The sequence below is a fragment of the Arachis hypogaea genome, chromosome 10 (genome assembly GCF_003086295.3).
Source record: "Arachis hypogaea cultivar Tifrunner chromosome 10, arahy.Tifrunner.gnm2.J5K5, whole genome shotgun sequence".
NCBI lineage: Eukaryota > Viridiplantae > Streptophyta > Magnoliopsida > Fabales > Fabaceae > Arachis > Arachis hypogaea.
In genome coordinates this window covers 63,633,203-63,705,291 of record NC_092045.1, presented here as the reverse complement: position 1 = coordinate 63,705,291, position 72,089 = coordinate 63,633,203, and the positions used below count along the sequence as shown (strand labels likewise).

The 72,089-nt window shown below is 37.9% G+C and overlaps 1 long non-coding RNA gene and 2 other non-coding genes across 3 annotated transcripts; 2 read left to right on the top strand and 1 right to left on the bottom strand.

The window, feature by feature from the left end:
• Window positions 1-20,923: 20,923 nt before the first annotated feature.
• On the top strand, window positions 20,924-24,582 carry LOC140175849 (uncharacterized). The gene is made up of 4 exons (XR_011866636.1): window positions 20,924-21,316; window positions 21,400-21,547; window positions 21,722-21,941; window positions 23,491-24,582. It is a non-coding gene; the product is annotated as an uncharacterized lncRNA (long non-coding RNA).
• A 23,373-nt stretch (window positions 24,583-47,955) lies between these two features.
• On the top strand, window positions 47,956-48,063 carry LOC112719086 (small nucleolar RNA R71). The gene has a single exon (XR_003161403.1). It is a non-coding gene; the product is annotated as a small nucleolar RNA R71 (small nucleolar RNA).
• A 17,224-nt stretch (window positions 48,064-65,287) lies between these two features.
• Window positions 65,288-65,395, bottom strand: LOC112719539 (small nucleolar RNA R71). The gene has a single exon (XR_003161838.1). It is a non-coding gene; the product is annotated as a small nucleolar RNA R71 (small nucleolar RNA).
• Between the last annotated feature and the right edge of the window lie 6,694 nt (window positions 65,396-72,089).

Genomic DNA, 72,089 nt, shown 5'->3' with positions numbered 1-72,089 from the left:
TTAATCAAATAAAAGAAAAAATTGAATTATATGATTTAGCGAGGTAGAACTAATTAAAATAAGAATTTTAACACTAATTTTAAAGAATTTTGGCCCAAGATTGTGCCGAACGGGTCGAACCGGATGAACTGGGCCCGTATTGGGCCTGGGCCCAACTTGACCACCTAATAAAGATGGATTCAGCCATCTTCTCTCTCCCCATTCATGCATGGAACGCTGAAATACTCAGCCAAGGGGGAAGAACATTCCCAAACCCCACTCAAACATTCAAAACCCCATAACTTTCAATCCGGAGCTCCGATCGCCGCACCGTTTGCGTCCACGCGTTCATCTCGACGAGCTCTACATGCCATCAAAAAATTCATAGGTAAGCCTCATTCTCACTCCATACAACTCATCCCTTAATTTCGAATTTAATTGGGTTAAGTGTTGAAAAATTGTGTAATTTCGGTATTTAGGACCAAATTAGCTTCATGGACTTGCCAGGTCTTGTCCCAATTCCCCATTGGAAAGGTGAGGATAATTATAACCCTTGTGATATCTGAATTTAAGTGAAATTTATATTGATTTAGTAATTTTCATTGGTATTAGATTGAGTTGTGTGTTATTTGAGGCTTGTTGATGGAATTGGTGATATCAGAAAGCTAGATGTTGGGCTATGGTAGATGAGTTTCTATTTGGTGCATATTTTGGGACCTTCGAGTTTGTGGAACGGTGCTAGTTGAGGTGTTACGAACTTTACGAGGAATCGGCCAAGGTATGGTTTAGGTTTCTCGTATTTAGTATATAATGTCGTGTGAAAACATAGGCTAGATGACATAGGATAGGTGTGAATGCATGAGTAAGATAATTGCCTAGCACCTTTAATGATGATTGTTGATATGGATTGAGTATCTGTTGATGATTATTGTTCATGATGAGAGTAGGGTGATGAATGATGGATTAATGATGCTTAATATGTTGATAATGATGAATATGAATAGATGTTGGATTGTTGATGATTTGTTGGTATAATTGAGAAGTCCATGTATGAGAATTATGTAAAATTGAGGTATGGTTGATTATGGTAGGATGTTGTGGCTGTGTGGCTGTGATATGGTGTATTGGTGGGTACTTTGTAGGCATAAATTGTGGATTGAGTTTGATTTTTGATGAAAATTGAGGTTTGATGTTTTTGTGCAAAATTGACTTTTGGCGAAACTTTGGTGAGCTATAACTTGGCTTTGGGATCCCTAAATTATTTAAAACTTATTTCAAATAAAAATATGTCCGTGAAGTTTACGCCGTTCAAAGAATAGATGAAAAAAATTTTAAAACGGAAAATTTATGCGCGTTGGAAGTTTGGAGTACAAAGTTGAAAATTCTGCAGCATTAAGCATTTTTGCTGTTCTGCATAACTTGCGTATGTGACCACTGTACGTGATGCGACCAACCTATTCCGGTTGGGTATCTCGCGTACGCCTACACGTATGCCTGACCCCTATTTTCAACAAATAAAATTTTAGTGTTTTAAACATGATTTTAAACCTATAAACCTTTATTTTTACCCTTTTAGCCCTTAGACATTAGTGGTATGTCTAGTAATAAGATAAAGCTAGGAAAAGATGGTAACTTTGAGATGAAGAAAGACTTTGAAAAGGTAATATGTGGTTGGAGAAGATGGTACTTGAGTTGATAAAGATGACGAAAGTGGTATATGAGGCAGTTAAGAGAGTAATGTAATATTGAGAATGATGTATGAAACAATTGATGATGTAAATTAATTAAGAACGATGAGTGATGAGCGGATATTTTGTACGCTTTTTGGGGGTAATTTCATGTAGATTTTAGCATGTTTCATTTAGTTTTTAGTGAAATAATATTAGTTTTTAGGCAAAAATCATATTTTTGGACTTTACTATGAGTTTGTGTGTTTTTCTGTGATTTCAGGTATTTTCTAGCTGAAATTGAGGGAGCTGAGCAAAAATCTGACTTAGGCTGAAAAAGGACTGCTGATGCTGTTGGATCCTGACCTCCCTACACTCGAAATGGATTTTCTGGAGCTACAGGTGTCTAATTGGCGCGCTCTCAACGGCGTTGGAAAGTAGACATCCAGGGCTTTCCAGCAATATATAATAGTTCATACTTTGCGCAAGGATAGACGACGTAACTTGGCGTTAAACGCCAAGTTCATGCTGCTGTCTGGAGTTAAACGCCAGAAAAACGTCATTATCCGGAGTTGAACGCCCAAAACACGTCGTAACCTGAAGTTTGACGCCAAGAAAGGCCTCTACACGTGGAAAGCTTTAGCCTCAGCCCCAGCACACACCAAGTGGGCCCCAGAAGTGGATTTCTGCACCAATTATCTTAGTTTATTCATTTTCTGTAAACCTAGGTTACTAGTTTACTATTTAAACAACTTTTACAGACATTTCTTGTACCTCATGACATTTTCAGATCTGAATTACATACTTTGTGACGGCATGAGTCTCTAAACTCCATTGTTGTGGGTGAGGAGCTCTGCAGCGTCTCGATGATTTAATACAATTCCTTTGTTTTCCATTCAGACACGCTTGTTCTTATCTAAGATGTTTATTCGCGCTTAATTGTGAAGAAGGTGATGATCCGTGACACTCATCACCTTCCTCAATCCATGAACGTGTGCCTGACAACCACCTCCGTTCTATATCAGACTGAATGAATATCTCTTAGATTCCCCAACAGAATCTTCGTGGTATAAGCCGGATTGATGGCGGCATTCATGAGAATCCGGAAAGTCTAAACCTTGTCTGTGGTATTCCGAGTAGGATTCCGGGATTGAATGACTGTGACGTGCTTCAAACTCCTGAGGGCTGGGCGTTAGTGACAGACGCAAAAGAATCAATGGATTCTATTCCAACCTGATTGAGAACCGACAGATGATTAGCCGTGCTGTGACAGAGCATAGGAACGTTTTCACTGAGAGGATGGGAAGTAGCCACTGACAACGGTGACACCCTACATAGAGCTTGCCATGGAAGGGACAAGGCGTGTGAGAAGAGGATTTCAAGGAAAAGTTGAGATTCAAAGGACAAAGCATCTCCAAAACTCCAACATGTTTCTCATTACTGCACAACAAGTAACTCTATTATTTTAACTTACAATTTTAAGTAGTTTGTAGTTTGGCTGTTTACAAATAAATCCAAATAACTTTTTTTTGCCTCCTGACTAAGATTAATAAAATAACATTGATTGCTTCAAGCCAATAATCTCCGTGGGATCGACCCTTACTCACGTAAGGTATTACTTGGACGATCCAGTGCACTTGCTGGTTAGTTGAACGGAATTGTGAAAAGAAAGTAATCAGTTAGTTAAATTAGTTCTTTTTGGCACATGCCAAGGAGCCACTAATTAAGGATCACAATTTCGTCCACCAAGTTTTTGGCGCCGTTGCCGGGGATTATTGAGTTTGAACAATTGAAGGCTTATTTTATTTCTTAGATTAGGAATAGTTCCTTTTTGTTGTTATAGAGTCATCAAATTCTGATAGGATAGTTTATTTTCAAAAATTTCTTTTCAAAAATATTATTTTTCTTAATTAAGTGTTATTTTTTCGTGAGTTTAGTGTCTTATTCTAAGTTTGGTGTTAATTGCATGTTTTATATGTTCTTTGAAAATTTCGTGTTAGTGTTCTTGGTTCTTCCTTGATCTTTAAGTTGTTCTTGATAATTGGTTATACCCTTTGGAACCTTTTTCAAAAATAATTTTTCTTGGATTGAATCTTGTGCCAAACTTTAAGTTTGGTATTTTCTTGTTAATCTTTTTTATAATTTTCGAAAATTTTCTTAAAGTTTTCTAAAAATTTTAAGTTTGGTGTTCTTTCTTTTGTTCTTGGTGTTCTTGTGAATCTTCAAGGTGTTCTTGAGTTTTTCTTGTGTCTTGATCTTAAAATTTTTAAGTTTGGTGTTCCTTGGTGTTTTCCCTCCAAAAATTTTCGAAAATAAGGAGCATTAGATCTAAAAATTTTAAGTCTTGTGTCTTTTGCGTGTTTTTCTCTTTCATCATAAAATTCAAAATTCAAAAATTTTATATTTTCTAACCACTTTTTCGAAATTTTTTTTAAAATTTTTAGATTTTAATTTCATTTTTTTTCAAAAAAAAAATTTTCTGAAAAAAAAATATTTTTAACTTCTTTTTATTTATTCCATTTTTATTTATTCCATTACTATAAAATAAATAATCCTCAACATATAAATTCTCAACTTGTATTCCATTATGGAAGTAAGTATGAATGGACAGTCCAAGAGGACTCTGGGGTCATATGCTAACCCCACTACTGCTTCATATGGGAGTAGTATCTGTATACCCTCCATTGGAGTTAGTAGCTTTGAGCTGAATCCTCAGCTCATTATCATGGTGCAGCAAAACTGCCAGTATTCTGGTCTTCCACATGAAGAACCTACAGAGTTTCTGGCACAATTTCTGCAAATTGCTGATACAGTACATGATAAGGAAGTGGATCAGGATGTCTACAGATTACTACTGTTTCCATTTGCTGTAAAAGATCAAGCTAAGAGGTGGTTAAATAACCAGCCTAAGAACAGCATAAAAACATGGAAACAGCTGTCAGAAAAATTCCTGAATCACTATTTCCCTCCAAAACGGATGACACAGCTAAGGCTAAGCATCCAAGGCTTCAAACAAGGAGATAATGAATCCATTTATGATGCTTGGGAGAGATACAGAGAGATGCTAAGAAAATGCCCCTCTGAAATATTTTCAGAATGGGTGCAATTAGACATCTTCTACTATGGGCTTACAGAAAAAGCTCAGATTTCTCTAGACCACTCAGCTGGTGGATCTATACATATGAGAAAAACAATTGAAGAAGCTCAAGAGCTCATTGATACAGTTGCCAGAAATCAGCATCTGTACCTAAGCAGTGAATCTTCCATGAAAGAAGAAGCTAAAACAGTAACTGCAGAACTCAGTCCGGTGGATCAGGCTAATGAATTCAATCAGCAATTAGACTTTCTAACTCAGCAGCTAGCCGAATTCAAGGAAATATTACAGGAAACAAGAATGGCTAACAAGAACATGGAAGTGCAATTAAAACAGACAGAAAAGCAACTGTCAAAACAAATAGCAGATGAATGCCAAGCAGTTCAATTAAGAAGTGGGAAAACATTAAATACCTCACTTCAAAGCAGCAAGAAGACAGGAAATGAACAAATAGCTACTCAAAATCCCTCTGAGGACAGGCAGAGCCCAGAAAGGGATAAAGCTGGCGCTGAACGCCCAGACCATGCTCATTCCTGGCGTTCAACGCCAGAAACAAGCATGGATCTGGCGTTGAACGCCCAAAAGGAACATGGTTCTGGCATTCAAACGCCAGTAACAAGCAAGGAGGTGGCGTTTAACGCCACCCCAGCTTCCACCCCTGGTATTCAAACGCCAGTGGGTGATCAGTCATATACAAGTGCTGATAACAATCCTTCCAAAAAGGCTTCCCAACCCACTTCTGTAGGTAATAAACCTGCAGCAACTAAGGTTGAGGAATACAAAGCCAAAATGCCTTATCCTCAAAAACTCCGCCAAGCAGAACAGGATAAGCAATTTGCCCGCTTTGCAGACTATCTCAGGACTCTTGAAATAAAGATTCCGTTTGCAGAAGCACTTGAGCAAATACCTTCTTATGCTAAGTTCATGAAAGAGATCTTAAGTCATAAGAAGGATTGGAGGGAAACTGAAAAAGTTTACCTCACTGAAGAATGCAGTGCAGTCATTCTGAAAAGCTTACCTGAGAAGCTTAAAGATCCTGGGAGCTTTATGATACCATGCACATTAGAAGGTGTTTGTACCAAGCAAGCCTTATGCGATCTTGGGGCAAGTATCAACCTAATACCTGCATCTACTATCAGAAAGCTTGGTTTGACTGAAGAAATCAAACCAACCAGGATATGTCTTCAACTTGCTGATGGCTCCATTAAATACCCATCAGGCGTGATTGAAGACATGATTGTCAAGGTTGGGCCATTTGCCTTTCCTACTGACTTTGTGGTGCTGGAAATGGAGGAGCACAAGAGTGCAACTCTCATTCTAGGAAGACCTTTCCTAGCAACTGGCCGAACCCTCATTGATGTCCAAAAAGGGGAAGTGACCTTGAGAGTCAATGAGGAGGAGTTCAAGTTGAATGTTGTTAAAACCATGCAACATCCAGACACCCCAAATGACTGCATGAGTGTTGATATTATTGACTCTCTGGTAAGAGAGGTCAATATGGCTGAGAGTCTCGAATCAGAGCTGGAGGACATCTTTAAAGATGTTCAGCCTGATTTGGAGGAATCAGAGAAGATAATAGAACCTCTGAAAATCCCTCAAGAAGAGGAAAACCCTCCAAAACCCGAGCTCAAACCATTACCACCATCCCTGAAATATGCATTTCTGGGAGAAGGTGAAACCTTTCCTGTAATTATAAGCTCTACCTTAGAGCCACAGGAAGAGGAAGCACTAATTCAAGTGCTAAGGACGCACAAGACAGCTCTTGGGTGGTCCATTAGTGATCTTAAGGGCATTAGCCCAGCCAGATGCATGCACAAAATCTTGTTGGAGGATGATGCCAAGCCAGTGGTTCAACCACAAAGGCGGCTGAATCCAGCTATGAAAGAAGTGGTGCAAAAAGAGGTCACTAAATTACTAGAGGCTGGGATTATTTATCCTATTTCTGACAGCCCCTGGGTGAGCCCTGTCCAAGTTGTCCCTAAGAAGGGTGGCATGACAGTGGTTCATAATGAAAAAAAATGAACTGGTTCCTACAAGGACAATTACAGGGTGGCGTATGTGCATTGATTACAGAAGGCTCAATACAGCCACCAGAAAGGATCACTTTCCTTTACCATTCATAGATCAGATGCTAGAAAGACTAGCAGGTCATGAATACTACTGCTTCCTGGATGGATATTCAGGTTATAATCAAATTGCAGTAGATCCCCAGGATCAGGAGAAAACAGAATTCACATGCCCATCTGGAGTATTTGCATACAGAAGGATGCCATTTGGCCTGTGCAATGCACCTGCAACCTTTCAGAGGTGCATGCTCTCAATTTTCTCTGATATGGTGGAAAAATTTCTGGAAGTCTTCATGGATGACTTTTCAGTATTTGGAGACTCATTCAGCTCCTGCCTTAACCATTTAGCACTTGTTCTGAAAAGATGCCAAGAGACTAACCTGGTTTTAAACTGGGAAAAATGTCACTTTATGGTGACTGAAGGAATTGTCCTTGGGCACAAAATCTCGAACAAGGGAATAGAGGTGGACCAAGCTAAGGTAGAAGTAATTGAAAAATTACCACCACCTGCTAATGTTAAGGCAATCAGAAGCTTTCTGGGGCATGCAGGATTCTATAGGAGGTTTATAAAGGATTTTTCAAAAATCGCCAAACCTCTGAGCAACCTGCTAGCTGCAGACACGCCATTTATCTTTGATAAAGAGTGTCTGCAGGCATTTGAGACTCTGAAAGCTAAATTGGTTACAGCACCAATCATCTCTGCACCAGACTGGACATTACCATTTGAACTGATGTGTGATGCCAGTGACCATGCCATTGGTGCAGTGTTGGGATAAAGGCATGACAAGCTTCTTCATGTCATTTACTATGCCAGCCGTGTGCTAAATGATGCACAGAAGAATTACACAACCACAGAAAAAGAGCTACTTGCAGTGGTTTACGCCATTGACAAATTCAGATCCTACTTAGTAGGATCAAAAGTGATTGTGTACACTGATCATGCTGCTCTTAAATATCTACTCACAAAGCAGGATTCAAAACCCAGACTCATCAGATGGGTGTTGCTTCTGCAAGAGTTTGATATAGAAATAAGAGACAGAAAAGGGACAGAGAATCAAGTAGCAGATCACCTGTCCCGAATAGAACCAGTGGAAGGGGCGTCCCTCCCTCTCACTGAAATTTCTGAAACCTTTCCGGATGAGCAACTACTAGCCATCCAGGAAGTGCCATGGTTTGCAGACATTGCAAATTACAAGGCAGTAAGATTCATACCCAAATAGTACAGTAAGATGCAATCAAAGAAATTAATCACAGATGCAAAGTACTATCTCTGGGATGAACCATATCTCTTTAAGAGATGCGCAGACGGAGTAATCCGTAGATGTGTGCCTAAAGAAGAAGCACAGAAGATCCTGTGGCATTGCCATGGATCACAGTATAGAGGACATTTTGGAAGTGAACAAACTGCCACAAGAGTCCTCCAAAGTGGCTTCTACTGGCCTACTCTCTATAAAGACTCCAGAGCATTTGTGCTTAACTGTGATAGTTGCCAAAGATCAGGCAACCTGCCTTACAGTTATGCCATGCCTCAACAAGGAATCTTGGAGATTGAGTTGTTTGATGTATGGGGCATTGACTTCATGGGACCTTTCCCACCATCATACTCAAACACCTATATTCTGGTGGCAGTGGATTATGTATCCAAATGGGTGGAGGCTATTGCAACACCCACTAATGACACTAAAACAGTGTTAAAATTCCTCCAAAAACATATCTTCAGCAGATTTGGTATCCCTAGAGTGTTAATCAGTGATGGGGGCACTCATTTCTTTAATAAACAGCTCTACTCTGCTCTAGTACGTTATGGAGTCAACCACAGGGTGGCTACTCCATATCACCCACAAACTAATGGGCAGGCTGAAGTCTCAAATAGAGAACTTAAAAGAATCCTGGAACGGACTGTAATTAATCGTAGAAAGGATTGGGCAAGAAGCTTGGATGATGCTCTATGGGCATACAGAACAGCATTTAACACCCCTATAGGGACCTCTCCATACCAGCTGGTGTATGGAAAGGCATGTCACTTGCCAGTGGAACTGGAACACAAGGCCTACTGGGCAACCAGATTCCTAAACCTTGATGCCAAGTTAGCTGGAGAAAAACGATTGCTCCAGTTAAATGAGCTAGAGGAATTTAGACTCAATGCTTTCGAAAATGCAAAAATTTACAAAGAGAAAGCAAAAAGATGGCATGATAAGAAATTGTCATCCAGAGTCTTTGAGCCAGGACAGAAAGTTCTGCTATTTAATTCAAGGCTCAAATTATTCCCTGGGAAATTAAAATCCCGGTGGAGAGGTCCATATGTAATCACAAGCGTATCACCATATGGATACATAGAACTTCAGGATAGTGACTCTAACAAAAAGTTCATTGTTAATGGACAAAGAGTTAAACACTATCTTGAAGGCAATCTCGAGCAAGAATGCTCAAGATTGAGACTTAATTGAAGATCAGTGATAGTCCAGCTAATGACATTAAAGAAGCGCTTGCTGGGAGGCAACCCAGCCATGTACAAAGTTTAATTACTAATTAAATAAATTTTCTTTCTTTACAGGTTTAGGTCTAAGTATCTTCAAAGGTGAAATAGCAAATTTATTGAAGTCCCAAGAGTTACAGAGAAATTTGGAAGCTCACTGGCATGAAAAAGCCAGTAAGAAACACTTTGGGCGTTAAACGCCCAAAAGAAGCACCCACTGGGCGTTTAACGCCAGTAAGGGTAGCCTTCTGGGCGTTAAACGCCAGAAAGGAGCATCTTCTGGGCGTTAAATGCCAGAAAGATGCACCTTCTGGGCGTTTAACGCCAATCTGCTAGCATTCTGGGCGTTTAGAAAAACGCCCAGTAAAGAAGGACTTCCTGGCGTTCAACGCCAGAAAGAAGCATCACATGGGCGTTGAACGCCCAGGAGAAGCAACATGTGGGCGTTAAACGCCCAAACCATGCACCATGTGGGCGTTTAACGCCAGGATGGTGTGAGGAGGTACAATTTCGTTTTTCTTTACAATTTTTCAAAATTTTTATGTTTCAATTCATGATTTCTTGCATAAACATATTTTAAATTATCACTTTCAATTCCAAAAGTTTTTATCCTAATTTCTAAAATCCCTTTTTCAAAAATATTAAATATATCTTAATCCATAAAGCCAAATGGCTTTCCAATTCAAGCCATCATCTTTTCAAATTTGTTTCCAACACATCAATAATTCCTTTTAAAAATCCTCTTCAAAATTAAATTTCAAAATTATCTTTTAAATTATGATTCATATCTTTTCCTTTTTAAAACTATATCGTTTTCTGATCATAATTTTTAAAATCATATCTTTTATCTTATCTCTTTCTTATTTTTCGAAAATTTCCCACCCCCCCCATCCCTTTATATTATATTCGGCCTCCTCCTCCTCCTCTTCATCCAACACTTGCTCTCCTTCTTTCCCTTTTCTTTCTTCTCCTTTGCTTGAGGACAAGCAAAACTCTAAGTTTGGTGTGCTTATCCGTGATCACAAAAACATACTCACTTAAGATCATGGCTCCTAAAGGAAAGCAAACCGCCCCAAAAGGAAAGAAAGAAAGCACTCCAAAGCCACTTTGGAATCAAGGGAAGTTCTTAACTAAAGAACATTCAGACCATTACTACAAGATAATAAGTCACAGATCAGTGATCCCGGAAGTCAGATTTGATCTGAAAGAAGATGAATATCCGGAGATCCAAGAGCAAATTCGAAACAGGAATTGGGAAATTCTGGCCAATCCTGAAACGAAAGTGGGGAAGAACATGGTTCAGGAATTTTATGCTAATCTATGGCAGACAGAAAGACAAAGAATCATTGGAGCTGCTCTCTTTGACCATAAGACCTTAGTCAGAGGGAAGATCATTCATACCAATTCTGACAAGATCAGGGAGATATTCAAGATTCCTCAACTGAAAGATGACCCAGATTCCTTTAATAGGAGAATGATGAGGGTCAATAAAGGATTGGACAAGGTTCTGGAGGATATATGCATCCCTGGAGCCAAGTGGACTACCAGTACAACTGGCATCCCAGTTCAACTCAAAAGAGAAGATTTAAAACCAGTAGCCAGGGGATGGCTGGATTTTATTAGTCGTTCCATATTGCCCACCAGCAACCATTCTGAAGTTACCATCAAAAGAGCTGTCATGATTCACTGCATCATGTTGGGAAAAGAAGTGGAAGTCCATCAGCTGATCTCCTGTGAGCTATATAAAATAGCAAACATGAATTCTAAGGACGCTAAATTGGCTTATCCAAGCCTAATTTCTATGCTTTGCAAAGATGCTGGAGTAAAGATGGGAATAACTAAATATATCCTAATTGAAAAGCCCATTACTAGAACATCAATGATCAGGCAACAGCAACAAGAGGATTCTGCCAGAAGGAGAGCACAAGAAGCCCTCCCAGAACTGCCCCAATTCGAATATTGGGAACAGCTTGAGGCTTCTATTTCCAGATTGCAAGAAGCTATGGATCAAATAAAGGAAGAACAGAATAATCAAGGTAGCATGATTTGCAAACTGCTCAAGGAACAGGAGGAGCAAGGGCGTGATCTAAGGGAGCTGAAGTGCCAAAAATTAATCCTTGAACCACACCCCAAAGAATTAGAGGAGCATCCACTCCTCAAAACAACAGGTTGCTGAGTTCCAATTTTTCTGTTTTAACTTAGTGATAATTATTCTTTTTAGAAATTGACCTTAGAAGATATTTAGTAGTAATTAGTATGTCTATTTTGATTTTATTTCCAATTAAGCTATAATTTATTTTTCTCATCATCACTAGGCATGAATAAAGTAGTAGATTTTTTTAGAATAAAGAAGTAATTTATATTTTTCGAGTTTTTAATAATAAAATTTATAATTAATTATATGTGGTGGCAATACTTTTTGTTCTCTGAATGAATGCTTGAACAGTGCATAATTTGTACTTTGAATTTGATGAATATTGGCTCCTGAAAGGATGAGGAACACGAAAAATATTATTGATGATCTGAAAAATCATAAAATTGATTCTTGAAGCAAGAAAAAGCAGTCAAAAAAAAAAACACAATATTCACAAGCCATGGGCACTAGCCAAGAGTAAAAAGGATCCAAGGCTTTGAGCATCAATGGATAGGAGGGCCCAAGGAATTAAAATCCAGGCCTAAGCGGCTAAACCAAGCTGTCCCTAACCATGTGCTTGTGGCATGCAGGTTCAAGTTACAAACTTGAGACTGAGTGGTTAAAGTCGTGATCCAAGGCAAAAGAGTGTGCTTAAGAGCTCTGGATACCTCTGATTTGGGACTTTAGCAAAGCTAAGTCACAATCTGAAAAGGTTCACCCAGTCATGTATCCGTGGCATTTATGTATCTGGTGGTAATACTGGAAAACAAAGTGCTTAGGGCCACAGCCAAGACTCATAAAATAACTGTGTTCAAGAATCAACATACTACACTAGGAGAGTCAATAATACTATCTAAATTCTGAGTTCTTAAGGATGCCAATCATTCTGAAAATTTAAAGATACAGGGAGATGCCAAAACTGTTCAGAGACAAAAAGCTACAAGCCCCGCTCATCTAATAAGAATCTGAGCTTCATTTAAAACTCGAGAATATTATTACTTCTTTATTTCTGTTAAAACCTATTTTATTTATCTAGTTGCTTGAGGACAAGCAACAGTTTAAGTTTGGTGTTGTGATGAGCGGATATTTTGTACGCCTTTTGGGGGTAATTTCATGTAGATTTTAGCATGTTTCATTTAGTTTTTAGTGAAATAATATTAGTTTTTAGGCAAAAATCATATTTCTGGACTTTACTATGCGTTTGTGTGTTTTTCTGTGATTTCAGGTATTTTCTGGCTGAAATTGAGGGAGCTGAGCAAAAATCTGACTTAGGCTGAAAAAGGACTGCTGATGCTGTTGGATCCTGACCTCCCTGCACTCGAAATGGATTTTCTGGAGCTACAGGAGTCCAATTGGTGCGCTCTCAACGGCGTTGGAAAGTAGACATCCAGGGCTTTCCAGCATTATATAATAGTCCATACTTTGCGCAAGGATAGACGACGTAACTTGGCGTTAAACGCCAAGTTCATGCTGCTGTCTGGAGTTAAACGCCAGAAAAACGTCATTATCCGGAGTTGAACGCCCAAAACACGTCATAACCTGAAGTTTGACGCCAAGAAAGGCCTCTACACGTGGAAAGCTTTAGCCTCAGCCCCAGCACACACCAAGTGGGCCCCAGAAGTGGATTTCTGCACCAATTATCTTAGTTTATTCATTTTCTGTAAACCTAGGTTACTAGTTTACTATTTAAACAACTTTTACAGACATTTCTTGTACCTCATGACATTTTCAGATCTGAATTACATACTTTGTGACGGCATGAGTCTCTAAACTCCATTGTTGGGGGTGAGGAGCTCTGCAGCGTCTCGATGATTTAATACAATTCCTTTGTTTTCCATTCAGACACGCTTGTTCTTATCTAAGATGTTTATTCGCGCTTAATTGTGAAGAAGGTGATGATCCGTGACACTCATCACCTTCCTCAATCCATGAACGTGTGCCTGACAACCACCTCCGTTCTACATCAGACTGAATGAATATCTCTTAGATTCCCCAACAGAATCTTCGTGGTATAAGCCGGATTGATGGCGGCATTCATGAGAATCCGGAAAGTCTAAACCTTGTCTGTGGTATTCCGAGTAGGATTCCGGGATTGAATGACTGTGACGTGCTTCAAACTCCTGAGGGCTGGGCGTTAGTGACAGACGCAAAAGAATCAATGGATTCTATTCCAACCTGATTGAGAACCGACAGATGATTAGCCGTGCTGTGACAGAGCATAGGAACGTTTTCACTGAGAGGATGGGAAGTAGCCACTGACAACGGTGACACCCTACATAGAGCTTGCCATGGAAGGGACAAGGCGTGTGAGAAGAGGATTTCAAGGAAAAGTTGAGATTCAGAGGACAAAGCATCTCCAAAACTCCAACATGTTTCTCATTACTGCACAACAAGTAACTCTATTATTTTAACTTACAATTTTAAGTAGTTTGTAGTTTGGCTGTTTACAAATAAATCCAAATAACTTTTTTTTGCCTCCTGACTAAGATTAATAAAATAACATTGATTGCTTCAAGCCAATAATCTCCGTGGGATCGACCCTTACTCACGTAAGGTATTACTTGGACGACCCAGTGCACTTGCTGGTTAGTTGAACGGAATTGTGAAAAGAAAGTAATCAGTTAGTTAAATTAGTTCTTTTTGGCACATGCCAAGGAGCCACTAATTAAGGATCACAATTTCGTCCACCAATGAGATAAGTTATGAATTATTATTAAGAATGAAAATGATATTTATGTGATATAATTGACTATTATTGAGACGTTTGCTAACCCCTGTATGTAAGATATGACCGGGCACTCCCCCATGGGCATGCATATATATATATATATATATATATATATATATATATATATATATTATTGAGCTTGGAGTGTTGTCCCTGCCATGTCAGCTTGGAATTCTTCTCAAGGAATATTGTTGAGCTTGCGGTGTTGTCTCCCCCAAGTCAGCTTCGGATTCTTCCCATGAAACATTATTGAGCTTGGGGTGTTCTCTCCCCCATGTCAGCTTGGGATTCTTTCCATGGACATTGTTGAGCTTGTGGTGTTGTCTCCCTCATGTCAGCTTGGGTTTCGTCCCATGGTTAACTTTTGAGCTTGGGGATGTGCGTACAGAGGGACTGTCCGCGGTTATCTACTAGGACATGTCGGGCTGACTATGTAACCGACATATGAGACTCATCAGCCATAGGATAGGCATACATCATCTGCATATGTTTGTTTTGTTTTCTATGCTTTACTTGGGTTTGCCTTTGTGATTATTTTGTTACCTGTTATACTTGCTATCTGTTATAATTATACCCTACTTGTGTTTTCTTTGTCTGCTTTGCTTGTCTGTGCAATTGAGATGCCCCTCGTCCGGCGAAGGAGTGACGAGGGCGAGTTCTGGAGGATTTTGGAAAAAGTCAAGAGATTAATAGAGTAAATTGGGATTAAGTCAGTGAGCGAGTTAAAATTAAGAGCCTTAGACGATTACCCTGTCTATAGTTTCCAGTTTAATCTTTAAGCTTTTAATCTGGGTATCGGAGTTCTACGATTGCCTTTGTCTTTCCCGAGACCTTTTTTATTATATATATGGCACCTTAACCATACTGAGAACCCTCGGTTCTCATCCCATACGATATTGTTATTTTTCAGATGCAGGTCGAGATGTGACTCGCTAGGCGTCTGAAGTTTTTCTACAGCGAAGATGGGAGTTTGGGCTTTTATATTTTGTTATGTATATAAATATGCTTCGGCTTCTCCTTTTATGTATTATACCTTGGTGCCTCATAGAGGCTATTTTTGGAGAATTAGGGTTTATTTTAAGGACTTTAGATATGGGATTATATGTAAGTATGTATGTAAATATTCTCCGGCCAACCTTGGCTTCGCAGGTTGAGCCTGGAGCTTGAATATTTTGTATCTTTTGACACTCTCTTTTTATTATATATATATATATATATATATATATATATATATGTTTCTTAGTACGCAAGTTTTCCATTTACGAGAGTGATGCCCCTTTGTTTTAAACTTTCCTTCAAAGGCTCTTCGTTATAAAATTCCTTTCAACTATTATTATATATATTTTTACTTTTAAAGGTCGTAATGCCTTGCCACCTCGGTTTTATGACTTAATCATAAGACTTTGTGTCGTAGGGTGTTACACAATCCAAGCCTAGAATTAGATCGAGTCCAGTCATCGACAAGCAAATCAAGTCATGGACAAAAGTTCGATGTTAAATTCTAAACAAAACTTGCTAACAATCTAACCTAGTCACGATAGCCTCAAAGGCAAGAGTGTGTACTTGCAAATCATAAGCTAACATGGATATTTTCAATCCTAACTCACCAGCTTTCTCAAACGATATGAATGAATGTGATGCTCCAGTATCAAACAAAGCAATTAAGATTTTGTCACTGATTTCACAATTAACTCTAATCAAAGTGTTTAATCCCTCAACACCGTCCGCTGTCATAGTGAACACACGTCCCAGTTACTAAACTCTTAGAACTTCTTGTCTCTTCCTTTTTGGACAATTCCAGGATAGATGCTCGGCTCCACCATAGAAATAACATACACTCAAACCAGCACGGCAAGGAGTCTTTGGATGATATACCCCACATCTCCTACATGTTAAGTTGTTTGGAGGATTTTGAACCTACATTCCTTTGCCTCGGTCTTGGTTATTTTTATTATTGTTGAGCCTTCGGAAATGATTCTAACCCTAATGTGTTTGTGGAACATAGCCTCCTTGCTTGAAATTCTGACCTCTAGGTGCAAAGTTCCTCCCTTTATTTCTCCTAACAAAAGCTCGGTGGTCACCCTTGTCCAACATGGCCTTTCTCGCACAATCCTCAGCAATTCTGCTCTAGTTTACCAGTTCAGAGAAAGTTATAATCTCCATCAATCCTACTGTACTCAGAATGTTGCTCTCCAGTCCACCTCCGTACTATATGAACTTCCACTCTTTGAAATCCCCCAGAGCACCCTGACAAACCCTAGAAAACCAGCACAACTCCTCAAATCGATTGGTGTACTCTACCACTATCTTAAGACCCTATTTTAGCTGTAACAACTCAAGATCCTTTACCGTCATGACTGAATTGGGGAAATACTTCTTATAAATTCAGATTAAAAGGCATCCCACAGTATCGTAGCATTGTTTTGCTGCAAAAGACGTCGCGTTCCCTGTCACCAATACTGAGCTTCACCCATCAACTAATAAGTGGCAAACTCAACACACTGGTCTTCAGGCACTTGTTGTAATTGCAAGGCTATTCCATCTCCTGAAACCAATTATCAGCTTCCGTCGGATTTATGGTTCCTCTAAAGATCGATGGATTTATCTTCAGGAAAGTCGCTAATGTCATTGGCCTATTTCCGTCGTCACCCCCACTGCCTGCATAGCAGCAGCCATATTCTTTGGGGCACTTATGAAGTTCACAGGGTTATTCACAGTCATTTTGGGTTTCTCATTACTATTCCGACCTCTCCCTTGATCGCGTCTACGTCCATGAGTCGCTATTTGGTTCCAGTTCACACCAAACAATTGATATCAAGGTTATCAGTCGCAATATCTTAAGTCTAGTGTTTGAAAGTCCCAAATGCATCCTCATGAACAAATATGCCACATATATCAATTAGATATCATAACTAGCATGTATACACACCAGATTATGCCCAGAATCATAATCAATCCGTTCTCCAAGCTCTATAGGAACAAATTGCTCTGATACCATAATGTAATACCCTACCACATAGAGCTTTATGCTTAAGTCGTAAATTAGAGGTGGCAAGGTATTACGACTTCTAAAATTAAAAACGTATACATATATATTTGAAATGAGTTATTACTAGGAGCCATGAAGAAGAAGTTATGCAAAAGCGTATAACAAAAGATCGCATCAAACTCGCATAACTACACGTAAAACAGATACGCAAGATCATAGAGAATGTGATAAACCCCAATTTTATGGTTTATCTTCTATTGAATTTAGTGAATTTTATCAATTTTTCCCACATTTATGCAATGAAAGAGCATAGTTTTGTGAATTTCTCCTAAATTGTGCTTAAGAGTGAAAATATGCTTTTTAGGCCCTTAATTTGCTAAATTTAATTCTCTTTAATTCCATTCGATTCCTTGATGTGTTTGTTTAGTGATTTTAGGCTTAGAAGGCAAAGATTGGATTGAGGAAGTGAAGAAAAAGCATGCCAAATGGAGAATTCATAAAGAAATGATGAATTGGTGGAAATCATGGCCACGCGTACACATGCCTTACGCATACACGTGAGGAAGGAAACTTGTCCGTCCATATGTACGCATGACACTCGTCACGTGACTTTATTAAAGAAACTGTGACTGGCGATTTCTGAGCTGCATCAGGCCCAAATCCAACTCATTTCTGAAACTATTAGAGGCAAAATCAAGAAGGATGAAGGCGAGAGCAATTTGTGTAGCTTAGGTATCATGCTTTATGTAGTTTTCTAGAGAGAGAAGCTCCATTTTCTCTCTAGAATTAGAGCAGAATTAGGTTAATCTCTCTTAGATTTAGGGTTATCTCTCTTGATAATTTAATCTCTCTTAGATTTAGGGTTATCTAAGAGAGATTACCCTAATTCTACTCTAAGATTTTGTTTTAAAAGTTGATTTAGAAAAGGAATGAATTTGAGAGGTTCTATTACTTGGATCTTGGTTTATTAAGAAATAGATGTTTTGAGTTTAATCTGTTTACGGAAAGTATATGTTCTAAGATTGATTTAAATATGAAAGAATCTATGTTTTGAAGTTTGATTAAAGAAGTACTTTTGGGAAGAGTTTTAGCAGATTTTGAAAGAAATTGAATTTTGATTAATTAATTTCGTATTGCTTTTGAAGTATTCTTTTACTAAACAATTTCAAGAACTTTTAAAGAGTTTAAGAAATGAGGCAAGTTATTCTTCCCTAGAGTCTTGAGTCTTTGCCAGGGTTGTTAATTAATAACTCTGATTTAAAATGGTCAAACGAACAATTTAAAATTGAAGGATTGAGTCTTTTCAAAGAAAATTCCATTTTGAGGTGATATTTGAAAGGTTTTTGGAAGTTTTGGGAAATGTCACTTAAAGTGACTAACTTTTAAAAAAGATATGGATTATGAGCTTGAAATGATTTGAGAAATTGAGGATTTTAAAGAAATTGAGGATTTTAAAGTGAAGACTGAATTGGATTGACCTTGGTTTCAAAATAAAGAGATTTGAGCAAAAAAGTTACTTATGGCTTGAACGATGATTGGTTTGATATGAATTGTTAATGAAGTGCGAAAATGATGATGGATGAATGATTACAAACAAATATGTGGCTTCTGCACTTTTATCTGAGATACGAGTTTTCCTGGGTAAAGTATCGTGGCTTGCCACCACGTGTTCCAGGTTGAGACTCGATACTCTGTTGACCTTACGTCGTAAGGGTGATCGGGCACATTTAAATTTCCGAGAATGGTAACCCCCATTGCGCGACAGGGGACAGTCCAAGGGTTCAGCAAACCGGACTTGCCGTGTTGGATTGATAACCAACAGATGAGACTCATCAGCCATAAGACAGGCATTCATCATATGCATCTATGTGACATTGTTTGGGTGTGCATATTGTAATTGGTTTGCCTACGTGAATAATTATGTCTAATTGCTAATTGCTAATTGCTCTACTTGATATTACTGCTTGATTGTGTTTGAACCATCTTGTGTTTGTGACTGAAAACTAGTTGGTTTGTGGTGGATTGACTGTTGATTGAAATGTTTGGGCCGATGGGCATGATTGATTATGTGATGGGTCGAAGGCCATGAATGGTTTTTGTTTTTAGTTTAGTAAAGTATGAAAAACTAAACTGGTTTAGCATAGACTTAATGAACATATGCTTGGAATAGTTTGGTCATTCATACTGCCTTGGAAAAGCTCTTTTAAAAAGGTTTTGATTTTTGGAGAATTAATGGGTTTCTCTTAAAAAAAAAAAGGATTTCAAATTTTGAATGTGGATCTATGGTTTTGAAAAGATACATAAAGCGGGTAACAATCACTGTACTTTAAAAATAGTTTTTTTTTTCACGTATCCTATTATAATAATTCTGCAACCCTATAGTGAGAACCCTTTCGAGAACGATGTTCTCACTCCCCTATAGGTCTTTTCTTTTTAGGTTTTTGGACGACGAAGTTTGGAAGAGTTTATTCATTTCGTTTCTGTTTAAACAATATTTTGTGTTGTATTAGTTACTTTCCCTTCGCCTTTATCTTTACAAGTTTTTATAAGAGGGATAGGATTTTGATTACGTAATGTTTGTAAAATCAATAATATATATATATATATATATATATATATATATATATATATATATATATCCTTTGTAAGTATTGATATTTGTATGGATATAAGTTATCTATTAAGAAGTCTTTTGAGCGGTAAAAATACGGTTTAAAATTTTAAACAGTCTCATATTTTTGTATTAAATAATACAATAGTAGTTGTAATACCTGAGCTATCAGAGTGGCACAGCCGGAAGCCTAATATTTTGATAGTTAGGGTGTTACAAATACTAAGGCTTAGTTTGGTAAAGCTTTTCGAAGAGGTGCTTGTGCTTTTAAAAAGTTCAAGCTCTTCATGTTGTGTTTGGTAAGTCAAAAAGACCATATGCTTGTGCTTGCAGCTTTTAAAAGACCGGAGTACTTTTGAAAGCACCTAAGGTAGAGTTTTTCAATGTTGGCTTGTACTTTTCAAAATTTAAAAGTCTAATATAATCTCATATGTTAACTAATTTTGAAATTTAACGCTTATATTTATATCTATTATAGTATCTTTAAAATTTAAAAGCTATTTTACCAAACGCAATTATTGTTGCTTATGTTTATTGAAAACTATTTTTAATTTCATTTACCAAATAAAAATACTTCAACTTTTAAAAAACCATCTTTTAAAAATTAGTTTTTATAAGCTACTTTTAAAAAGTAAAAACTTTACCAAACTAAACCTAAGAACTGTGCACTTGATGAGCTGGACGAAAGGACACTACATGGAATATGCTGAGTTGATCGATTCAATGCTCCATTTGGTGATGAAGGAAGCTAAGAATTGTGACTGCCTTCATTGTTCATTATATTCTTTTTGGCCAGGTGAGGTGATTTTTGAGTTCTCTTTCCTATCTTAGTTCACTTTTTACAATTTATTTATGGGTTGGTTTGTTTTCATGATGATATAATTAATATTTTGTTTTCTTTTGCAGTTATTCATTATTTCTTTATCTATTTTATTTGTTTTAAAAATATAATTGAAGCTTAAAGATTATTTTACGAAGTATATATCTCTAAAAATAGTTACTTCATTTAAAAGTATTAATAAGAACAAAAAAAGTTTTTGTTTAATTAAATTAAATTTTGAAGAATATAGAGTGGTTTATTTTTTGTTTGTAGTTTAAACATGTGATGCTTTTGATGAGATAGTTTCATTGTAATTTTAAGATTTGTATATTGGAAACTTTTAACACCTGTGCATAATCAGGTAGTCTTTTGGGACCTCTTACTGAATTATCATTTATCTTGCGAGTTTTTGTCTTTTATCAATTATATCGCATATATGCATATTGAGTCCAAAATTGTATTCTAAAACTGAGACGAATAAGAAGAAGAAAGAAATGGAGATATTCAACCATTGCTTTTCCTCATTCACCATTGTTTTTCCTCATTCCACCTAGCTCTCAAATTTTATGCTCCTAATTTTGCTTCAATTTTTTTTGTTCGTAGATCTCTTAGCCACTGTGTGCATAAATAATAGGCACCTTTTTAGAGGATGCACACCACTTCACACATGACTGAGAAATTTTGTCGAGAAGTAGAAGCCCAGGAAATAATTTACTACCACAATGGCATGTATATAATGGTGTCAGTGCAAGGTATTTACCATAAGAATCTTCTTATCAGGTTGCTGAAGTTTTGAGGCGTCGATCAAAGTTGAACGATACTTCTATATCTGCAGACAGTTTCATGAGTTTTTAAACCGCATAAACAAGGTTGAAAGAACTTAAATCTGCCTTGATGACACTTGGTAGGGAAGCAATCGTTGCTATGTTATTAGTTGAAAAGAACTGTAGCAACAAGTAACCATCCAGAGCCTTTGTACAATGGTAAACCCGAATTCTATGCCCAATTCATTTCTTACTATCTTATTGTTAATTGGCATCTATAAATTTGGATTTTTTTTCCAAAAAAAAAATAAACCACTAGGTTAGGACCAGCATCTATTGAATTAAGTTTCATGTATCGTAATACTAATTGAGCAATTTCAAAACCAACTTGAGTTGGTCGAGTGGTTAGCTCACTCGTCCGCTTAAGCAAGTGTCGGGGGTTTGAATCCCGCCTTGTACATGCAGCAACCCATTGGCTAGCGGCAGACCCTAATCCGCGACGGATTAGTCCTTCACCTGTCGGGTTGGGGGATACCGTGGGAAACCAAAAAAAAAAATTGAGCAATTTCAAGAATCCATTCCCCATCTAAGGAAGCTTCCGCTCGAGATTTTGGTAATTTTCTAATTTCTTTTCAAATGTATCATTTATATTCCTTTTTAGATTTCTTATTCAGTACACTCATGCATCACTAGATAAGAGTATAATCATTTATCGCCTTATTGTAGAGTTAAACCCCAAAATGGTCCTTGAGATTGGCGTCGTGTACTAAAATTGTCCCTGAGATTCCAATTTCACTAATTACATCCCTGAGATTCCAATTGCACTAATTACATCGCTGAGATTGAGAATAGTGCACCATATTAGTCCCTAACCCATTTTTCATTAACGATGTGATGACATGGCTTGATGATGTGGACGGTAAGTGACACGTGTCACTCTAAGATTTGGCCACATGTAATGACACGATGATGTGGTGACCAATGACACGTGGAATGCTGATGTGGATAGTTGTGCCACGTGTCACAATGTTATTTGGCCATGTGTCCGTTTGTGCCACGTGTTGCAATAGTATTCATCCACGTATCATCCATTATGTCATCGTTGTAGATACACCAAATTAGTCCCTCACTTTGCATTAAGTGACTCATTTTAGCCCCTGAAATTGAATGTCGTGCACCAAACTAGTCGCTTCACCAATGTTTTCTCATTTTTTTTAAATTTAAAATTTTCAATATCTTAGATGCACTAATTTCAATACTATTTTTTTATATATCGTTTTAATACAAGTACTTTCATAAAAATTTTTAAGATTTTAGTTTTAATTATATAATTTTTTTTAAATAATTTAACATTGGTAAATTTTGTAATATATAAATATGTTATTATAAAAAAATAATTATATGATTGATAGGACACATTTTTCCATAAAAAAACATGTGCTTTTAACAAGAAATCAATAATTAAAATATATTTTTTTATTCTTATGAAATACACGATTTTGTTATGTGTAAATGAGCTAGATTGAAGGTAATTCAAGCACTCTCACTATATCTTTGACCTCTGCAATCTAAATGAAAGAGGCCAGAGATGGTAATGAGAAAAGCTTGAAATGCCTTCACGTCAACTCCAAGACGTTGGTTAGGGGTATCCACAAGGGAAAAATATTTTATAAAAATACTGAAAGAGGTCGGAGATAGTAGTGAAGGAGTTTGAAATACCTTCACGTCAACTCCAAGTCAGCAGTTAGGGTATTCGCAGGAGAAAAAAATTTTATAAGCACTCTTATTTGAATAATATGTGAAAAAATAGAATTGAAATTAATGCATTCAAAAATATTGAGAATTTTGAATTTATAGAAAAAAATGAGAAAAAATTGGTGAAGGGACTAGTTTGGTGCACGACATTTGGTGCACGAAATTCTGATCACACTTTTCACAACACTGGTACAACTAACCAGCAAGTGCACTGGGTCGTCCAAGTAATAAAACCTTACGCGAGTAAGTGTCGATCCCACGGAGATTGCCATCTTGAAGCAAGCTATGGTCATCCAGTAGATCTTAGTCAGGCGGATGCAATTGGTTATGAGTTTTGATAATTGAAAGATAAATAAAATGTAAATTAAAATAAAGATACTTATGTAATTCATTGGTGGGAATTTTAGATAAGCGTTTGGAGATGCTTTGTTGCTTCTGAACCTATGCTTTCCTATTGTCTTCATTCAATCATGCGTGCTTCCTTCCATGGCAAGCTGTATGTTGGTGGATCACCATTGTCAATGGCTACCATCCGTCCTTTCAGTGAAAATGGTCCAGGTACGGTTTTAGTATGGCTAATCAACTGTAGGATCTCTCGTCTCGGATGAAAAATACCAGGCACAGTGATAAACCACTATTTTATGGTTTATATTATATTTAATTGAGTGATTTTATCAAGCTTTTCACCCACTTATTCATAGGATTTGCATGATTTTACAATTCCTTCCTAGTTTAGTTCTATGATTGAAAACATGCTTCTTTGGTCTTAATTTAGCTAATCTTAATCTTCTCTTATTACCATTCGATGCCTTGATCTGTGTGTTAAGTGTTTCAGGCTTCAAAGGACAGGAATGGCTTAGAGAATAAAGAGGAAGCGTGAAAAAAATGGAAGGAACACAAGGAATTGAGGAGACGACCAGCGAGAAGTCACGCAGTCGCATGGCTCACGCGGCCGCGCGAAATTGAAGAAATCAGAGTGACGCGTTCGCGTGCCTGACGCGATCGCGCGGATTAGAAGCTGCACGAACGACGCGAATGCGTGGACGATGCGCACGCGTGGTACGAAAAATGTTGAGTGACGCGATCACGTGGACAACGCGGATGCGTGACGTGCACAATCTGCAGAATTACAAAAGTCGCTGACAGAGATTCTGGGCCGCATTTCAACGCAGTTTTCGGCCTAGAATCATTGATTAAAGTCAGGGAACATGCAAAGACTCAAGACATCAATTCATATCAGATCATAATTCAATTTTAGGTTTTAGATGTAGTTTTTAGAGAGAGAGGTTCTCTCCTTTCTCTTAGGATTTAGGATTAAGATTCCTCTTAAAGGATTTAGGATTTCGACTCTTCATCAGGTTCAATATTCCTTTTACTTTATATTTCCCTTTTACTTCCAGATGCTTTAATGCTTGTATTACTTATGTTGCCTATTTGGCTTAGTAACTTTTCATGTTAGGATTTTCTTAATTAATATAATTTGAGGTATTTCAGACTTATGATTGTTTTCTCTTATTTATGTTTTGATGCTTGGGCTCTATCCAAATTATTTTCATTCAAGTAGATTTTATTCCCTTTTGGCTTTGGTTGATTAATTGGTAACTCTTGAGTTGTCAAACTCAGCAGTGGTTGAAATTGGCAGATTCTAATTGATCTAGATCATTCTAAAGCTAGTCTTCCCACAGGGATTGAATAGGACTTGAGGATCAAACTAATTAGTCCACTTGACTTTCCTTTACTTTAGTAAAGGTTAACTAAGTGGGATTAAAACCCAATTCTCATCACACCTGATAAGGATAACTAGGATAGGACTTCTAATTTCTCATATCTTGCCAAGAGTTTATTTTACAGTTATTTATTTATTTTACCTGTCAATTAACATACTTCTTCCTTACTTTCAAAACCCCTAATTTACAAGACTCATAGCCAATAATAAGAACATACCTCCCTGCAATTCCTTGAGAAGACGACCCGAGGTTTGAATACTTCGGTTATCAGTTTATTTAGAGGTTTGTTACTTGTGACAACCAAAACATTTGCAAGAAAGGACTTTTGTTGGTTTAGAAGCTATACTTGCAATAGGAATTTATTCTAATTCTAGACCACACAAAAGTCCTCTCTTCAAAAATGGCGCCGTTGCCGGGGAATTGCAAATGTGTGCCTTATTATTGGTTATTGTAAATATTTTTCAAAAAAATATCTTATCTTATTTTTTTTTCAAAAATATCTTATCTTATTTTTTCAAAAAAAAAATCAAATCTTTTTCAAAATATTTTCTTTTTGTTAGTTTTTGTTCTTATTTTCTCCTACTACTATGAACTCTCACCACTTTTGGCTATGAGTCTGGTTACAACCATGTTGCAGGAAGAGGAAGCTATAATAGGAATATGCATCAAGGTCAAAGCAATCAAAGATGGACGGAGCCAAGAGGATCTGATCAACCCTTTAGGCAATAACACCTTCCAAGATATCATGGACGAAGATCATTCTATAATGCATACCAAGATGATAGGTATGGTGGACCCCCTTGTAGTTACCAACAAGCCCCATCATATGCCAATGAACCACCCCCTCAACATAGCTTTGAACCACCACACTCACAAACCCCTTTCCACCATTCACCTCCATATGACCCCAATCCTTATTCACCACACCAACCACCATATGAACCATACCCAAAACTACCACCTCAATATACACCATCTCCATATCCTTATCAAGAAGAACCACCTCCGTGTTATGAACCTTTTCTCCTAACAAATGAACCCTCCTACCCACCCCAAACCTCCATGGAGAGCACACTTGCCTATATCACTAGTCTCACCTCTACTCTTCAAGCGCTTATATCTCGCATGGACCAACCCTCTACCCCCAATATTCAACCTTCAAGCTCTAATGCACTTCCATCTCAACCACATAATGATCCCCCCATCCCATAACCACCATCCATGGAAGAGCACCAACATCCAACAATCCAAGAGCAACATGATCCCACTGATACTATTGACATGGAGCAAGAGAGAGAGGATCATCTTTGCGAATCCATAATTCATAAGGAGCTAGAGGAGGCACTAAAGGTGAAGGTAGTAGAGACCATTAAAGTTGACAGCGTGGTTGAAGAACTAGTGAAGGAAGACAACAAGGAGGATTTTGTACTTGAAGGTGAAGAAATAGTTGAATAGGAAATCATCAAGGATGAATACGATTTCATACTTAAACACCTGGATCAAGCAATAAATCGATTACCTTTCCGACGTTCGGACATTCAAGGAACCCCCATGGTTTCATGTGGAGAATCTACTGAAGAACGTAGCAGGAAGGAGAAGTTAGGCACACCGGTGGATAGTGAGCAGCACGATTTGGTATTGGAACAAGTGGAGGAAGCCGGAATTATTGAAGAAGAAGAGGAGGCAGTGGTTGACGACTTAGGAGATGCTGAACCTCCATGGGAAAGTCAAGTTATAGAGCCTCCTTCAAAGATGTTTGAAACTGATGTTGAGGAGGGTGTACAACCTCCAAAGCATATCATGGTTGAAGACTTTGAAGGAGACGATCAAGAGATGGATTCAATCATTAATGAATTCTTATCTACATTTGAATCCTCTCCCATTGGACTTGACATGGAGATTAAAGAATAAGAAGCATAACCTCCTATGCCCTTGGTGAACAATGAAGAAGAAATTGAATCAGAAGAAAGCTACCAAGAGGAAGAGGTTAAAATCAAAGAAGCTTGCAAAGAGGTGGAAGTTGTCAAAGAAGAACACAAAGGAGTGGAGCTTGCACGTTCATTAGAAACACCTCCCCCTAAGTTGCCATCATCCATCACAATATTCAAGTAGGTAAAATTCATATCCCTTAGCTTTCTAATTCCACTTGAATACGGGCTACTAGAGACGGATGGTCAACTTAGAGCTCTTTGTGGCATTAAGAGTAAGAGGAAGATGGTCAGTGGTAAGAATTATCTTGCAAGGTTCATTAGGGTTGGAAGCTTTGAGTTTAAACGCAAGGGTTGGTGTGGAGCTCAATTGAATGGGTCTAGGAAGTTGTTTGGACGTTTCAGTGAGAATTCTAAAGCTGAACCACCCGGATGGAATCATGATAATCAACTTAAAGATGGGTGTAGAAACAAGCTTTGGGATCCAGGAATATATGAGGATCAACTTTGGGAGCTCAAAGCTTGTGGAGAACTTCATCAACGCTTGGTAAATTTACTTGGTATTGATAGAGCTTATTGGAAGTGCATGCATTGGTGGAAGTTTCAGGATGAGTTCAAGCACAAGCCACCATGACAAGGAGCTCGCCAAATGTCCAACTTAAGGACTATAACTAAAAGCACTGGGTGGGAGACAACCCACCATGGTATGATCATTCCTTTTTCAATTCAGTTTTGTTTGTTTTTGAGTTTTATTTTCTCTTATTCAACCTGGAATTGTTCATAACGTTTGTATCTGCATCTGCATACTACATTTTGCATCTTGCATAAAAAAAATGCACGCGACGCGACAGCGTCGCCGACGCGTCCGCGTTATAGGTGCGTCAGGAAGAAAATAAATTGAATAGAAAGTCACGCGAGATCGTGGCTGGAGGCGTGCCTTTGGCACAAATTAGTCCACGCGACCGCGTCGCTGATGCGTCTGCGTCAAGTGGGAAAAATGCCTCCCACGTGTCCGTGTCACCCACGCGAACGCGTGCCTCAAAATCAACGTAAAAAGGGTGTATAGCCGAATGTTGAGCTGAAATTGGGCTGGACACGTGCTTGTAGCACAAACCCTGCCACGCGTACGCGTGCCCCACGCGTCCGCGCCGTTTTCAAATTTAGGCCATCTACGCGATCGCGTCAACCACGCGACCGCGTCACCCAATGATTTGGTAATATGAATTTCAAACAGAGTGTTACGCGACCGCGAGGCTGCCCTCGCGCTAATGGCACAAATCAATCCATGCGACCGCGTGGATGACGCGTCCGCGTCATCTCATAGAAGCGCTATCCGCGCGAGCGCGTCACTCACGCGTCCGCGTCACAAGCGGCGGACAGCTTATCCAGAGCAGCCAAATATCTTATCTTTTCTTCCCTATATCTAAATATTTTCTTCCCTTCTTATTTCTTTTCTTCTTTCTTCTTCCTTTTCTTACTTTCTTCTTCTCATCCCCCTTCACTTCCATTTAATTTATTTGCATAGTTTCATTCATTACATTATTTTCATTGGTGTTAGAAATTTATTTATTTTGCTTGTGGATTATTCAAAGAATTGTTTGACAATTATATAACTTTTTAAAAGGTTACTTGCATGTTCAACTGAATACTTTCAATAACTTATTTACCATGCATGCTATGTGTTTGTGAAAAAGCCCGTATGGCATCATGCACTACTTTTATGTTATCCTACTACATTAATGCCTGTTTTTCACAAAACCCTTTTCCCCATTTTATTATTTAATTATAATTGTCAATATAAACGTGATTGTCGGTTTGTTACGAGTAATAATACATTTTTAATCTTTGATGCTTGATCTATGCTACTCATGCCTTTGCCGGCATGCTAATAAACATCTTGCATCCAATACTCACCATGTCTTGCTATATTTCCATTGTTGAACTAATCACATGGAATCGCGACCATGTCTTTAATTCACTATTTTCCTTACTTGGCATAATTATCACTCGTACTCCCTTCTTCTTTCCTCTATCCTTTTGACTTCATGTCCCTTTCTCTTCTCTCTTTTTAGGATGGCCACCAGGGTAAGTGTTGGTATCAATGCATATGTACTAAACTCAAATTTAGGATACATGAATATGTGGAAAACAAAGTTAATGGGAAGTTAGATCTTGTATTGTGATTATATGGATTGTCTTAAGTTAGGTGGGAAAAAGTTTATGTTAATTAAGGATTCAGATTTTAGTCCACTTGGCCAAATACAATCCTACCTTGACCCTAACCCCATTACAACCCTTAAAAGACCTCTTGATTTGTGTCTTGGTGCATTAAATTTTTGTTGATTGTTAGATGAAGAGCAAGTTATAGAAAGCAAGATTAGTAGAGAATTAAGAGAATTGACCCTAGACATTTGAGAGTTAGAATGATATACACTACCAGTAAGGGTTCAATGCTTGATTTTATGTTCCCTGCTTTCATGAGCTATCTTCTTCTTGCAAGTTATCTGTGCTTTATTTTGTGATTTGAATTAGTGAAATCCAGCTCATATTTATTCTTGAAAGATTTATTTACTTTTTTCACCAAGTAGGTAGAATCATTTTAGCATGTAGTTGCATTCATATTCATAGGTTGCATTGCATGAGTCTTGCTTTTTCCTACTCATTTATTTTGTCTCCTTGAGTTTAGCATGAGGACATGCTAATGATTAAGTGTGGGGAGGTTGATAAACCACTATTTTATGGTTTATATTATATTTAATTGAGTGGTTTTATCAAGCTTTTCACCCACTTATTCATAGGATTTGCATGATTTTACAATTCCTTCCTAGTTTAGTTCTATGATTGAAAACATGCTTCTTTGGTCTTAATTTAGCTAATCTTAATCCTCTCTTATTACCATTCGATGCCTTGATCTGTGTGTTAAGTGTTTCAGGCTTCATAGGGCAGGAATGGCTTAGAGAATGAAGAGGAAGCGTGCAAAAAATGGAAGGAACACAAGGAATTGAGGAGATGACCAGCGAGAAGTCACGCGGTCGCATGCCTCACGCGACCGCGTGAAATAAAAGAAATTAGAGTGACGCGTTCGCGTGCCTAACGCGATCGCGCGGATTGGAAGCTGCACGAACGATGCGAATGCATGGTCGACGCGCACGCGTGGTACGAAAAACGCTGAGTAACGCAATTGCGTGGACGACGCGGACGCGTGACGTGCGCGATCTGCAGAATTACAAAAGTCACTGGCAGATATTCTGGGCCGCATTTCAACCCAGTTTTCGGCCCAAAAACAGAGATTAAAGTCAGGGAACATGCAGACACTTAAGACATCAATTCATATAAGATCATAATTCAATTTTAGGTTTTAGATGTAGTTTTTAGAGAGAGAGGTTCTCTCCTCTCTCTTAGGATTTAGGATTAGGATTCCTCTTAAAGGATTTAAGATTTCGACTCTTCATCAGGTTCAATATTCCTTTTACTTTATATTTCTCTTTTACTTCCAGATGCTTCAATGCTTGTATTACTTATGTTGCCTATTTGGCTTATGAACTTTTCATGTTAGGATTTTCTTAATTAATATAATTTGAGGTATTTCAGACTTATGATTGTTTTCTCTAATTTATGTTATTGATGCTTGGACTCTATCCAAATTATTTTCATTCAAGTAGATTTTATTCCCTTTTAGCTTTCGTTGATTAATTGGTAACTCTTGAGTGGTCAAACTCAGCAGTGGTTGAAATTGGCAGATTCTAATTGATCTAGATCACTCTAAAGCTAGTCTTCCCACAGGGATTGACTAGGACTTGAGGATCAAACTAATTAGTCCACTTGACTTTCCTTTGCTTTAGTCAAGGTTAACTAAGTGGGATTAAAACCCAATTCTCATCACACCTGATAAAAATAACTAGGATAGGACTTCCAATTTCTCATATCTTGCCAAGAGTTTATTTTACAGTTATTTATTTATTTTACCTGTCAATTAACATACTTCTTCCTTACTTTCAAAACCCCCAATTTACAAGACTCATAACCAATAATAAAAACATACCACCCTGCAATTCCTTGAGAAGATGACCCGAGGTTTGAATACTTCGGTTATCAGTTTATTTAGGGGTTTGTTACTTGTGACAACCAAAACGTTTGCAAGAAAGGACTTTTGTTGGTTTAGAAGCTATACTTGCAACGGGAATTTATTCTAATTCTAGACCACACAAAAGTCCTCTCTTCACACAGCTACCGCATGGCTAATCATTTGTCAATTTTCACTTATGTCGGAATAGGATTTCTCTATCCTTCTGCACACTGTTACTGCGCCCAACATTCGTGAGTTTGAAGCTCGTCACAGTCATCTCATCCCAGATCCTACTCGGAATACCACAGACAAGGTTTAGACTTTCCGGATCTCGGGAATGCTGCCAATTGGTTCTAGCCTCTACCACGAAGGTTCTAATCTCACGGATTCGAATGCTCCGTTATCAGGAGAGGCAAGTCAAATCCGTGGATCAGAGACCCAAGAGACTATACTCCAGCTGTCGTCCAATGACTACGTTGAACATCATATAGACCGCTTGTGGTTGTCAGGCACGCGGATCTTGGCTAAGCGAGTAACGAAGATTGTGGGTGATTGTCACGGGTCACCCCTTCATTCTAACTTAACTGAATTAAGTACGAGAGTATATCTGGAGAAGAAGTAAGCATGAATTGAAAGAGAAATAATAGTACTTGCATTAATTCATGAAGAACAGCAGAGCTCTGCACCTTAATTTATGAGGTGTAGAAACTCCACCATTGGAAAATACATAAGAGAAAAAGGTCTAGGCATGGCCGATTGTCCAGCCTCCCAAATGTGAAAAATGGCATAAGATGATTCGAATACAATAGTAAAAAGTGCTATTTATACTAAACTAGTTACTAAGGATTACAGAAAATAAGTAACTAAGTGCAGCTAGTGCAGAAATCCACTTCCGGGGCCTACTTGGTGTGTACCTGGGCTGAGAATTGAGCTTTACACGTGCATAGGCCTTTTTTGGAGTTAAATGCCAGCTTAGATGCCAGTTTGGGCGTTTAACTCCAGTTCTGGTGCCAGTTCTGGTGTTTTATGCCAGAAAAGGGTCTCCGGCTGGCGTTTAACGCCAATTTGGGCCATCAAATCTCGAGAAAAGTATGGACTATTATATATTTCTGGAAAGCCCAAGATATTAGCTTTCCAGCAAAATTGAGAACGTGCCAATTGGACTTCTGTATCTCCAAAAAAATGCGTTTGACAGCAGGGAGGTCAGAATCCAACAACATCTGTAGTCCTTTCTCAACCTCTGAATCAGATTTTTGCTCAGGTCCCTCATTTTAGCCAGAAAATATTTGAAATTACAGAAAAACACACAAACTCATAGTAAAGTCCAGAATTTTGATTTTTGCATAAAAACTAATAAAAATATAATAAAAGGTAACTAAAACATACTAAAAACTACCTAAAAATAATGTCAAAAAGCGTATAAATTATCCGCTCATCACAACACCAAACTTAAATTTTTGCTTGTCCCTAAGCAACTAAAAACAAAATAGGATAAAAAGAAGAGAAAATACAATAAATTTTAAAATATCAATGAAGCTTAGTTTCAATTAGATGAGCGAGACTAGTAGCTTTTTGCTTCTGAACAGTTTTGGCATCTCACTTTATCCTTTGAAGTTCAAAATGATTGGCATCTATTGGTACTCAGAATTCAGATAGTGTTATTGATTCTCCAAGTTAGTATGTTGATTCTTGAACACAGCTACTTTATGAGTCTTGGTCGTGACCCTTAGCATTTTGTTTTCCAGTATTACCACCGGATACATAAATGCCACGGACACATAACTGCGTGAACCTTTTCAGATTGTGACTCAGCTTTGCTAGAGTCCCCAGCTAGAGGTGCCCAGAGTTCTTAAGCACACTCTTTTTGCTTTGGATCACGACTTTTACCACTCAGTCTCAAGCTTTTCACTTGGACCTATATGACACAAGAATATGGTTAGGGACATCTTGATTTAGCCACTTAGGCCAGAATTTTATTCCTTTGGGCCCTCCTATTCACTGATGCTCAAAGTCTTGGATCCTCTTTACCCTTGCCTTTTAGTTTAAAGGGTTACTGGCTTTTTGCTCTTGCCTTTTAGTTTAAAGAGCTATTGGCTTTTTCTGCTTGCTTTTTCTTTTTCTTTCTTTTTCTTTATTTTTTGCCATTTTTTTCGCAAGCTTTGTGTTTTTCACTGTTTTTTCTTGCTTCAAGAATCAATTTTATGATTTTTCAGATTATCAATAACATTTCTCTTTTTTTATTATTCTTTCAAGAGCCAATGATTTTAACATTCATAAACTTTACTATGCACTGTTCAAGCATTCATTCAGAGAACAAAAAGTATTGTCAACACATCAAAATAATTAAACTATTTTCAAGATAGAATTCTAAATTCATGTACTTCTTTTTCTTTTTCAGAAAACATCTTTCATTTAAGAAAGGTGAAAGATTCATGTAACATTCATAGCTTTAAGACATAGACACTAAACACTAATGATCATGTAATGAAGACACAAACATAGTTAAAACATAAAACATAAAAACCGAAAATAGAAAAGAAAATAAACAAGGAGATTAAAGAACGGGTCCACCTTAGTTTTGGTGGCTTCTTCTTCCTCTTGAAGAACCAATGGAGTTCTTGAGCTCCTCTATGTCTCTTCCTTGCCTTTTGATGAGCGGATAATTTATACGCTTTTTGGCATTGTTTTTAGGTAGTTTTTAGTAAGTTCAAGCTACTTTTAGGGATGTTTTCTTTAGTTTTTATGTTAAATTCACATTTCTAGATTTTACTATGAGTTTGTGTGTTTTTCTGTGATTTCAGGTAATTTCTGGCTGAAATTGAGGGACTTGCGTAAAACTCTGATAGGAGGCTGACAAAGGACTGCTGATGCTGTTGGAATCTGACCTCCCTGCACTCAAAATAAATTTTCTGGAGCTACAGAACTCCAAATGGCGCGTTCTCAACGGCGTTGGAAAGTATACATCCAGAGCCTTCCAGAAATATATAATAGTCCATACTTTATTCGGGAATTGACGATGTAAAGTGGCGCTCAACGCCAAGTACATGCTGCTGTCTGGAGTTAAACGCCAGAAACACGTCAGGACCCGGAGTTGAACGCCCAAAACACGTTATAACTTGGCGTTCAACTCCAATAAAAGTCTCATCTCGTGGATAGATCAAGCTCAGCCCAAACATACACCAAGTGGGCCCCGGAAGTGGATTTATGCATTAATTACTTACTCATGTAAACCCTAGTAGCTAGTCTAGTATAAATAGGTTAATTTACTATTGTATTAGACATCTTTTGATCACTTTAGATCTTAGGATCATCTTGGGATGATTTGTTTTTAGACCAAGGGGGCTGGCCATTTGGCCATGCCTGAACCTTTCACTTATGTATTTTCAACGGTGGAATTTCTACATACCATAGATTAAGGGTGTGGAGCTTTGCTGTACGTCAAGTTTCAATACAATTACTATTATTTTCTATTCAATTCTCTTTTATTCTTATTCCAAGATATACGTTGCACTTCAACTTGATGAATGTGATGATCTGTGACACTCATCATCATTCTCACCTATGAACGCGCGTGACTGACAACCACTCCCGTTCTACCTTAGGCCGGGCGCATATCTCTTAGATTCCCCAACAGAATCTTCGTGGTATAAGCTAGATAGATGGCAGCATTCATGGAAATCTGGAAAGTCTAACATTGTCTGTGGTATTCCGAGTAGGATTCCGGGAATCTGGAAAGTCTAACCTTGTCTGTGGTATTCCGAGTAAGATTCCGGTATTGAATGACTGTGATGAGCTTCAAACTCCTGAAGGCTGGGCGTTAGTGACAGACGCAAAAGAATCAATGGATTCTATTCCAACCTGATTGAGAATCGACAGATGATTAGCCGTGCTATGACAGAGCATTTAGACCATTTTCACTGAGAGGATGTGATGTAGCCATTGTCAAGGGTGATGCCTCCAGACGATTAGCCGTGCAGTGACAGCGCATAGGACCATTTTCCTGAGAGGATGAAAAGTAGCCATTGATGACGGTGATGCCCTACATACAACTTGCCATGGAAAGGAGTAGGAAGGATTGGATGAATGTAATAAGAAAATAGAGATTCGAGAGGATTTTAGCATCTCCACACGCCTATCTGAAATCCCTACCATTAATTTACATAAGTATTTCTATCCTATTTTATTTTCTGTTTATTATTAATTTTCGAACGCATCATAAACCATTTAGTATGCCTGACTGAGATTTATAAGGTGACGATAGCTTGCTTCATACCAACAATCTCTGTGGGATCGACCCTTACTCATGTAAGGTATTACTTGGATGACCCAGTACACTTGCTGGTTAAGTTGAACGGAGTTGTGAGCTTCTCTAACAGTGCCTGTAACTCTTTTGGTCCAACAACAACACTAAGCTGTTGGTGCCATTACCAAGGATTATTAAGATCCCAGTTCATCATACCATGATCTCTTTGGGGTATTTTTGATTTCATACAAATACAAATAGACCAATATTGAGGATCACAATTTCATCCACCACCTTTGTTGCTCCTCTGTCATGGCCTTTTGGTCCTCTCTGATTTCATGGAGGATGATGGAGTGCTCTTGGTGCTCTACTCTTAGTTTCTCCATGTTGGAACTCAATTCTCCTAAAGAGGTGTTGAGTTGCTCCCAATAGTTGTGTGGAGGAAAATGCATCCCTTGAAGCATCTCAGGGATTTCTTAATGAGGGATTTCCTCATGATCTTGTTGAGGTCCATGAGTGGGCTCTCTTGTTTGCTCCATCTTCTTTCTAGTGATGGGCTTTTCAGATGAATCTCTCCATTTCCCATGACTCGAAGTTAGAAGTAACTACTTTCCCTTTCCTCTTCCTACAGGTTTTTCTGGCCTTTGGTGCCATTAATGGTTATGGAAAAACAAAAAGCAGAGCTTTTTTCCATACCAAATCTAAAAGGTTTGCTCGTCCTCGAGCAAAAGAAGAAAGAAAGGATTAGAGGAATAAGAGATGGAGGAGACGGAGGTGTGTGAATGGTTCGGCCAAGGGGGTTTTAGGTGGTTATGATGTTTGAAAATGAAGGAGTGATTAGGGGCATATGTAGGAGTGGAGTGGAGAGGGAATCCTTGTAATAGGGGTTGGGTTTGGGAGAGAGATGGTTCGAATTTGAATGGGTGGGGGTAGGTGGGTTGTATGATGGTTTTGGAAGAGAAATGGAGGTGATCGGTGGAGGTTATTTTGGGGAAGAGTGTTATAGAAAGGTGTGAAAATGAGAGAAAAAAGAGTTAGGGTAGGTGGGGATCCTGTGGGGTTCACAGATCCTGAGGTGTCAAGGAATTCTGGTCCCTGTACCTTTTTGGCATTTAAACACCCTCTGTGTGCCATTTTTGGCGTTTAACGCCAACTCTTCTACCTTTCCTGGAGTTAAACACCAGGATGATGCCCCTTTCTAGCGTTTAACGCCGGCCAGACACCCTTTTCTAGCTTTAAATGCCAGTCTGTCTGCCAATTCTGGCGTTTAACGCCCAGAATGCTGCCAGACTGGGCGTTAAACGCCCATTCTACTATCTTTACTGGCGTTTAAAAGCCAGTAAGCCTGTCCTCCAGGGTGTGCTTTTTTTAATGCTATTTTTTATTCCACTTTAATTCTGCAGCTATTTTTGTGACACCTCATGATCATCAACCTAAAGAAAACATAAACTAACAGTGGAAAATGAAATGAAAAAGTAATTAACATAGATAAATAAGATTGGGTTGCCTCCCAATAAGCGCTTCTTTAATGTTAATAGCTTGACAGTAAGCTCTTACAGAGCTTCACAGATACTCAGAACATAGTTGTGGCCTCCCAACACCAAACTTGGAGTTTGAATGTGGGGGCTCTGCTTGACTCTGTATGGAGAGAATTGGATGAAGATCCTTGAGCCTTAAACACAAGGTAGTCCTCCTTCAATTGAAGGACTAACTCTCCTCTGTCCACATCAATCACAGCCCTTGCTGTGGCTAGGAAGGGTCTTCCAAGGATGATGGACTCATCCTCATCCTTCCCAATGTCTAGGATTATGAAGTCAGCAGGGATGTAAAGGCATTCAACCTTCACTAAGACATCCTCTACAAGTCCATAAACCTGTTTCATTGATTTGTCTACCATCTCTAGTGAGATTCTTGCAGCTTGTACAAAGATCCTTGGTTTCTCCATTACAGAGAATGGCATGAGGTTTATACCTGACCCCAGGTCACACAGAGCTTTCTCAAAGGTCATGGTGCCTATGGTACAAGGTATTAAGAACCTTCCGGGATCCGGTTTCTTCTGAAGTAATTTTTGCTGAACCAAGGCATTCAATTCCTTGTTGAGAAATTGAAGTTCATCCTCCCAAGTCTCATTACCAAATAACTTGGCATTCATCTTCATGATTGCTCCTAGATACCGAACAACTTGCTCTTCAACAATATTTTCATCCTCTTTAGAGGAAGAATACTCATCAGAGCTCATGAATGGCAGCAGTAAGTTCAGTGGAATCTCTATGGTCTCTGTATGAGCCTTAGATTCATTTAGTTCCTCATTAGGGAACTCCTTAGTGGTCAGTGGACGTCTATCGAGGTCTTCCTCACTGGAAATCACTGCCTCTTCCTCCACTATAGGTTCGGCCACTTTGGATATATTGATGGCCTTGCACTCTCTCTTTGGATTCTCTTCTATATTGCTTGGGAGAGTACTATGAGGGTTTCTAGTAACTCTTTTACTCAGCTGACCCACTTGTGCCTCCAAATTTCTGATGGAGGACCTTGTTTCAGTCATGGAACTGAGAGTGGTCTTCGATAGATCAGAGACTATGGTTGCTAAGTCAGAGAGTCTCTGCTTAGAATTCTCTATCTGTTACTGATAAGATGATGGAAAAGACTTGCTATTGCCAAATCTATTTCTCCCACCATTCTTATTATTGAAGCCTTATTGAAGATTCTTTTGATCCTTCTATGAGAAATTTGGATGATTTTTCCATGAAGGATTATAGGTGTTTCCATAAGATTCTCTCCCATGTAATTCACCTCTTCCATTGCAGAATTTTCAGGGTCATAAGCTTCTCCTTTAGAGGAGGCTTCTTTAGTACTGTCGGATGCAGCTTGCAATCCAGTCAGATTCTGAGAAATCATATCGACTTGCTAAGTCAATATTTTGTTCTGAGCCAATATGGTATTCACAGTATCAATCTCAAGAACTCTTTTCTTCTGAGTCATCCCATTATTCATAGAATTTCTTTCAGAAGTATACATGAACTGGTTATTTGCAACCATCTCAATGAGTTCCTGGGCTTCTGCAGGGGTTTTTTTCAGATGAAGAGATCCACCAACAGAGTGGTCCAATGACATCTTGGACAATTCAGACAGACCGTCATAGAATATACTTAAGATGCACCATTCTGAAAGCATGTCAGAAGGACACCTTCTGATCAATTGTTTGTATCTTTCCCAAGCTTCATAGAGGGATTCACCTTCCTTCTATCTGATGGTTTGGACTTTCACTCTAAGCTTGCTCATCTTTTGAGGTGGAAAAAATTTGGCCAACTTTTCCCAAGAGTTCAGACTTTCTCTAGGTTGTGAGTCTAACCATATCCTAGCTCTGTCTCTTACAGCAAAGGGGAAAAGCATAAGTCTGTAGACCTCGGGATCAACCCCATTGGTCTTAACAGTGTCATAGATTTGCAAGAATTCAGCTAAGAACTGATGAGGATCTTCCAAGGGAAGTCCATGAAACTTGCAATTCTGCTGCATTAGAGAAACTAATTGAGGCTTAAGCTCAAAGTTGTTTGCTCCAATTGCAGGAATTGAGATGCTTCTTCCATAGAAGTTGGAAGCTGGAGCAGTAAAGTCACCAAGCATCTTCCTTGCATTTCCACCATTGTTCTCAGGTTTGGCTGCCATGTTTGCCTCTTTTTCGAAATTTGCTATAAGGTCCTCTCTGGAGTGTTGTGCTTTAGCTTCTCTTAACTTCCTCTTCAAAGTCCTTTTAGGTTCAGGATCAGCTTCAATAAGAATGTCTTTATCCCTGTTACTGCTCATATGAAAAAGAAGAGAACAAAGAGAGTAGTGGAATCCTCTATGTCACAGTATAGAGATTCTTTTATGTGTCAGATGAAAAGAAGAATAGAAGACTGAGGTAGAGAGAGAAAAAGAAGAATTCAAACACAGAGAGAGGAAGATGGTTCGAACTATTAGATGAGTAGAAGAGAAATGTTAGTAAATAAATAAAATAAATAGAAAGAGATGAGAGAGAGTATTCGAATTTTAAGAAGAGGGAAAAGAAAAATATTTTTATTTTTATTTAATTAATTAAGTTAGTTTCGAAAATTTGAAAAAAATACAAGAAAATTAAAAACTAAAACAATTAGTTAATTAAAAAGATTTTTGAAAAAGTGGTTAGTGATTTTCGAAAATTAGAAGTGGAAAAGTAGTTAGGTGGTTTTGAAAAAGATAAGAAATAGTAAACTTTTTAAAATTAAAACAAACAAGTCAAGTAGTTACTTGAAAAAGATTTGAAAATAAATTTTGAAAAGATAAGAAGTTAGAAAATGATTTTGAAATTAAAATTTTAAAAAGACATGATTGAAATTTATTTTGAAAAAGAATTGAAAAAGAAATTAAAAATATTTGATTTTGAAAATTAAAATTGATGACTTGACTAACAAGAAACTAAAAGATATGATTCTAGAATTTAAAGATTGAACCTTTCTTAACAAGAAAGTAACAAACTTGAAATTTTGAATCAAAACATTAATTGTTAGCAAGGATTTTTGAAAATATGAAATAAAATTAAGAAAAAGATTTTGAAAAATTTTAAGAATGAAATTCAAAAATAATAAAAAAAATGAAAAAGAATTAATTTTGAAAAGGATTTGAAAAGATAAAAGTTTTTAAATTGAAATTTTGACTTGACTAACAAGAAACAACTAAATTTTAAAAATTTTTGACCAAGTCAAATCAAAATTTCAAAAATTATGAGAAGAATAAGGAAAAGATATTTTTTTTTACTTTTGAATTTTTAATGAGGAGAGAGAAAAACAACAAAATGAAACAAAACATAAAAAATTAAGATCAAAACAAATAATGCATGCTAGAACACCTTGAATATCAAGATGAACACCAAGAACATATTTTTGAAAATTTTTAAGAAAAGAAAGACATGCAAGACACCAAACTTAAGAACTTTTGTACTAGGGACACTAACAATTCGAAGATGCACCAGAAAAACAAGAAAAGACACAAAACAAGAAAAATTAAAGATCAAACAAGGAAAATCATCAAGAAAAACTTGAAGATCAATGAGGAACACAATGCATGAATTTTTGAAAATCTAAGAAAAATAAAAAGCATGCAGTTGACACCAAACTTAAAATTTGACATAAGACTCAAACAAGAAACACAAATTTTCTTGTTTTATGATTTTATTAAATTTTTTCATATTATTTTATTTTATTATTTTTTAAACATTTTGAAAAGAAAATAAAGGTTGAAAGAAGAAAGAAGGTTACCTAATCTAAGCAACAAGATGAACCGTCAGTTGTCCAAACTTGAACAATCCCCGGCAACGGAGGCAAAAACTTGGTGCACGGAATTGTGATCACACTTTTCACAACTCCGGTACAACTAACCAGCAAGTATACTGGGTCGTCCAAGTAATAAAACCTTACGCGAGTAAGGGTCGATCCCACGGAGATTGCCGGCTTGAAGCAAGCTATGGTCATCCTGTAGATCTTAGTCAGGCGGATTCAATTGGTTATGAGTTTTGATAATTGAAAGATAAATAAAACGCAAATTAAAATAAAGATACTTATGTAATTCATTGATGGGAATTTCAGATAAGCATTTGGAGATGCTTTGTTGCTTCTGAACCTCTGCTTTCCTATTGTCTTCATCCAATCATGCGTGCTCCCTTCCATGGCGAGCTGTATGTTGGTGGATCACTGTTGTCAATGGCTACCATCCATCCTCTCAGTGAAAATGGTCTAGGTACAGTTTTTGTATGGCTAATCAACAGTCGGATGTCTCCTCTCGGATGAAAAATACCAAGCACAGCTACCGCATGGCTAATCATCTGTCGGTTCTCACTTGTGTCGGAATAGGATCTCTCTATCCTTTTGCACACTATCACTACGCCCAACAATCGTGAGTTTGAAGCTCGTTATAGTCATCCCGTCCTAGATCTTACTCAAAATACCACAGACAAGGTTGTTTAGACTTTCCGGATCTCGGGAACGCTGCCAATTGGTTTTAGCTTCTACCACGAAGGTTCTAATTTCACAGATTTGAATGCTCTGTTGTCAGGAGAGGCAAGTCAAATCTGTGGATCAGATACCCAAGACACTATACTTCGGCTGTCGTCCAATGACTACGTTGAACATCATGTAGACCACCTGTGATTGTCAGGCACGCAGATCTTGGCTAAGCGAGTAACGAAGATAGTGGGTGATTGTCACGGGTCACCCCTTCATTCTGACTTAACTGAATTAAGTACGAGAGTATATCTGGAGAAGAAGTAAGCGTGAATTGAAAGAGAAACAATAGTACTTGCATTAATTCATGAAGAACAGCAGAGCTCCATACCTTAATTTATGAGGTGTAGAAACTCCACCGTTGGAAAATACATAAGAGAAAAAGGTCTAGGCATGGCTGAATGGACAGACTCTCAAATGTGAAAAATGGCATAAGATGATTTGAATACAATAGTAAAAAGTGCTATTTATACTAAACAAGTTACTAAGGATTACAAAAAATAAGTAACTAAGTGCAGCTAGTGCAGAAATCGACTTCTGGAGCCCACTTGGTGTGTGCTTGGGCTGAGTATTGAGCTTTACACATGCATAGGCCTTTTTTGGAGTTAAACGTCAGCTTAGATGCCAGTTTGGGCGTTTAACTCCAGTTCTGGTGCCAGTTCCAGCGTTTTATGCCAGAAAAGGGTCTCTAGCTGGCATTTAATGCCAGTTTAGGCCATCAAATCTCGGGCAAAGTATGGACTATTATATATTGCTGGAAATCCTAAGATATTAGCTTTTTAGCTCAGTTGAGAACTCGCCAATTGGATTTCTGTAGATCCAGAAAAACGCGTTTGACTGCAGGGAGGTCAGAATTTAACAGCATCTGCAGTCCGTTCTCAGCCTCTGAATCAGATTTTTGCTTAGGTCCCTCAGTTTCAGCCAGAAAATACCTAAAATTACATAAAAACACAAAAACTCATAGTAAAGTCTAGAATTGTGATTTTTTAATAAAAACTAACAAAAATATAATAAAAAGTAACTAAAACATACTAAAAACTACCTAAAAACAATGCCAAAAAGCGTATAAATTATCCGCTCATCACAACACCAAACTTAAATTGTTGCTTGTCCCCAAGAAACTAAAAACAAAATAGGATAAAAAGAAAAGAAAATACAATAAATTTTAAAATATCAATGAAGCTTAGTTTCAATTTGATGAGCGGGACTAGTAGCTTTTTGCTTCTGAACAGTTTTGGCATCTCACTTTATCCTTTGAAGTTCAGAATGATTGGCATCCATAGGCACTCAAAATTCAGATAGTGTTATTGATTCTCCAAGTTTAGTATGTTGATTCTTGAACACAGCTACTTTATGAGTCTTGGCCGTGACCCTTAGCATTTTGTTTTCCAGTATTACCACCGGATACATAAATACCACGGACATATAACTGGGTGAACCTTTTCAGATTGTGACTCAGCTTTGCTAAAGTCCCCAGTTAGAGGTGCTCAGAGTTATTAAGCACACTCTTTTTGCTTTGGATCATGACTTTTACCCCTCAGTCTCAAGCTTTTCACTTGGACCTTCATGACACAAGCACATGGTTAGGGACAACTTGATTTAGCCGCTTAGGCCAGAATTTTATTCCTTTGGGCCCTCCTATCCACTAATGCTCAAAGCCTTGGATCCTCTTTACCCTTGCCTTTTAGTTTAAAGGGTTACTGGCTTTTTGCTCTTGCCTTTTGGTTTAAAGAGCTATTGAATTTTTCTGCTTGCTTTTTCTTTTTCTTTCTTTCTTTTTCTTTATTTTTTGCCATTTTTCGCAAGCTTTGTGTTTTTCACTGTTTTTTCTTGCTTCAAGAATCAATTTTATGATTTTTCAGATTATCAATAACATTTCTCTTTTTTCATTATTCTTTCAAGAACCAACAATTTTAACATTCATGAACTTCACTATCAAAAATATGCACTGTTCAAGCATTCATTCAGAGAACAAAAAGTATTGCCACCACAAAATAATTAAACTATTTTCAAGATAGAATTCTAAATTCATGTACTTCTTTTTCTTTTTCAGAAAATATTTTTCATTTAAGAAAGATGAAAGATTAATGGAATATTCATAGCTTTAAGACATAGACACTAAACACTAATGATCGTGTAATAAAGACACAAACATAGTCAAAACATAAAGCATAAAAACCGAAAACAAAAAAGAAAATAAACAAAGAGATTAAAGAACGGGTCCACCTTAGTGATGGTGGCTTCTTCTTCCTCTTGAAGAACCAATGGAGTTCTTGAGGTCCTCTATGTCTCTTCCTTGCCTTTGTTGCTCTTCTCTCACAGCCTTTTGGTCCTCTCTGATTTCATGGAGGATGATGGAGTGCTCTTGGTGCTCCACTTTTAGTTGCTCCATGTTGGAATTCAATTCTCTTAAAGAGGTGTTGAGTTGCTACCAATAGTTGTGTGGAGGGAAATACATCCCTTGAAGCATCTCAAGAATTTCTTGATGAGGGACTTCCCCATGCTCTTGTTGAGGTCCATGAGTGGGCTCTCTTGTTTGCTCCATCCTCTTTCTAGTGATTGGATTTTGAGATGAATCTCTCTATCTCCCATGATTCAGCGTTGGAAGCAACTGCCTTCCCTTTCCTTTCCTCTTCCTAGAGGTTTTTCTGGCCTTAGGTGCCATTAATGGTTATAGAAAAACAAAAAGCAGAGCTTTTTTCCACACCAAACTTAAAAGGTTTGCTCGTCCTCAAGCAAAAGAACAAAGAAAGGATTGGAGGAAGAAGAGATGGAGGAGATGGAGGTGTGTGAATGGTTTGGCCAAGGGGGTTTTAGGTGGTTATGATGTGTGAAAATGAAGGAGTGATTAGGGGCATATGTAGGAGTGGAGTGGAGAGGGAATCCTTGTAATAGGGGTTAGGTTTGGGAGGGAGATGGTTTGAATTTGAATGGGTAGGGGTAGGTGGGTTGTATGATGGTTTTGAAGGAGAAATGGAGGTGATTGGTGGAGGTTATTTTGGGAAAGAGTGTTATGGAAAGGTGTGAAAATGAGAGAAAAAGAGTTGGGGTTGGTGGGGATCGTGTGGGGTTCACAGATCCTGAGGTGTCAAGAAATTCTGGTCCCTGCACCTTTTTGGCATTAAAACACCCTCTGTGTGCCGTTTCTGGCATTTAACACCAGCTCTGATGCCTTTCCTGGCGTTAAACACCAAAATGATGCCCCTTTCTGGCGTTTAATGCCAGCCAGACACCCTTTTCTGGCGCTAAACACTAGTCTGTCTGTCGATTCTGGCATTTAACGCCCAGAATGCTACTAGAATGGGTGTTAAACGCCTATTTTGTTATCCTTACTGGCGTTTAAATGCCAGTAAGCCTGTCCTCTAGGGTGTGCTATTTTTGATGCTGTTTTTGATTCCGCTTTAATTCTACAGCTATTTTGTGACAACTCATGATCATTAACCTAAAGAGAACATAAACTAACTGTGGAAAATGAAATGAAAAAGTAATTAACATAGATAAATAAGATTGGATTGCCTCCCAATAAGTGCTTCTTTATTGTCAATAGCTTGACAGTAAGCTCTTACAGAGCTTCACAGATACTCAGAGCATGGTTGTGGCCTCCCAACACCAAACTTAGAGTTTGAATGTGGGGGCTCTTCTTGACTCTGTATGGAGAGAATTGGATGAAGCTTTTCATGCTTCTTCTCCATGTTTTCAGAAGAAGATCCTTGAGCCTTAAACACAAGGTAGTCCTCCTTCAATTGAAGGACTAACTCTCCTCTGTCTACATCAATCACAGCCCTTGTTGTGGCTAGGAAGGGTCTTCCAAGGATGATGGATTCATCCTCATCCTTCCCAGTATCTAGGATTATGAAGTCGGCAGGGATGTAAAGGCCTTCAACCTTCACTAAGACATCATCTACAAGTCTATAAGCCTATTTTATTGAATTTCCTGCCATCTCTAGTGAGATTCTTGCTGCTTGTATCTCAAAGATCATTGGTTTTCCATTATAGAGAATGGCATGAGTGATGAGCGGATAATTTATACGCTTTTTGGCATTGTTTTTAGGTAGTTTTTAGTATGATCTAGTTACTTTTAGTGATGTTTCTCATTAGTTTTTATGCTAAATTCACATTTCTGGACTTTACTATGAGTTTGTGTGTTTTTCTGTAATTTCAAGTATTTTCTGGCTGAAATTGAGGGACCTGAGCAAAACTCTGATAGAAGGCTGACAAAAGACTGCTGTTGTTGTTGGAATCTGACCTCCCTGCACTTGAAATGGATTTTCTGGAGCTACAAAACTTCAAATGGCGCGCTCTCAACAGCGTTGGGAAGTAGACATTCAGAGCTTTCCAGCAATATATTAGTCCATACTTTATTCGAGATTTTACGACGTAAACTAGCGCTCAACGCCAGTTCCATGCTGCATTCTGGAGTCAAACGCCAAAAACACGTCATGAACCAGAGTTGAACGCCAAAAACACGTTACAACATGGCGTTCAACTCCAAAAGAAGCCTCATCTCGTGTAAAGATCAAGCTCAGCCCAAACACACACCAAGTGGGCCCCAGAAGTGGATTTATGTATCAATTACTTACTTCTATAAACCCTAATAGCTAGTCTAGTATAAATAGGATAGCTTACTATTGTATTAGATATCTTTGATCAGTTTATGCGATCTTAGACATTGGGGGCTGGCCATTCGGCCATGCCTGGACCTTCATCACTTATGTATTTTCAACGGTGGAGTTTCTACACACCATAGATTAAGGGTGTGGAGCTCTGCTGTACCTCAAGTTTTAATGCAATTACTACTATTTTCTATTCAATTCAATTTATTCATGTTCTAAGATACCATTCGTACTTCAACCTGATGGATGTGATGATCCGTGACACTCATCATCATCTATCCTTATGAACGCGTGCCTGACAACCACTTCCGTTCTACAAGCGAGAGCTAGGATGCGTATCTCTTAGATTCTTGATACACGATGCATGGTTGCCTCTCGCCTGACAACCGAGACTTCCATTCTGTGAGATCAGAGTCTTCGTGGTATAAGCTAGAATTGATGGCGGCATTCATGAGAATCTGGAAAGTCTAAACCTTGTCTGTGGTATTCCGAGTAGGATTCTGGGATTGAATGACTGTGACGAGCTTCAAATTCGCGATTGTAGGCGTGATGACAAACGCAAAAGAATCAATGGATTCTATTCCAACATGATCGAGAACCGACAGATGATTAGCCGTGCCGTGACAGAGCATTTGGGCCTTTTTCACTGAGAGGATGAGATGCAGCCATTGACAACGGTGATGCCCTACATACAGCTTGCCATAGAAAGGAGTGACAAAGATTGGATAAAAGCACTAGGAAAGCAGAGATTCGGAAGGAACACAACACCTCCATACACTTATCTAAAATCCCCACCATTGAATTACATGAGTAACTCTATCCTATTTTATTTATTTTCGTTTACTATAATTTCTTAATACAGTTGAATCCGCCTGACTGGGATTTACAAGATGACCATAGCTTGCTTCATACCAACAATCTCTGTGGGATCAACCTTTACTCACGTAAGGTATTACTTGGACGACCCAGTGCACTTGCTGGTTAGTTGTGCAGAGTTGTGACTAAGTGTGATTCACATTTGAGAGTGCTACCAAGTTTTTTGGCGCCATTATTGATGATCACAATTTCGTGCACCAATGAGGTTTATACCTGACCCCAGGTCACACAGAGCCTTCTTAAAGGTCATAGTGCCTATGGTTCAAGGTATTAAGAACCTTCTGGGATCCGGTTTCTTCTGAGGTAATTTCTGCTGAACCAAGGCATTCAATTCCTTGTTGAGTAATGGAGGTTCATCCTCCCAAGTCTCATTACCAAATAACTTGGCATTCAACTTCATGATTGCTCCTAGATACCGAGCAACTTGCTCTTCAACAATATCTTCATCCTCTTCATAGGAAGAATACTCATCAGAGCTCATGAATAGCAACAGTAAGTTCAGTGAAATCTCTATGGTTTCTGTATGAGCCTCATATTCCTTTGGTTCCTCATTAGGGAACTCCTTAGTGGTTAGTGGATGTCCATCGAGGTCTTCCTTAGAAATCACTGGCTCTTCCTCCTCTATAGGTTCGGCCACTTAGGATATATTGATGGCCTTGCACTCTCTCTTTGGATTCTCTTCTGTATTGCTTGGGAGAGTACTTTGAGGGATTTCAGTAACTCTTTTACTCAGCTGACCCACTTGTGCCTCAAAACTTCTGTTGGTGGACCTTGTTTCAATTATGAAACAGAGAGTGGTCTTAGATAGATCAGAGACTATGGTTGCTAAGTCAGAGAGGCTCTTCTTAGAATTCTCTGTCTGTTGCTGAAAAGATGATGGAAAAGGCTTGCTATTGCCAAACCTATTTCTCCCACCATTCTTATTATTGAAGCCTTGTTGAGGCTTCTGTTGATCCTTCCATGAGAAATTTGGATGATTTCTTCATGAAGGATTATAGCTGTTACCATAGGATTCTCCTATGTAATTCACCTCTTCCATTGCAGGATTTTCAGGGTCATAAGCTTCTCCTTCAAAGGAGGCTTATTTAGTACTACCAAATGCAGCTTACAATCCAGTCAGATTCTAGGAAATCATATTGACTTTCTGAGTCAATATTTTGTTCTGAGCCAATATGGCATTCATAGTATCAATCTCAAGAACTCTTTTCTTTTGAGTCATCCCATTATTCATAGAATTTCTTTCAGAAGTGTACATGAACTGGTTATTTGCAATGATCTTAATGATTTCCTGGGCTTCTGCAGGGGTTTTCTTCAGATGAAGAGATCTACCAACAGAGTGATCCAATGACATCTTGGACAATTCAGACAAACCATCATAGAATATACCTAAGATGCACCATTCTGAAAGCATATCAGAAGGACACCTTCTGATCAATTTCTTGTATCTTTCCCAAGCTTCATAGAGGGATTCACCTTCCTTCTATTTGAAGGTTTGGACTTCCACTCTAAGCTTTCTCATCTTTTGAGGTGGAAAAAATTTGGCCAAGAAAGCATTGACTACCTTTTCCCAAGAGTTCAGGCTTTCTCTAGGTTGTGAGTCCAACTATATCCAAGCTCTGTCACTTACAGCAAAAGGGAAAAGCATAAGTCTGTAGACCTCGGGATCAACCCCATTGGTCTTAACAGTGTCACAGATTTGCAAGAATTCAACTAAGAACTGATGAGGATCTTCAAAGGGAATTCCATGAAACTTGCAATTCTACTGCATTAGAGAAACTAATTGAGGCTTAAGCTCAAAGTTGTTTGCCCCAATTATAGGTATTGAGATGCTTCTTCCATAGAAGTTGGAAGTTGGTGCAGTAAAGTCACCAAGCATCTACCTTGCATCTCTACCATTGTACTCAGGTTCGGCTGCCATGTCTGCCTCTTTTTCAAAATTTGCTGTAAGATCCTCTCTAGAGTGTTGTGATTTAGCTTCTCTTAGCTTCCTCTTCAGAGTCCTTTCAAGTTCAGGATCTGCTTCAACAAGAATATCTTTATCCCTGTTCCTGCTCATATGAAAAAGAAGAGAACAAAGAGAGTAGTGAAATCCTCTATGTCACAGTATAGAGATTCTTTTATGTGTTAGAGGAAAAGAAGAATAGAAGAATGAGGTAGAGAGAGAATAAGAAAAATTCGAACACAGAGAGAGGGAGAGGGTTCGAATTATTAGATGAGTAGAAGAGAAATGTTAGTAAATAAATAAAATAAAAAGAAAAAGATGAGAGAGAGTATTCGAATTTTAAGAAGAGGGAAAAGAAGAATATTTATATTTTTATTTAATTAATTAAGTTAGTTTCAAAAATTTGAAAAAAAATACAAGAGAATTAAAAACTAAAACAATTAGTTAATTAAAAAGATTTTTGAAAAAGTGGTTAGTAATTTTCGAAAACTAGAAGTGGAAAAGTAGTTAGGTGGTTTTGAAAAAGATAAGAAATAGTAAACTTTTTAAAATTAAAACAAACAAGTCAAGTAGTTACTTGAAAAAATTTGAAAATAAATTTTGAAAAGATAAGAAGTTAGAAAAAGATTTTGAAATTAAAATTTTAAAAAGATATGATTGAAATTTATTTTGAAAAAGAAATTAAAAATATTTGATTTTTAAAATTAAAGTTGATGACTTGACTAACAAGAAACTAAAAGATATGATTCTAGAATTTAAAGATTAAACCATTCTTAACAAGAAAGTAACAAACTTAAAATTTTTGAATCAAAACATTAATTGTTAGCAAGAAATTTCGAAAATATGAAATAAAATTAAGAAAAAGATTTTGAAAAATTTTAAGAATGAAATTCGAAAATCATAAAAAAATTAAAAAGATTTGATTTTGAAAAAGATTTAAAAAGATAAAGTTTTTAAATTGAAATTTTGACTTGACTAATAAGAAACAATTAAATTTTAAAAATTTTTGACCAAGTCAACTCAAAATTTCGAAAATTATGAGAAGAATAAGGAAAAGATATTTTTTTACTTTTGAATTTTTAATGAGGAGAGAGAAAAACAACAAAATGAAACAAAACATAAAAATTTAAGATCAAAACAAATAATGCATGCTAGAACACCTTGAATATCAAGATGAACACCAAGAACACTTTGAAGATCATGATGAACATCAAGAACATATTTTTGAAAATTTTTAAGAAAAGAAAGACATGCAAGACACCAAACTTAAGAACTTTTGTACTAGGGACACTAACAATTCGAAAATGCATCAGAAAAACAAGAAAAGACACAAAACAAAAAAAAATTAAAGATCAAACAAGGAAAATCATCAAGAAAAACTTGAAGATCAATGAGGAACACAATGCATGAATTTTCGAAAATCTAAGAAAAATAAAAAACATGCAGTTGACACCAAACCTAAAATTTGACACAAGACTCAAACAAGAAACACAAATTTTTTTTTATGATTTTATTAAATTTTTTTCGTATTATTTTATTTTATTATTATTATTTTTTAAAACTTTTTGAAAAGAAAATAAAGGTTGAAAGAAGAAAGAAGGTTACCTAATCTAAGCAATAAGATGAACCGTCAGTTGTCCAAACTCGAACAATCCCCGGTAACGGAGCTAAAAACTTGGTGCACGGAATTGTGATCACACTTTTCACAACTCCGGTATAACTAACCAGCAAGTGCACTGAATCGTCCAAGTAATAAAACCTTACGCGAGTAAGGGTCGATCCCACGGAAATTGCCGGCTTGAAGCAAGCTATGGTCATCCTGTAGATCTTAGTCATGCGGATTCAATTGGTTATGAGTTTTGATAATTGAAAGATAAATAAAACGTAAATTAAAATAAAGATACTTATGGTGGGAATTTCAGATAAGCGTTTGGAGATGCTTTGTTGCTTCTGAACCTCTGCTTTCCTATTGTCTTCATCCAATCATGCGTTCTCCCTTCCATGGCAAGCTGTATGTTGGTGGATCACCGTTGTCAATGGCTACCATCCGTCCTCTTAGTGAAAATGGTCCAGGTACGGTTTTTGTACGGCTAATTAACTATTGAATCTCTCGTCTCGGATGAAAAATACCATGCACAGCTACTGTACGGCTAATCATCTGTCGGTTCTCACTTGTGTCATAATAGGATCTCTCTATCCTTTTGCACACTGTCACAGCACCTAACATTCGTGAGTTTGAAGCTCGTCACAGTCATCCCGTCCTAGATCCTACTCGATTTACCAAAGACAAGGTTTAGACTTTCCGGATCTCGGGAATGCTACCAATTAGTTCTAGACTCTACCACGAAGGTTCTAATCTTACAGATTCGAATGCTCTGTTGAAAGGAGAGGTAAGTCAAATCCGTGGATCAGAGACCCAAGAGAATATACTCCAGCTGTCGTCCATTGACTACGTTGAACATCATGTAGACCGCTTGTGGTTGTCAGGCACGCAGATCTTGGCTTAGCGAGTAACAAGATAGTGGGTGATTGTCACGGGTCATCCCTTCATTCTGACTTAACTAAATTAAGTACGAGAGTATATCTTGGAGAAGAAGTAAGGGTGAATTGAAAGAGAAACAATAGTACTTGCTAATTCATGAAGAACAGCAGAGCTCCGCACCTTAATCTTTGAGGTGTAGAAACCCCACCGTTGAAAAATACTTAAGAGAAAAAGGTCTAGGCATGGCCGAATGGCCAGCCTACCAAATGTGAAAAATGGCATAAGATGATTCAAATGAAATAGTAAAAAGTGTTATTTATACTAAACTAGTTACTAAGGATTATAGAAAATAAGTAACTAAGTGCAGCTAGTCACTTGGTGTGTGCTTGGGCTGAGCATTGAGCTTTACATGTGCATAGGCCTTTTTTGGAGTTAAACGCCAGCTTAGATGCCAGTTTGGGCGTTTAACTCTAGTTCTGGTGCCAGTTCCGGCGTTTTACGCCAGAAAAGGGTCTCTAGCTGGCATTTAACGCCGGTTTGGGCCATCAAAACTCAAACAAAGTATGGGCTATTATATATTTCTGCAAAGCCAAAGATGTTAGCTTTCCAGCCCAATTGAGAATGCATCAATTGGACTTCTATAGCTCCAGAAAAACTCGTTTGAGTTTAGGGAGGTCAGAATCCAACAGCATCTGCAGTCCTTTCTCAGCCTCTGAATCAGATTTTTGCTCAGGTCCCTCAGTTTCAGCCAGAAAATACCTGAAATTACAGAAAAACACACAAACTCATAGTAAAGTCCAGAATTGTTATTTTTGCATAAAAACTAATAAAAATATAATAAAAAGTAACTAAAATATACTAAAAACTACCTAAAAACAATGCCAAAAAGCGTATAAATTATCCGCTCATCAACATTCAATTTTAGGGACTAAATTAAGTCACTTAATGCAAAGTGATGGACTAATTTGGTGCATCTACAACGATGACATAATGGATGACACGTGGACGAATACTGTTGCGACACGTGGCCAAATAACATTGTGACACGAGGCACAACTATCCACATCAGCATGCCACGTGTCACTAGTCATCACATCATCATATCATCACACGTGGCCAAATCATAGAGTGACACGTGACACTTATCGTCCATGTCATCATGCCACGTCATCACGTCGTTAAGGGAAAATGGGTTATGGACTAATATGGTGCACCTTTCTCAATCTCAGGGACATAATTGTTGCAATTGGAATCTCACAGAGACGATTTTAGTACACGACGTCAATCTCAAGAACCATTTTGAGGTTTAACTCCCTTATTGTACATAGCTGCTTAGCAAGCGCATGTCAAAAAAATACTTAGAAAGTGTTGTTTTTTATGATTGATTTTTTTCATGTATGTACTAAAGCATAACTAACTCGTCAATAACAATAGCCAAAGCTTTAAAACTCTCAACGAAAATGAGACAATGACTTTTGTGATGAATTAATTTATATTGGGTTTAGTATACATTAGAGCTCTTGAAAGAGTAATATTGTTGTTTTTTATTGTAAGATTTTATAATTAGTTACATTGTTTCATAGAAAATAAATTGTTGGATATTTTTGAAAAAATGTCTGCATCAATAATAAGTTCCTAGAGTTTGGAATGTTAAAACAATGAATAAAAGAATTAATTAGCTATTAGTTGCATACACTTTTTTTCTTTTTATGTTTATGAATAACTTGAAGATATTGAATAATAATTTAGACAAATTATTAAAGTAATAGAATAACAATAATGATAAACAATCTAACGTTTTAAATAATATATGTTCTTTTGGCTGAATTTCACATAATAAAAAATTTTATTTATTAAGAAGAAGTATATAAAATTGATTATTGCATATATTAAATTTTATTGTATTTTCTTAAAGAAAAATCAATTGGGTGTTTATTATGTGAATACAAATTAGAATAATTTGGTGAAAGTTATTCTATAAAATAGATAGAAAAATAAGCCAAGTAAATTGTGCACTTAAATAATGATGAGTTAATGAGCACTTAAAAACCTAAAGTATGCGTGTAATGCTCTTTTTCTTAAGGTAAGTAATTATAATTTAAATGAACTTTGAAGGGATTTATTTGTTTAGTTTAAAATTGTTCTTACTTTTTTTTTATAGAATTAATCCTATTTTGTTAATAGAAGTATTTGGATATTAGGAGTTTGAAAAAAGTTGCTTCTTTGTGCAAATGTCTTTAGTTGCTATTTTGCTATTTTTTATTGCCGTTCTTCCCATGCTATGGATTTCTATAGTATTTTATTTATGCATTTTGTTTTTATCAATACATTTGTCTTTTTATTTTTCTCTTTAAACTTGCATAAACATAATTTAATTTTTACGTTAACTATAAATACAGAGCAAAATCCAAACATAACTAATTAGGCAGAAGACAAAAACTACTCTTTGCTGTGATGTACGTTGTAAGGTTGTAGGAAGAAGTGAAAAACCCAATGTCCAGATACGCAATGAACAAACCACTGCGGCTGCAACACTTCCTTCATTCAAACTTTAATTTCGTGGTAATGGCTACTACCTCTGTTGATAAGTTTGTTTTTAATTGATTTTTTGCTATTTTTTTTCTTTCTGTCTTCTATTTCCATTAAAAATCATGAGAGAAAAGCGCAAGTATGAATTTACTGTTTTCTTAAATTTACATATAATCTTTCATGCAATTCCTGTTTCTCCTGTAAGTTCGTGTCACAAAAAGTATATATTAAAAGCAGATTAGACCTTTGTTGTTTTTATTCTTTTCTCACCTAATTTTTATCAAGTCTACAGAGACTTGATACATCCAGTTCCAGTTTTATAATAGTGATAATGATTGTGGTGACCAAAAGCACATATCGTAATATTCACATCTAAAGCTCATACATTTTATATACCCTATTATAATGTAGATCAACCAAGTTAGAATTGTTACAGAGGTCATTGAGGTGGTGAAGTAGGTAAAGAAAGTACATTGGAGAGTGGTAACTTCTCATAGATGTGGGAAAACTATAGACTCTTTCATTGTTGCCGATGGAAATGAGAAAATCAGATAGGTAGTATGATCTGCTCCAAAATAATTCTTTTGTCTTCATATGTTAATATGTTATGACTTCTTTCAAGTGAATTTTATTGTGAAAAAATGCTACTTTATTTGCAAATTGGTTTCTTGAATGAAGGAAAGTGTTACAGCTGTAGTGGTTTGTTCATTGCTTATCTGGGCATTGGACAAAAGCATTTTTGTTTTTATGAATTTTTTTTAGACTTCATATTTGATGGATTGGTAGTAGTTTGAGTAAGGTGTATGCGATTCTCTTAGATCTATCTTTGCACTATAAGGTATGTTGTGAATTTCAGCAATCGATACAATTGAATCCTCTATTTTGGGATTAGGGAAGGAATTTGAGTGCAGCTTGCTCATGATGGCTTGAGAGTCCCCATAAACTTATAAGGTAATAATGCTTTTGGATCTGAGTCTCCATTTTAATCATATAGATCAATACATATCGAACTAGGATATGAGATATTCACTATGATCAGTGCAATGCATTTGTCTTTGATATATCACCATTTTTAGGTTTTATGATCAATCATTTTAAGTTTTTTCTATGTATACTTTTGCCTATAATTAGAGTCATTAAAAGGAGTTGAAACTCATACAACAATTAGTTAACTCGCAAAAAAAGGCGAGTTGAACTAGCAAAATATGTACATATATGTGACGATTAATGTCTTTTTGGTTTGACAGTGAGGGATGCATTTGTGTAGTGAAAATCGAGGACGAGATTGGGTGCTTAAACTTGTTTTTTAAAATAAAATTTTGGCAACGCTATGTAAAATATTTACTTTAGTTTATAGATTCTTGGATTGTTCAAAACCTGTGGAGTTTCTATTGCATCTTTTTGTTTGCACTAACAACGCTGTTAATTGTAATGTTTGTCTGGTTCATTATCTATTTCTAGTGTTGTATCTTCACATTCACCTTTACTTTTACCTTCTAAGACAATGACACAATGTTATGTGACACACCTTAGTAGCCAAAAGATTCAGAACACGAAAAAAATACCCCTTTCAGTTATACATGTAGGAGGAGAGGGAGTCAAAATAACTAAATTGAATGATGAGAGCGCCTTGACTGTTACAAAAGAGAGATATAAACAGAAAGTAAGTAGCATGAGTGGGTTAGCCTTATTTTGGGAATAATAGTAAGAGAGTTTAAGTTCAAACTTGAAAGAATGTTTCAAAGAATGAGTGGATAGGCTCACTCAAGAATACACTGAGTTAAAAATTGAAAAGTTCAAAACATCTCCTGAATTTAGTGATAGCCAGTAGTCAATACCAAATCTTTCCAAGTGAAACCAAGGGTTAAAGGTTTTGGTGGGGAATTAGTGTTCTTTTCTTTCTTCCTTTTTAAATAAATGGGAGGCATGAGGATCTTTTTTAAACATTTAAACAAAATAATACTAGAATGAAGACGAAAATTTTGGTAAAAAGTGAAATTTATTTTTTGACTAAAAAAATTTCCAAAAAATATATATCATGTGCAATGCATATTTTTTAGGGTAAATTCTATCTACCCCTTTAAAATAATATGTAAGTTATCTTTCATGATGTATCACATTTTAATTTATCATTATTTTAACCATAGTTGGATTATTTTATAATTTATTATTTGAGATAGATAATGATATAATTTCTTAAAGTATCAAAATTCCACTGTTGTTAATGGAAGCACATTTCCACTCCTCCATTCTTTCTTCATCATGTAGCTTCGATCCTTTCAAGCATCACCGTCGCGGTCTTGACAAGAAGTGCCAACGTCGTTGCGATCTACTGCCCCTTAACAACGTCGTCGAATTTCTGTGGGCGTAACTTCGCTGTCCTTCCCAGTATAGCCAGCGCCAACCTCATCACTATCTCCTGTTCTTTCACTCGATCCCTCCTTTTGCCGTGGATCACTCCTTACCAACATAATTCATGGTTAGTTTTCTTATTAAATATTTTCATTAAAAAACATATCTTTATTTAATTACATGATGGAACATATATTCATATGTAAAATATAATATAATAAAATAAATCTATTCAGAGTATTTAAAAGTATAATTAAAATCATGAACTTACAAATATAATAATAAAATTTATACTCTAAACAAGTAAACATATTTTTTATCATACATAAATTATTTAAAAAATGAATATGTTATGGATCTGGCCCACGGATCTTACACCCGGAATGGTCTCCGAACCCGGTTACCCGGGTCCGACCTGCTTCGCCCCTCTAGAAGGCCTGGAACCGATCCACTAGATCCCCTAACCAACTTTCGAATTCAAACGTCTCTCTTATCTTAGCCAAACAAGTTAAGATAAGATAGCCACCATCACCTATAAATAGAGGACCCAGGTCCCTCCAGGTATTCATTCATTCCTCACACTTTATACCTCTCAGATCCATTCTGACTTGAGCGTCGGAGTGTCTTTGCAGGCACCACCCTTCATTGCTCCAGTCAAATAATCTGGCATCCGCCTTGACCCACAAGTTCCCAATCCATCTCTCAACCCGTACCCTCATTTGCTTAGAAGGTATACTTGCCAATTATGAATGCCACTTGCCTAGAAATTGCTTGACTTGCTCTTTGTTATGGACGCTTGAGATCACTCTTCTCATGCCATTGCATGCTGTACTTCCTCTTGCATCCCATGTCAAGTGTATAACCCGTGCTTCTATGATCACTTTGTTTTACCACTTCTTTTAAGTACTATCTTTCACTTGCATGTTTTTGTTAAGATGATTCTTTGGGTTTAATGTTTTCCTCTTTCCCTCCCTTTTTCAGGATAGCCACCAAGAAAGGCAAAGAGAAAGCTCCAACAAAACCTGCCGCAAAAAGGGCACCCTAAGGGTCAACCTCTAAGGCACACCTTATAATAGGAACAAAACCCCTATCTAGGAAGGTGAAGGCACCCACTCCTATTGATGAGAAGGAAAAGAGCAAACTGGAAAAAGATTCTTCAAAATTCCCCAACCGCTACTGTGAACTTATGTCCTCCTTCATAGCTGAGAGGAACTATCATCTTGAGCATTTACTCGCTTCACCGGACAAGGTTGCTCCTTGCATTCTACTCCGCATCGAAAAGCGAGGATGGGAGTTTCTTTTGAGAAAACCAAGGGAGATCAACCTCTATTGGGTGGAAGAATTCTACACTAATTACCATCTTCCCTCTCTTCAGTCGGTATACATGTGCCGGAAGCAAGTCTCAGTTTCAGAAGAGGCTATTCAGCAAGTGCTTAATGTCCTACCGGTACCAAGCGACATGGATGGCTACCAAGAAGTCTTATGTCAGTGAGGACAGTTCGGTTGACGCTCTCTATCTCACTGTAGAAGCTAGAGCTTGGGCCCAGATTCTATCTCATTATGTGCTACCTAGCACCCACAAGTCGTCCTTCACGGCGGATCTCGCCTTGCTTGTTTAGTGTGTTCTTACGGAGAGACCGGTGAACATTCCGCTTCTTGTCAAGCAAGCGATGGGTCAAATCCACGACCGGGGTAATTTGCCATTTCCAGCATTAGTAACTGATTTAGTTGCTACTGCGGGTGTTCCTTGGGAACCCACAGATATGAAGATTATAGTTCCGGCTAAAGGTGACGTGGTCCCAAGCAGGAAATACTTGCATCTTCCCATGAACAACTCAAGCCTTGACATGGCCCCGCCACTTAGTTTCCCTTCTACTTCATCATCACCACCACTGCTAAGATCCACACATAAAAGGATAGAAGATCTGCACCGGAAGGTTGATAGATATGAGCGGCACAACCACCGCCGATACACTCATATCAAAAAGCTTCTGCATTGTGTTACCCCTAGCATGGAAGAACCCGAAATATCCACATCCACCTCAAACCCAATTGATGGGAGCCCTGATGAAGGGGATAGTGACGGTTCCGGTCCTGACCGTCCTTTGTGCATTGCTTGTAGCATGGAGGACCGTGCTAAACTTTAAGTGTGGGGAGGTCGTTCGACCGATCTCCATGGGTAACAATCTCTTCCTTTCAATACCCATGGATTTATCTCTTGCTTAGTAGTTAGTGCATTACATGTTGGTGCACAAAATTGTGATCATCAACAATGACACCAAAAACTTGGTAGCGCTCTCAAACATGAATTACACTTTGTCACAACTTCGCACAACTAACCAGCAAGTGCACTGGGTCGTCCAAGTAATACCTTACGTGAGTAAGGGTCGATCCCACGGAGATTGTTGATATGAAGCAATCTATGGTCATCTTGCAAATCTCAGTTAAGTGGATTCAAATGGTTATAGTAGTTTTCGAAATTAATAATAAATAAAGCATAAAATAAATATAGAAATACTTATGTAAATCATTGACGGGAATTTCAGATAAGTGTATGGAGATGCTTTGTCCCTGTTGAATCTCTGCAACATACTGCTTTCTTACTTTCAATCCTTCATACTCCTTTCCATGGCAAGCTGTATGTAGGGCATCACCGTTGTCAATGACTACATCCCATTCTCTCAGTGAAAATGGTCTAAATGCTCTTGTCACAGCATGGCTAATCATCTGTCGGTTCTCGATCATGTCGGAATAGAATCCATTAATTCTTTTGTGTTTGTCATCACGACCAACAATCGCGAGTTTGAAGCTCGTCACAGTCATTCAATCTTTGAATCCTACTCAGAATACCACAGACAAGGTTTAGACCTTCCGGATTCTCAGGAATGGCCGCAAATAATTCTAGCTTATACCACGAAGATTCTGATCAAGGAATCCAAGAGATATGCGCTCGTTCTAAGGTAGAACGGAAGTGGTTGTCAATCACGCGTTCATAAGGATGGATGATGATGTGTGTCACGGATCATCACATCCATCAGGTTGAAGTGCAATGGATATCTTGGAACAAGAATAAGCTAAATTGAATAGAAAATAGTAGTAATTGCATTAAAACTCGAGGTACAGCAGAGCTCCACACCCTTAATCTATGGTGTGTAGAAACTCCGCTGTTGAAAATACATAAGTGATGAAGGTCCAGGCATGGCCGAATGGCCAGCCCCCAAATATGATCAAAGATGCAAAATCTCCGATGTCTAATACAATAGTAAAATGTCCTATTTATACTAGACTAACTACTAGGGTTTACAGAAAAAAGTCTAAGTACAGAAATCCACTTCTGAGGCCCACTTTGGTGTGTGCTTGGGCTGAGCTTGAGCTTTACACGTGCAGAGGCTTCTCTTGGAGCTAAACGCCAAGTTGTAACGTGTTTTTGGCGTTTAACTCTGGTTTGTGACGTGTTTCTGGCATTTTACTCCAGAATGCAGCATGGAACTGGCGTTGAACGCCAGTTTGCGTCATCTAAGCTCGAACAAAGTATGGACTATTATATATTGCTAGAAAGCTCTGGACGTCTATTTTCCAATGCCGTTAAGAGCCCGCCATTTGGTCAGAATCCAACAGCATCAGCAGTCCTTTGTCAGCCTCCTTATCAGAGTTTTACTCAGGTCCCTCAATTTCAGCCAAAAAATACCTGAAATCACAGAAGAACACACAAACTCATAGTAAAGTCCAGATATGTGAATTTTGCATAAAAACTAAGAAAAATATTCCTAAAAGTAGCTAGATCCTACTAAAAACTACCTAAAAACAATGCCAAAAAGCGTATAAATTATCCGCTCATCACAACACCAAACTTAAATTGTTGCTTGTCCCCAAGAAACTAAAAATCAAATAGGATAAAAAGAAGAGAATATACTATAAATCTCAAAATATCAATGAATATTAGTTCTAATTAGATGAGCGGGACTTGTAGCTTTTTGTTTTGAACAGTTTTGGCATCTCACTTTTTCCTTTGAAGTTTAGAATGATTGGCATCTGTAGGAACTCATAATTTTGGATAGTGTTATTAATTCTCCTAGTTAAGTATGTTGATTCTTGAACACAGCTACTTTTATGAGTCTTGGTCGTGGCCCTAAGCACTTTGTTTTCCATTATTACCACCGGATACATAAATGCCACAGACACATGACTGGGTGAACCTTTTCAGATTTTGACTCAGCTTTGCTAAAGTCCCCAGCTAGAGGTGTCCAGAGCTCTTAAGCACACTCTTTTTGCTTTGGATCATGACTTTAACCACTCAGTCTCAAGCTTTTCACTTGGACCTGCATGCCACAAGCACATGGTTAGGGACAGCTTGATTTAGCCGCTTAGGCTTGGATTTATTTCCTTGGGCCTTCCTATCCATTGATGCTCAAAGCCTTGGATCCTTTTTACCGTTGCCTTTTGGTTTTAAGGGCTATTGGCTTTTTCTGCTTGCTTTTTCTTTTTTTTCTTTTATATATTTTTTTCGCCACTTTTTTCCACAAGATTTGTTCTTCACTGCTTTTTCTTACTTCAAGAATCAATTTTATGATTTTTCAGATCATCAATAACATTTCTCTTGTTCATCATTCTTTCAAGAGCCAACAATTTTAACATTCATAAACAACAAGATCAAAAATATGCACTGTTCAAGCATTCATTCAGAAAACAAAAAGTATTGTTACCACATCAATATAATTAAACTAATTTCAAGGATAAATTCGAAACTCATGTACTTCTTATTCTTTTGAATTAGAAACATTTTTCATTTAAGAGAGGTGAATGATTCATAAAATTATTCATAGCCTTAAGACATAGTTACTAGACACTAATGATCATGTAGTAAAGACACAAACATAGATAAACATGAAGCTTAAAAATCGAAAAACAGAGAAATAAGAACAAGGAATGAGTCCACCTTAGTGATGGTGACGCCTTCTCCTTGAAGGACCAATGATACACTTGAGCTCTTCTATGTCTCTTCCTTGCCTTTGTTGTTCCTCCCTCATTGCTCTTTGATCTTCTCTAATCTCATGGAGAATGATGGAGTGCTCTTGATGTTCCACCCTTAGTTGGTCCATGTTATAACTCAAGTCTTCTAGAGAAGTGTTGAGTTGCTCCCAATAGTTGTTTGGAGGAAAATGCTTCCCTTGAGGCATCTCAGGAATTTCTTGATGATGAGCTTCCTCATGTCTCTCTTGAGATTCATGAATAGGCTCTCTTGTTTTCTCCATCCTCTTCTTAGTGATGGGCTTGTCCTCTTCAATGAGGATGTCTCCTTATATGATAACTCCAGCTGAGTAGCATAGATGGCAAATAAGATGAGGAAAAGCTAGCCTTGCCAAGGTAGAGGACTTTTCGGCTATTTTGTAGAATTCAAGAGAGATGACTTCATGAACTTCTACTTCCTCTCCAATCATGATGCGATGGATCATGATGGCCCAATCCACAGTAACTTCGGATCGGTTACTAGTGGGGATGATGGAGCGTTGGATGAATTCCAACCATCCTCTAGCCACAGGCTTTAGGTCCAGTCTTCCTAATTAAACCGGCTTACCTTTTGAGTCTCTTTTCCATTGAGCTCCTTCCACACATATGTCCATAAGGACTTGGTCCAACCTTTGATCAAAGTTGACCCTTGTAGTGTAGGGGCATGCATCTTCTTGCATCATAGGCAAGTTGAATGCCAATGATGAGCGGATAATTTATACGCTTTTTGGCATTGTTTTTAGTATATTTTTAGTATGTTTTAGTTAGTTTTTATTATATTTTTATTAGTTTTTATTTAAAATTCACTTTTCTGGACTTTACTATGAGTTTGTGTGTTTTTCTGTGATTTCAGGCATTTTCTGGCTGAAATTGAGGGACCTGAGCAAAAATCTGATTCAGAGGCTGAAAATGACTGCAGATGCTGTTGGATTCTGACCCCCCCTGCACTCGAAGTAGATTTTCTGGGGCTACAGAAGCCCAAATGGCACTCTCACAATTGCGTTGGAAAGTAGACATCTTGGGCTTTCCAGCAATATATAATACTCCATACTTTGCCCAAGATTTGATGGTCCAAACAGGCATTCCAAGTCAGCTCAAGAATTTTGGCGTTTAACACCAGAACTGGCACAAAAGCTGGAGTTAAACGCCCAAACTGGCACAAAAGCTGGCGTTTAACTCCAAGAAAAGTCTCTACACATGAAAGCTTCAATACTCAGCCCAGGCACACACCAAGTGGGCCCGGAAGTGGATTTTTACGTCATTTACTCATTTTTGTAAACCCTAAGCTACTAGTTCTCTATAAATAGGACCTTTTGCTATTGTATTTGGATATCTTTGATCAGTCCTATGCTATCTTAGATCATATCTTTGAACGTCTAGTTCTTAGATCATGGGGGCTGGCCTCTCGGCCATGCCTAGACCTTGTTCTTATGTATTTTCAACGGTGGAGTTTCTGCACACCATAGATTAAGGTGTGGAGCTCTACTGTACCTCGAGTATCAATGTAATTACTACTATTTTCCATTCAATTCAGCTTATTCTTGTTCTAAGATATTCATTCGCACCCAAGAACTTGATGAATGTGATGATTATGTGACGCTTATCATCATTCTCACTTATGAACGCGTGCCTGACAACCACTTCCGTTCTACATGCAAACAAGGCTTGAATGTGTATCTCTTGGATTCCTTAATCAGAATCTTCGTGGTATAAGCTAGAATCCATTGGCAGTCATTCTTGAGAATCCAGAAGGTCTAAACCTTGTCTGTGGTATTTTGAGTAGGATTCAGGGATTGAATGACTGTGCTGAGCTTCAAACTCGCGATTGTGGGGCGTTAGTGAGAAATGCAAAAGAATCACTTGATTCTATTCCGACATGATTGAGAACCGACAGATGAATAGCCGTGCTGTGACAGAGCGCGTTGAACATTTTCACTGAGAGGACAGGACTGTAGCCATTGACAACGGTGATGCCCAACATACAGCTTGCCATGGAAAGGAGTAAGAAGGATTTGACGAAGACAGTAGGAAAGCAGAGAGACGGAAGGGACAAAGCATCTCCACACGCTTATCTAAAATCCTCACCAATGAATTACATAAGTATCTCTATCTTTATTTTATGTTTTATTCATCTTTTAATTATTAATCCTCTATAACCATTTGAATCTGCCTGACTGAGATTTACAAGATGACCATAGCTTGCTTCATACCAACAATCTCCGTGGGATCGACCCTTACTCACGTAAGGTTTATTACTTGGACGACCCAATGCACTTGCTGGTTAGTTGTGCGAAGTTGTGATAAAGAGTTGAGATTGCAATTGAGCGTACCATGTTGATGGCGCCATTGATGATCACAATTTCGTGCACCAAGATTTTGGCACCGTTGCGGGGAATTGTTCGAGTTTGGACAACTGACGATTCATCTTGTTGCTTAGATTAGGTATTTTTCTTCAGAATTTTTAAGAATGAATTCTAGAGTTTCAAGGTGATGTTCTTATCATCACAAAAGCTAATTGATTCTCATCAATTTAGCTGTTGAATGTAATGTCCTGCTGAAGCTTGGCTAGCCATGTCTAATTTCTTTAGACTAAAGCTTTAGACTAACATTGCATGATTCTTGGAAATTCTTATTAAGAATTTTGATATCCTTATTTTCTTTTCCACTCAATTTTCGAAAAATCCAAAAAAATTATAAAATCTTAAAACCAAAAAATAATTTTATGTTTCTTGTTTGAGTCTAGTGTCTAATTTTAAGTTTGATGTCCATTGCATGTTTTTAGTCTTCTAATTTTCGAAAATTACATGCATTATGTTCTTCATTGATCTTCAAGATGTTCTTGATGATTTCCTTGCTCTGATCTTTAAATTCTCTTGTCTTGAGTGTTTTGTTGTTTCTCATATGCATTCTCAATTTGTTAGTGTCAATAGTATACAAACTTCTAAGTTTGGTGTCTTGCATGCATTGTTTATTTGATTTTAGTTGCATTTTGATTATTCCTCATCATTAAAAATTCAAAAAAAATTTTTAATTTGTGTCTTTTCAAGTCAATAATACAGAGAATTGAAGATTCAGAACATGCAGCAGAGAAATTACACAGAAAAAGCTGGGCATTCAAAATGCCTAGTGAAGAAGGAAAACTGGCGTTTAAACACCAGCCAGGGTACCTGGCTGGGCGTTTAACGCCAGGATGGCACAAGAGGGAAGATTTTGTTTTTAATTCAGATTTTTTTCAAGTTTCCATAATTTTTCAAAATCAAATTTTTTCAAATCATATCTTTTCAATCATATATTTTCAAAATCAATTTCTTTCCATTTTCAAAAATACTTGCTAACAATTAATGATTTGATTCAAACATTTCAAGTATGTTGCCTTTTCTGTTGAGAAAGGTTTAATGTCTGAATCATATCTTTTAAATTTCTTGTTAGCCAAGTCATTAATTTTAAAAATCAAATCTTTTTAAATTGTTTTTCAATCATATCTCTTTAAAACCATGACTTTTCAATCATATCTTCTTAATCACATCTTTTTCAAAATAGTTTTCAATCATATCCTTTTGATTTCTAATTTCAAAATCTTTTTCAAAATCACTTTATTTCTTTCCCAACTTTAATTTTCGAAAATCATCAATCAAATTTTTAAAATTTCTTTTAATTATTTTAAAATCTTTTACTTTAATTTCAAAAATTCTTCCCCTCTTCTCATATCCTTCTATTTATGGACTAACACTCCTCCTCAATGCACAATTCGAACTCTATCCCTCTTGATAAGTTCGAATTCTTCTACCTCCTCCTTCTATTCTTCTTTTCCTCTGACACCTCAAGGAATCTCTATCCTGTGACATAGAGGATTCCATACTTTCTTGTTCTCTTCTCTTTCATATGAGCAGGAGCAAAGACAAAAGCATTCTTGTTGAGGCTGACCCTGAACTTGAAAGGACCTTGAAGCGAAAGCTAAGAGAAGCTAAAGCACTACTCTCTGTAGAGGACCTAACAAAAATCTTCAAACAAGAAGAAGACATGGCAGCCAAAAACAACAACGATGCCAACAATTCAAGGAAGGTGCTGGGTGACTTTACTGCACCTACTCCTGACTTCTATGGGAGAAGCATCTCTATCCCTGCCATTGGAGCAAACAACTTTGAGCTTAAGCCTCAATTAGTTTCTCTAATGCAACAGAATTGCAAGTTTCATGGACTTCCATTGTAAGATCCTCATCAGTTTTTAGCTGAATTCTTGCAAATCTGTGACACTGTTAAGACCAATGGGGTTGACCCTGAGGTCTACAGACTTATGCTATTCCCTTTTGCTGTAAGAGACAAGGCTAGGATATGGTTGGATTCACAACCTAAAGAAAGCCTGAACTCTTGGGAAAAGCTAGTCAATGCCTTCTTGGCAAAGTTCTTTCCACCTCAAAAATTGAGTAAGCTTAGAGTGGAAGTCCAAACCTTCAGACAGAAGGAAGGTGAATCCCTCTATGAAGCTTGGGAAAGATACAAACAATTGATTAGAAAGTGTCCTTCTAACATGCTTTCTGAATGGAGCATCATAGGTATCTTCTATGATGGTCTGTCTGAACTGTCCAAGATGTCATTGGACAGCTCTGCTGGAGGATCTCTTCATCTGAAGAAGACGCCTACAGAAGCTCAAGAACTCATTGAAATGGTTGCAAATAACCAATTCATGTACACTTCTGAAAGGAATCATGTGAACAATGAGACGAATCAGAAGAAAGGAGTTCTTGAGATTGATACTCTGAATGCCATACTGGCTCAGAACAAAATATTGACTCAGCAAGTCAATATGATTTCTCAAAGTCTGTCTGGAATGCAAGCTACACTAGGCAGTACTAAGGACGCTTCATCTGAAGAAGAAGCTTATGATCCTGAGAACCCATCAATGGAAGAGGTGAATTACATGGGAGAACCCTATAGAAACACCTATAATCCTTCATGGAGAAATCATCCAAATCTCTCATGGAAGGATCAACAGAGACCTCAACAAGGTTTCAACAACAATAATGGTGGAAGAAACAGGTTTAGCAATGGCAAGCCTTTTCCATCATCTTCTCAGCAACAGACAGAGAATTCTAAGCAGAGCCACTCTGACTTAGCAACCATGGTCTCTGATTTAATCAAAACCACTCAAAGTTTCATGACTGAAACAAGGTCCTCCATTAGAAACATGGAGGCACAAGTGGGTCAGCTGAGTAAGAAAGTTACTGAACTCCCTCCTAGTTCTCTTCCAAGCAATATAGAAGAGAATCCAAAAGGAGAGTGTAAGGCCATCAACATGGCCGAATTTGGAGAGGAGGAAGAGGCAGTGATCGCCACTGAGGAGGACCTCAATGGACATCCACTGGCCTCCAATGAGTTCCCTAATGAGGAACCATGGGAATCTGAGGCTCACACTGAGACCATAGAAATTCCATTGAATTTCCTTCTGCCATTCATAAGCTCTGATGAGTATTCTTCCTCTGAAGAGGACGAAGATGTCACTGAAGAGAAAGTTGCTAAGTACCTTGGAGCAATCATGAAGCTAAATGACAAGTTATTTGGTAATGAGACTTGGGAGGACGAACCCCCTTTGCTCACCAAAGAACTGGATGACTTGACTAGGCAGAGATTACCTCAAAAGAGACAGGACCCTGGGAAGTTCTCAATACCTTGTACATTAGGCACCATGACCTTCGAGAAGGCACTGTGTGACCTAGAGTCAAGCATAAACCTCATGCCTCTCTCTGTAATGGAGAAGCTAGGGATCTTTGAGGTACAAGCTACAAGAATCTCACTAGAGATGGCAGAAAATTCAAGAAAACAAGCTTATGGACTTGTAGAGGATGTTCTGTTAAAGATTGAAGACCATTACATCCCTGCTGATTTCATAGTCCTAGAGACTGGAAAGTGCATGGATGAATCCATCATTCTTGGCAGAACCTTCCTAGCCACAGCAAAGGCTGTGATTGATGTTGACAAAGGAGAATTGATCATTCAAGTGAATGAAGAATCCTTTGTGTTTAAGGCTCAAGGATATCCCTCTATAACCATGGAGAGGAAGCATGAAGAGCTTCTCTCAAAACAAAGTCAAACAGAGCCCCTACAGTCAAACTCTAAGTTTGGTGTTGGAAGGCCACAACCAAATTCTAAGTTTGGTGTTGAACCCCACATTCAAACTCTAAGTTTGGTGTTGGGAGGTTCCAACATTGCTCTGAACATCTGTGAGGCTCCATGAGGGCCCACTGTCAAGCTACTGACATTAAAGAAGCGCTTGTTGGGAGGCAACCCAATGTTATATTTATCTATTTTCCTTTGTTATTTTATGTTATCTGTAGGTTGATGATCATATGAAGTCACAAAATCAATTGAAAAAGCAAAAATATAATGAAAAACAAAAAGAAAACAGCACACCCTGGAGGAAAACTTGGTGGCATTTAAACGCTAGTGAAGACAGCATAATGGGCGTTTAACACCTAGTCTGGCACCATTCTGGGCGTTTAACGCCAGAAATGGGCACCAGACTGGTGTTTAACGCCAGGAATGGGCAAGCAGCTGGCGTTAAACGCCAAAAAAGGGCAGCAGCCCGGTGTTTAACGCCAGGATTGGCAGAAAGGGCATTTTGCACGCCACTTGGTGCAGGGATGAGCTATCCTTGACACCTCAGGATCTGTGGACCCCACAGGATCCCCACCTACCCCACCACTCTCACTCTTCTTCACCCATTCACCAATCACCTCAATACCTCTTCCCCAAAAACCCCTCACCTATCAAATCCCACCATTCTCTTCACCACTCACATCCATCCTTCATAAAACCCCACCTACCCCACCATCCAAATTCAAACCACTTTCCCTCCCAAACACACCCATAATGGCCGAACCATACCCCCCTCTCCACTCCTATATAAACCCATCTTCACTCCTTCATTTTCACACAACCTAAACACCACTTCTCCCCCTTGGCCGAAACACAAAGCCCCCCTCCATCTCCTCTATTTCTTCTTCTTCTACTCTCTTCTTTCTTCTTTTGCTCGAGGACAAGCAAACCTTCTAAGTTTGGTGTGGTAAAAGTGTTGCTTTTTATTTTTCCATAACCATTTATGGCACCTAAGGCCGGAGAAACCTCTAGAAAGAGGAAAGGGAAGGCAAAAGCCTCCACATCCGAGTCATGGGAGATGGAGAGATTCATCTCAAGGGTGCATCAAGACCACTTTTATGAAGTTGTGGCCATGAAGAAGGTGATCCCCGAGGTCCCTTTCAAACTCAAAAAGAGTGAATATCCGGAGATCCGACATGAGATCCAAAGAAGAGGTTGGGAAGTTCTTACCAACCCCATTCAACAAGTCAGAATCTTAATGGTTCAAGAGTTCTATGCCAACGCATGGATCACCAAGAACCATGATCAAAGTGTGAACCCAGACCCAAAGAATTGGCTTACAATGGTTCGGGGGAAATGCTTAGATTTTAGTCCAGAAAATGTAAGGTTGGCATTCAACTTGCCCATGATGCAAGAAGATGAACACCCCTACACTAGAAGAGTCAACTTTGATCAAAGGTTGGACCAAGTCCTCATAGACATTTGTGAATAGGGCACTCAATGGAAGAGAGATTTAAGAGGGAAGCCGGTTCAACTGAGAAGGCATGACCTCAAGCCCGTGGCTAGGGGATGGTTGGAGTTTATCCAACGCTCAATCATTCTCACTAGCAACCAGTCTGAAGCTACTATAGATCGGGATATCATGATTCATAGCATCATGATTGGAGAGGAAGTAGAGGTTCATGAGATTATATCCCAAGAACTTTATAAGGTGGTGGACAAGTCCTCTACATTGGCAAGCTTAGCCTTCCCTCATCTTATTTGTCACCTCTGTAATTCAGTTGGAATTGACATAGAGGGAGACATCCTCATTGATGAGGACAAGCCCATCACTAAGAAGAGGATGGAGCAAACAAGAGATCCCACTCATAGACATGAGGAAATTCGTCATCATGAAATCCCTAAGATGCCTCAAGGGATGCACTTTCCTCCACAAAACTATTGGGAGCAAATCAACACCTCCCTAGGAGAATTGAGTTCCAACATGGGACAACTAAGGGTGGAGCACCAAGAACATTCCATCCTCCTCCATGAAATTAGAGAAGATCAAAGAGTCATGAAGGAGGAGCAACAAAGGCAAGGAAGAGACATTGAGGAGCTCAAGCACTCCATAAGATCTTCAAGAGGAAGAACAAGCCGCCATCACTAAGGTAGACCCGTTCTTTAATCTCCTTGTTCTTTATTTTTCTATTTTTCGAATTTTTATGCTTATGTTTATCTATATTTGTGTCTTATTACATGATCATTACTGTCTTAGTGTCTATGCCTTAAAGTTATGAATGTCCTATGAATCCATCACCTTTCTTAAATGAAAAATGTTCTTAATTGAAAAAGAGAAGAATTGCATGAATTTTGAATTTTATAACAGATTAATTATTTTGATGTGGTGGCAATACTCTTGTTTTCTGAATGAAAGCTTGAACAGTGCATATGTCTTTTGAATTTGTTGTTCATGAATGTTAAAATTGTTGGCTCATGAATGTTAAAATTGTTGGCTCTTGAAGCAAGAAAAAGCAGTGAAAAGCTTGCAGAAAAAAAATAGAGTATATGCGAAAAAAAAGAGAGAAAGAAAAAGAAAAAGCAAGCAGAAAAAGCCAATAGCCCTTTAAACCAAAAGGCAAGGATAATAAAAAGGATCCAAGGCTTTGAGCATCAGTGGATAGGAGGGCCTACAGGAATAACATCCTGGCCTAAGCGGCTAAACCAAGCTGTCCCTAACCATGTGCTTGTGGCGTGAAGGTGTCAAGTGAAAACTTGAGACTGAGCGGTTAAAGTCGTAATCCAAAGCAAAAAGAGTGTGCTTAAGAACCCTGGACACCTCTAATTGGGGACTCTAGCAAAGCTGAGTCACAATCTAAAAAGGTTCACCCAGTTATGTGTCTGTGGCATGGATGTATCCGGTGGTAATACTGGAAAACAGAGTGCTTTGGGCCACGGCCAAGACTCATAAAGTAGCTGTGTTCAAGAATCATCATACTTAACTAGGAGAATCAATAACACTATCTAGATTTTGAGTTCCTATAGAAGCCAATCATTCTGAACTTCAAAGGATAAAGTGAGATGCCAAAACTATTCAGAGGCAAAAAGCTAAAAGCCCCGCTCATCTAATTAATACTGATCTTCATAGATGTTTTTGGAATTCATTGTATATTCTCTTCTTTTATCCTATTTGATTTTTAGTTGCTTGGGGGCAATCAACAATTTAAGTTTGGTGTTGTGATGAGCGGATAATTTATACGCTTTTTGGCATTGTTTTTAGTATATTTTTAGTATGTTTTAGTTAGTTTTTATTATATTTTTATTAGTTTTTATTTAAAATTCACTTTTCTGGACTTTACTATGAGTTTGTGTATTTTTCTGTGATTTCAGGTATTTTCTGGCTGAAATTGAGGGACCTGAGCAAAAATCTGATTCAGAGGCTGAAAAGGGCTGCAAATGCTGTTGGATTCTGACCTCTCTGCACTCGAAGTAGATTTTCTGGAGCTACAGAAGCCCAATTGGCACGCACTCAATTTCGTTGGAAAGTAGACATCCTAGGCTTTCCAGAAATATATAATAGTCCATACTTTGCTCGAGATTTGATGGCCCAAACAGGCATTCCAAGTCAGCTCAAGAATTCTGGCGTTTAACGCCAGAACTGGCACGAAAGCTGGAGTTAAACGCCCTAACTGGCACAAAAGCTGGCGTTTAACTCCAAGAAAAGTCTCTACACATGAAAACTTCAATGCTCAGCCCAAGCACACACCAAGTGGGCCCGGAAGTGGATTTTTACGTCATTTACTCATTTTTGTAAACCCTATGCTACTAGTTCTCTATAATTAGGACCTTTTTGCTATTGTATTTGGATATCTTTGATCAGTCCTATGCTATCTTAGATCATATCTTTGGACGTCTAGTTCTTAGATCATGGGGGGTGGCCTCTCGGCCATGCCTAGACCTTGTTCGTATGTATTTTCAACGGTGGAGTTTCTACACACCATAGATTAAGGTGTGGAGCTCTGCTGTACCCCGAGTATCAATGCAATTACTACTATGTTGAGTTAAGAAATTAATTAATAAAATTGATGATGACAAACATTTTATTAGTAGGCTAATCACCCATTTAGTTTTGATTATTGTTGATAAGTGATGCAGGCCAAAAACAAGTGTTGCAGCAGCCCAACATCAAACAAAAGAAATATGCTAATGGGCTGAATGGTAAGTGAAAAATAAAGACAAGCCCAAATCATTCATCTCAAGCAAAATTCATCAATGAAGCAAAGCAAGGCACCAACGGGCTGAAGTAGTGAAGAACCCGATTCAAGCCCGAAATTGATTTTCAATTTCCCACTATCTTGCCTTACCAGAAGCAACGTTCCTCTCCTCTCCAAACAAGTCACATCAAGGCTTCAGAAAACTAAGAAAGAGAAAGAGATAAAGCTTCCTCCCTAAGTGATAAACCCATATTTTATGGTTTATCTTGTGCTTATTTGAGTGGATTTTATCAACTCTTTACCCACTTATTCATACAATTCGCATGTTTTACATTTGCCTTCCTAATTATGTACTTTGATTGAAAACATGCTTCTTTGATCTTATATTTGCTTATTATTAATCCTCTCTTATGACCATTAGATGCCTTGATATGTGTGTTAAGTGTTTTCAAATATTATAGGGCAGGAATGGCTTGGAGGATGGGAAGGAAGCATGCAAAAGTAAAAGGAATACAATAAGTCGGAGAAATTGCTAAGCTGTCCAGCCTGACCTCTTCGTACTCAAACGGCTATATCTTTAGCTACAGAGGTTCAAACGACACGGTTCCAGTTGCGTTGGAAAGCTAACGTCCGGGGCTTCGATTTGACATATAATTTGCCATAGCTGCCTCGATGCCAAGCGACGCGAAAGCGTGGGTGACGCGGACGCGTGACCTGGTAGGAACGCAACCCGCGCGGCCGCGTCACTTGTCCGCGACATGTACGGACCAAAAAACGCTGAAAGTGACTTCTGGGCTGTTTCTGACTCAGTTTTTGGCCCAGAGAACTCAGATTTAGAGGCTATAAAGTAGAGGGATTGCATCCATTCAGATCATGCTTTCATAATTCACATTTCATGTTTTAGATGTAGTTTTAGAGAGAGAGGTTCTCTCCTCTCTCTCT